This window comes from Copadichromis virginalis, linkage group LG8 (genome assembly GCF_057382275.1).
Source record: "Copadichromis virginalis isolate Kocher_CV1m ecotype Utaka linkage group LG8, C_Virginalis_male_GT1.1, whole genome shotgun sequence".
NCBI classification, from domain to species: Eukaryota; Metazoa; Chordata; class Actinopteri; order Cichliformes; family Cichlidae; genus Copadichromis; species Copadichromis virginalis.
Window position 1 is genome coordinate 15375378 of NC_140625.1, and position 65573 is coordinate 15440950.

The window sequence follows — 65573 nt, forward strand, 5'->3', positions numbered from 1 at the left end:
ACCCGGCTCGTCCTGTTCCAGGCCTCTAGTTGGGCGTTATGGCCATCAAGGCCGGCCTCCGGAGAGAGTTTGTCGCCACCACTGGCTTCGCGGCCGGCCTCCGGACCTGCTCAGTGGCCGCCACTGCCTTCCAAGTGGCCGGCCTCCTGATTGGTTTTGTCTGCACCGCCGCCGTTGCCTTGTGCACGGTTGGCCCCCAGAACTGTTTGCCCGTCGTCACAGTTGCTGTCCGCACGGCCGGTATCCAGAACTGTCTTGGTCCTTGTGTTGTCGACCCCCGGGTCGACCCCCTGAACTTTTCACGGACTTTTGTTGAGCTCTGGTTTGGTTTTTGGTTTTGATTCTGTTTTCCTGTGTTCTTGGACTCATGAATGGTCTTGTTTTGTGTTGGACTGTTTTCTTACGTTTTTGGACTGATTTGGACTCTTGTGCTCCTTGTTTTTTGTCTCGCTGTGTTTCTCTGTGTGCATTTAAGTCGTGTCTTCTGTCATTGTAGTTGCTGGTCCACCTGTGTATCCACCATGTCTCACCCGTGTGTTCTCCCTGCTGTCCATCATCATTCTCCTCTGCTCGTTCTCATTCTTGTTCAGGTTTGTGTTCTGTATTTAGTTTGTTCCCAGTATAGTTTAGTCCTTCCTCCGTTTGCAATTTGTCCATTTTTAGTTTTGTGCTTAATAAACCACCTTCTCACCCTTACACGTGCCTGCAATTGGATCCTCCTTTATTTTACCACACGGCTCATCTCACTCGCTGTGACATGAATAGAACAAACCAGAATTTCCAGCACAGGTTGAAGCATGTTTAGTCCAACAAAAGCTAAAAGAAGCCACATCATCATACTGTATGTCATTAAAATGGGCAGTGAGCATTCAAAATGTCATAATCTCACAACTCGCCCAGAAACTGGATACACCCCCACCACCTGAAAAAAAACCCAATAAGCTTCAGGATTTATTAGAATACCTATCATAGTTGATATCAGAGTTGCTAACCCATTTACATTACTTGATTTGTGCAGTAACAATTTGGACTCAATATATGCTGACTTCATACCACCATGAAAAGCTGGTTGGATACACAAAAATATGTAAGACCACCAAAAGAACCTACATTGCTGATGGGAGTGTCTGCACTGGAGAACTGAACAATTGAAGAAGGTGGCTTGATCTGATGAATCAGGTTTTCCTTTGTATCATGCCTAAGGTCGGGTGGGTCAATACACTCCTAGGAACATATGTCAGCAAGATGCACAAGAGGAAGAAGACAAACTGCTGAAGGCAATGTGATGTTTTGTTTGATGCTTTGACATCCCTGGCCCACTCGAGGTCAGGGATGAGTTCCTGCCCCAAGTGGAGGGGTTTAAGTATCTCGGGGTCTTGTTCATGAGTGACGGGAGAAGGGAGCGGGAGATTGATAGACGGATTGGTGTGGCAGCCGCAGTGATGCGGACTTTGTACCGGTCTGTTGTGGTGAAGAGAGAGCTGAGTGTAAAAGCGAAGCTCTCAAATTACCAGTCGATCTACGTCCCTACCCTCCCCTATTATCAAAAGATGTGGGTAGTGCCTGAAAGAACGAGATCGCGGACACAAGCGGCGGAAATGGGCTTCCTCCGAAGGGTGGCTGGCCTTTCCCTTAGAGATAGGGTGAGAAGTTCGGCCATTCGGGAGGGGCTCAGAGTAGAGCCGCTGCTCCTCCACGTCGAAAGGAGCCAGTTGAGGCGGCATCTGACAAGGATGCCTCCTGGGCAGTAGCGGTTTTTGATACGGGAGACACGGGCGGTTGCCCGGGGTGGCATCGTGGTGGGGGGCGGCATCACGGGCATCAGCAAAACAAAAAAAAAATAAAAATTGCTCGTACTCATGCTGCCCCGACATCAACCAGCGCATATTGGGAATGGTACAGGCACCGATCAGTTTTCTATCATACGTTTGCTGGGGCGCCCTCCGTTTGCGAGCTGCACCTGCTGCTTGCGGCACAGGGAGGAGAGGGCGGGGCGGCGGGGGATTCTCTGGCTGGCTGGAGCAGCATCTAATAACCAACTCGCAAAATAAAACAAAATAAAAACAAAACAACAAACACGAAAACACCAGACATTATGATACAGACTTATAATTTGCACCGATGTTTTTTTGAAATTATTATACGCGAAAGTGTGCGCGAGAGCCCTCGGTGCGCCTGCTTGCTGCTGAAGTCAAAGTAAACTTTATTGTCATCTCCGCTACATACAGTCCAGTATATAGAGAGACGAGACGACGAGGCTCCAGTTACAGCAGTGCAAGTAAACAAACAATAAATATAAGAACAGTAAGAAAATAAATATACGCTTTAGGACTCGGGGTAAAGGGATCAATAACAATTTAAAATTTATAATTTACAGTTTGATGATTTAAAGTCTCATACACAACCCGTCGAAAGGGGAGGGGGGCTGCTGCTTCCAAATAGAGCACATTTCATTCATAATGTTGTAAATTATGTATTCATGATTTGAATCCTGGGTTGTGTGAAATCCTAGAAATAAACCCTAGACAAAGTGAATATGTGAACTAAGGTGTAGGTCTATTAGGTTATGTTGTGGTGATCCTCGGGTTGGGGAATGGGTGTTCATAATGGAGTTCAAAATTAAAACCAATGGAAGATGGACAAGAAAAGTTCAAAGCCATCAGGTGCTCAGTTTAGAAAAAAGAGAAAAGAAGAGGAGAAACGAGCAAAAGATAGAGGTAAGCAAATATGTCATTGGATAATGGCAGGTCATGTATCCTGAAACAATCAGAATCAGAATACTTTATTAATCCCTAAGGAAATTATGTGGGTTACAGTTGCTCCAAAAAGAAATGGTAAAAATAGTAACAGTAACAGACTAAACTCCAAACAATATATTATGTTACAGATTTTAATATTAATTAGTCATTGTCAATTGTTGATTTGTCCTGTTCTCATTGTATGACGAATTATGATGGCTGTTTGGTAGCTGTTTGCATACGGTGCATACTCTCTCTCTCTCTTCATGTGTGTGTGTGTGTGTGTGTTTCTCTGGTGAATTTCGACAGCAGTTTTATGTTAATGTACAATCGTTAATATGTTTTATGTGTGTGTGTGGGGGTGGGGTGGGGGCGCGCCAGAGGGAGTGTTAGCCCGAGGTGCCAAACAGGCTAGGACCGCCACTGCTCCTGGGTGAGGTGTTCAGGGCATGTCCCACCGTTAAATATACTACGTCAGATGCTTCATAGACCTTTCATTTTTAATTTCACCTAAATTAACAGAGGAGATCCTGTTCTCTTCAGCATCATTAGCTGTGTCCAAATAAAACACAAAAAACCTCTTAAACTCATCCAGTTTAAGAAGAAGAGTATTTTTTACGGAGAAGTTCTGAGCAATTATGAAATTATGAACGTATGAACTGAATGGCTTTAATAATTAGGCTTGACAGAAGAATGAAGCTATTACCTGCAGGCTACTGTGTCCAGTATGTCTATAACAATCAAAGCTTTGATTGTTCAACCAGCCTCGCAGGATCATTCAAGAAGATGAAACTGTAGAACACGCATCTCAGATTACTGGTTAGTGTAATTACCCGCATAGCATTCTTGTTAGTTGCAATGTATGTCATTTAATTAAAATTAAAATACGGCCATCGAAAACGAACTACACTATTGATAGATCGAGTTCCAAAATTCAAAGCTGCATTCACACCTTTCAACAAAAAAACACAAGAAAAAAATAATAATTTCTTGCAGACCAAAATAGGCAAGCGTAAATACTCATGAATGTTAAAATGTTCTTGGGCACAGGGATGATGGTGGATCTTTTGAAGCATGTGGGGACCACAGACTTCGCCAGGGACTCGTTGAAGATGTAAGTGAACACACCTGGTCCCGCCTCCTCTGGTCCCGCGGTTGCCACACCGTCATTGGACCCGGCTCGTCCTGTTCCAGGCCTCTAGTTGGGCGTTATGGCCATCAAGGCCGGCCTCCGGAGAGAGTTTGTCGCCACCACTGGCTTCGCGGCCGGCCTCCGGACCTGCTCAGTGGCCGCCACTGCCTTCCAAGTGGCCGGCCTCCTGATTGGTTTTGTCTGCACCGCCGCCGTTGCCTTGTGCACGGTTGGCCCCCAGAACTGTTTGCCCGTCGTCACAGTTGCTGTCTGCACGGCCGGTATCCAGAACTGTCTTGGTCCTTGTGTTGTCGACCCCCGGGTCGACCCCCTGAACTTTTCACGGACTTTTGTTGAGCTCTGGTTTGGTTTTTGGTTTTGATTCTGTTTTCCTGTGTTCTTGGACTCATGAATGGTCTTGTTTTGTGTTGGACTGTTTTCTTACGTTTTTGGACTGATTTGGACTCTTGTGCTCCTTGTTTTTTGTCTCGCTGTGTTTCTCTGTGTGCATTTAAGTCGTGTCTTCTGTCATTGTAGTTGCTGGTCCACCTGTGTATCCACCATGTCTCACCCGTGTGTTCTCCCTGCTGTCCATCATCATTCTCCTCTGCTCGTTCTCATTCTTGTTCAGGTTTGTGTTCTGTATTTAGTTTGTTCCCAGTATAGTTTAGTCCTTCCTCCGTTTGCAATTTGTCCATTTTTAGTTTTGTGCTTAATAAACCACCTTCTCACCCTTACACGTGCCTGCAATTGGATCCTCCTTTATTTTACCACACGGCTCATCTCACTCGCTGTGACATGAATAGAACAAACCAGAATTTCCAGCACAGGTTGAAGCATGTTTAGTCCAACAAAAGCTAAAAGAAGCCACATCATCATACTGTATGTCATTAAAATGGGCAGTGAGCATTCAAAATGTCATAATCTCACAACTCGCCCAGAAACTGGATACACCCCCACCACCTGAAAAAAAACCCAATAAGCTTCAGGATTTATTAGAATACCTATCATAGTTGATATCAGAGTTGCTAACCCATTTACATTACTTGATTTGTGCAGTAACAATTTGGACTCAATATATGCTGACTTCATACCACCATGAAAAGCTGGTTGGATACACAAAAATATGTAAGACCACCAAAAGAACCTACATTGCTGATGGGAGTGTCTGCACTGGAGAACTGAACAATTGAAGAAGGTGGCTTGATCTGATGAATCAGGTTTTCCTTTGTATCATGCCTAAGGTCGGGTGGGTCAATACACTCCTAGGAACATATGTCAGCAAGATGCACAAGAGGAAGAAGACAAACTGCTGAAGGCAATGTGATGTTTTGTTTGATGCTTTGACATCCCTGGCCCACTCGAGGTCAGGGATGAGTTCCTGCCCCAAGTGGAGGGGTTTAAGTATCTCGGGGTCTTGTTCATGAGTGACGGGAGAAGGGAGCGGGAGATTGATAGACGGATTGGTGTGGCAGCCGCAGTGATGCGGACTTTGTAACGGTCTGTTGTGGTGAAGAGAGAGCTGAGTGTAAAAGCGAAGCTCTCAAATTACCGGTCGATCTACGTCCCTACCCTCCCCTATGATCAAAAGATGTGGGTAGTGCCTGAAAGAACGAGATCGCGGACACAAGCGGCGGAAATGGGCTTCCTCCGAAGGGTGGCTGGCCTTTCCCTTAGAGATAGGGTGAGAAGTTCGGCCATTCGGGAGGGGCTCAGAGTAGAGCCGCTGCTCCTCCACGTCGAAAGGAGCCAGTTGAGGCGGCATCTGACAAGGATGCCTCCTGGGCAGTAGCGGTTTTTGATACGGGAGACAAGGGCGGTTGCCCGGGGTGGCATCGTGGTGGGGGGCGGCATCACGGGCATCAGCAAAACAAAAAAATAATAAAAATTGCTCGTACTCATGCTGCCCCGACATCAACCAGCGCATATTGGGAATGGTACAGGCACCGATCAGTTTTCTATCATACGTTTGCTGGGGCGCCCTCCGTTTGCGAGCTGCACCTGCTGCTTGCGGCACAGGGAGGAGAGGGCGGGGCGGCGGGGGATTCTCTGGCTGGCTGGAGCAGCATCTAATAACCAACTCGCAAAATAAAACAAAATAAAAACAAAACAACAAACACGAAAACACCAGACATTATGATACAGACTTATAATTTGCACCGATGTTTTTTTGAAATTATTATACGCGAAAGTGTGCGCGAGAGCCCTCGGTGCGCCTGCTTGCTGCTGAAGTCAAAGTAAACTTTATTGTCATCTCCGCTACATACAGTCCAGTATATAGAGAGACGAGACGACGAGGCTCCAGTTACAGCAGTGCAAGTAAACAAACAATAAATATAAGAACAGTAAGAAAATAAATATACGCTTTAGGACTCGGGGTAAAGGGATCAATAACAATTTAAAATTTATAATTTACAGTTTGATGATTTAAAGTCTCATACACAACCCGTCGAAAGGGGAGGGGGGCTGCTGCTTCCAAATAGAGCACATTTCATTCATAATGTTGTAAATTATGTATTCATGATTTGAATCCTGGGTTGTGTGAAATCCTAGAAATAAACCCTAGACAAAGTGAATATGTGAACTAAGGTGTAGGTCTATTAGGTTATGTTGTGGTGATCCTCGGGTTGGGGAATGGGTGTTCATAATGGAGTTCAAAATTAAAACCAATGGAAGATGGACAAGAAAAGTTCAAAGCCATCAGGTGCTCAGTTTAGAAAAAAGAGAAAAGAAGAGGAGAAACGAGCAAAAGATAGAGGTAAGCAAATATGTCATTGGATAATGGCAGGTCATGTATCCTGAAACAATCAGAATCAGAATACTTTATTAATCCCTAAGGAAATTATGTGGGTTACAGTTGCTCCAAAAAGAAATGGTAAAAATAGTAACAGTAACAGACTAAACTCCAAACAATATATTATGTTACAGATTTTAATATTAATTAGTCATTGTCAATTGTTGATTTGTCCTGTTCTCATTGTATGACGAATTATGATGGCTGTTTGGTAGCTGTTTGCATACGGTGCATACTCTCTCTCTCTCTCTTCATGTGTGTGTGTGTGTGTGTGTTTCTCTGGTGAATTTCGACAGCAGTTTTATGTTAATGTACAATCGTTAATATGTTTTATGTGTGTGTGGGGGGGTGGGGTGGGGGCGCGCCAGAGGGAGTGTTAGCCCGAGGTGCCAAACAGGCTAGGACCGCCACTGCTCCTGGGTGAGGTGTTCAGGGCATGTCCCACCGTTAAATATACTACGTCAGATGCTTCATAGACCTTTCATTTTTAATTTCACCTAAATTAACAGAGGAGATCCTGTTCTCTTCAGCATCATTAGCTGTGTCCAAATAAAACACAAAAAACCTCTTAAACTCATCCAGTTTAAGAAGAAGAGTATTTTTTACGGAGAAGTTCTGAGCAATTATGAAATTATGAACGTATGAACTGAATGGCTTTAATAATTAGGCTTGACAGAAGAATGAAGCTATTACCTGCAGGCTACTGTGTCCAATATGTCTATAACAATCAAAGCTTTGATTGTTCAACCAGCCTCGCAGGATCATTCAAGAAGATGAAACTGTAGAACACGCATCTCAGATTACTGGTTAGTGTAATTACCCGCATAGCATTCTTGTTAGTTGCAATGTATGTCATTTAATTAAAATTAAAATACGGCCATCGAAAACGAACTACACTATTGATAGATCGAGTTCCAAAATTCAAAGCTGCATTCACACCTTTCAACAAAAAAACACAAGAAAAAAATAATAATTTCTTGCAGACCAAAATAGGCAAGCGTAAATACTCATGAATGTTAAAATGCATACTGTCGGGAATTGGCTACTGGGTTTCCAGGGAAACACTGATAAGTTGTGTTAGCAATCAGTCTCTTTACGTCCTCTTATTAATCATGAATTTGAATGAATTTTTCGACCTTTTTTTCTGCAAAATTGAATTATTAATCTCGAAATATCGACTTTATTCTCAAAATGATCGACACTATATTTTTTTTCTTAATGTGGCCCTAATACTCCATCGTACTTCCGGAAATTTTTGGATAACGACCAACTCACATGTCACATGGAGGCGGTGTCCGGCCAGCTGCAGGATGCACTGAGGGAATAAAAAGAGGGAGGCTGAGGCTAGCTGCATCTGACAACAGGCTGAAAGGACGCACAGGTGCATCAAAGGTAAGACACTGCAGCTTAGGTGAGCTGGACAGAAGGAAGAATTAGGCTACAGTCTGAAAAATGCATGTATTGCATTCTTTTCTCTACTAACATCAGACTGTAGCATTTTAAATTTTAGCAATTTAATTTTCAAAGTTTATATATAGGTAAATTTGTCATTCCATATAGTATCCTGTGATTGATTGATTCATGTTTGTGTTGCAAGAGCTACATTTTCGTTTTGATGATTTATATATATATATATATATATATATATATATATATATATATATATATATATATATATATATATATATGCGATTATAAACAATGTGGCTTTTATGCTCGTTTCAGATGAAGTTGTTTGTAGTCGCTGCGCTTGCTGTGTGCGTCCTCGTACCCGCCGCTCACTGCGCATCCGGATCGATAGGTGTGTATTAGCTAAAGGCCTTTTTTTTCATGAAATATTTTGAATTCACTGTTACACTGAATTTGTACTTATGGGAATCTGAATGTCCTGTTTTTTCACCCCCTTTTTTCATCCAGCCTGGTGTTATCACCTCCCATCCTGCAGTGAGTACCCAATATCTCCATTATCTATTATATGTTGCCCACTGAGTGACCCCTCCTCGGTGACGTTACGTGTTCTTTCTGCTCATAGATGACACAACCTGGTCAACAATTTCCCCGGAATATTGCAACGGCACCCGACAGTCACCCATTAACATCGTCTCAGCATCTGCCACACAAAACGCCAATCTGACTGAATTCACTTTTGTAAAGTATGACGACACCTCCGCAATGACATCCATAGAAAATACTGGCGACACAGGTGAGCCCGAGTTTATGGCTTAGTGCTTACAAAAGTTTGTTGTTGTGGGTTGGTGTTTTTTTTTTTTTTTTTATCTTTGTGTTTCAAAACATATATTTCGACCTAGTTTAACAAAAATAATAATAATAATCATCATCATCATAAAGATAACTTGTCTTACTGGAATTTTTAGCGCCCTTCTCTTTTCTACAACTAAACGCACCCCCTTTGCACCTCAACATTCCCTCTTACTCCTCACCGGTTAGATGTAACCTTATTCTGTTTTTGTTTTTCCACCTTCTTCCAGTCAAAGTGACCCTTAAGAGCGGAGTTAAGATTTCAGGAGGGGACCTGTCCGAGCAATACGACAGCCTCCAGTTTCACTTGCACTGGGGCAACGGCTCCTCTGTGCCCGGCTCCGAGCACACAGTGGATGGAAAGCGCTATCCTATGGAGGTACAGATTTATTTTGATGCTGCTGTGTTTCTTCGATAAATTCATATTAAAATTGTAAATAAAATAAAATAAGCAAGCAAACATCTGTATGATCTTTATGAATTTATGTATTTTCCCAGCTGCATATTGTGAACAGCAAGTCATCCTACAATGGGAATACAAGTCTAGCCGTCAAAGACTCCACCGGACTCGCAGCTCTTGGTTTCTTCATCGAGGTAAGAGAAGCAGCGCACGAGATGATGTAATGCCTGTTGTGTTATTCAGTATTCCAACCTCACTGCATTTTGGTGAGGTGTTGTCCCTTGTTGGTCATTTCCTCTTCTGAGCTGTGGAAAACAATAATATATATATATATATATATATATATATATATATATATATATATATATATATATATATATATATATATATACTTTTTTTTCCAGGTAATGTCAGGCAATTCAACTGGCCAGCCAGAAAGCTGGCGCAATTTGACCTCTTACTTGGCCAACATCACACAAAAAGGTGATATTTTTTTGTGGAAAACCTCCTCTCCTCTTTCTGACTCTAAATTGTGTCACCCATAGTTCCTTCATATAGGTCTTGTTTCTGTCTTCAGGCCAGAAAGTTTCAATTGCAGCTGGGTTTTCCCTGGACGACCTGCTCGTTGGTGTGAATCGCACTAAGTATTACCGCTACCTTGGATCTTTGACGACCCCCACTTGTAATGAGGCGGTGGTCTGGACCGTTTTTAAGGAACCAATTAAAGTCAGCAAAGATCTGGTAGGTGTTATTTCATTTCTTTCTTCTGTCTCTTAATTGTCATTGCTGCGAGCACAGATGGTCTATAAGTGGTTCATGAAGCTAATTGGAATATCATCACCAGATTGACCTCTTCAGCACCACAGTGCGTGTCGAAAACAGCACGTCACAACTCATGACAAATGTCTACAGAAGCCTGCAGCCTGCACAGCCAGTGTCAACTCAGAGCGTCAGGGCCTCTTCCTCCTCAACCTGCTTCTCCCTTGGCCTGCTACTTCTCAGTCTTGCACTGGGCTGGATTTGGAGCTAAAATAGAAAGAGAACGTCATCGTCAACCCGTTGCCTCACTTCAGAACATTCGCTCTTTCCCCCATTTAACTAAAACTGACCTTTGCTGATTTTTAGTGTAGCTCTCTGTGTTTGACATAATCACGAAAAGTGTGAAGAACAATTTTTAAAGGTGAAGGCTACCTCTGCACCAATGTTATCTCTCAACAATATCTCTTGATTATGGCTACCTGTGACAAAGCACTTACCTGTTATCAGATTTGAGTCTGAATGCATGCACGCGCCTCATGCATGCAAAGTTTACTTTATGCAATGACATGCACAAGTTTTCATTTTGCGAGGCCAACATGGTGTGAACAATTAAGGCATGTTCCACATCTCTGTTGAGCTGCCAGAGCTAGGCGTGGGTGAGAAAGGGATGCACCTGCACTATCTACAGTGTAGTTCTGGTGGTTATGAAATACAGCATTATAAGAATGTGTTGCTATCTGGTGACACGTTATGATATACCTTGATGTTGGCACATGCAACTAGTTTAGTTTACCAGCTGATGATTGAAGGATATGGTGATTTTATTTCTTTGTTATTTGTATTTATTTTAAACTATTGTAACCTTTCTTGCCTCCATTAGTGCAGCTACTGCTGCATTTGAGGTGCACTGTGCTAAAACCACAAAATGAAAAAAGAAAACATGCCGATTCCTTTATGAAGTTCGTGTTTTGAAGGTTTTGTGTGTTACTTTCTCAGATGAAAAAAATTGTTTACCAGTGATGCACATTGCTTATGTCCTTAACACTGTACTGTATTGCTTCAACATGAACAAAACTGACTTTCCTGATCTTCTTAAATGGCATTTAAAAAATTTTTGTGAATGTTTGTGCCGCTTTACTCTTTTTATAAATTCTTGGAAGTTTCTGGAAATTTTGAAATGATACATAGCTGGCTGGAGTGCTTCATAGGTGCATTTGTTACACCTAACTAGGCCAAGCTGTCTGAGCTTTTGAGAGGTGTCTATTCTAGTTTACAAAATGTGCTTCAACAATGTATTTTAGAACAAAGATCCCTAGTTTTATTCCCAACCTGTGAAGCTGCCAATTATTTGTCCACACTGGTTTTAACCTTGCATGACCCATGCCATTTACTAACAAAGCAGGGCAAACAGACCTGTTTAAACTCAAACCGCTTTGAAGGATTTGGCTGTGTGTGTGTAATGGTTAACTAGCCGTATTATCAATGAAAGGTTGGGGTTGCAGTTAATTTGATTTTAACTAAGTGAAACATATTTTTATAACATATTTTTCAGGCCACAAGACGAGCATTCTTATCACATTGCTCTTCTTTTTGTAATGGCGGTATTTGATGTCCTTGAGATAAATAGGTCCCTGCAAACAGGGAGAGGTGTTCCTAATAATGCTATCATCAATCTGTAACTGAACACACAAACAGAACTGTCACTGGAGAATGACAAGTATTTAATCATTGAAAATGAAACATCTTGAATCTGAACCAGATAAGACAACATGAGGTAACATGCCTTCACACTTGTGGCAAGGGCAGTGACGCCAAAGAAATATGTGTTAAAAGCAAAAGACAAAGCTACAAACCAAAACCAAAAGTATAAAATTCAACATTAGGACATTTTAATAGTTTCTGATAACTTATAAATGGTTTTGTTTAAGATTTCTTTCACAGAGATTTTACAAAATGTATATTGTCACTTTACAGTAAGTCTATCTGACTCGAGCTGTGAAAACCACTGAAGGATTTGGTATGTTTCATCTGCAAAGTTAAGCATCTCAGCTTAACACAGCCCAGCCTTAAGAATATTCTACAATGACAGCTATTAATGTCAATGTAAAACTACCAAAACATTGTACATTTGTAAAAACTACACAAATATAAAAAAACAAAATCTTCAATTTACCATAATCCAGATCTGCTTGTGCACTATATATTTTGATATTTTAGCAAAAGCACCAAAATCTAATTATAAATAGATATATTTAAAGATGAAAATGACTTTTGCTGTTAAGTATGTTTGATTTACCTTTTTATCACCCCAAGCACAAGGCGGTGTGCTTGCGTGTGGTGTTAAATGACGTTTCTTTCTTCTGTAAAGCTCATTGTAATTCAATACAAAAATGTCGCAATATGTTTCAGATGAGAAACTGTATTTATAAAAACCCAGGGGGTTTAAGAGAGGCTTTTTTTTGCCACTGGGACTCAATTTGAAACTATTGTGTAACTTTATGCAAGTAAGATGACATAAAGTCATTCTATTAATAACCCGCCAGTGGAAAAAAGGGAGAAGTAAACACTGACTCAAGAAAATTACAAACTCATGTTTCTTATAATCTCATTGGTTAGCAGCAAAATAAAAATCAAGAGGAGAGAGCTGCTTCTCAGCGATGAATGCGATCCCAAGAAGATGCAGGTGCATTTTTTTGGGAATCGAGGATTTGTTGGAGTGGAAGTTGAAGGAGGAGCTGGACATCTAAGCCAGTCTACAGCGATGGATTTTGGTGTGACATCATCTTGGTTCAGGTCTCCATTTGTGAGCATCCAGTAGGAATTATCCTTGAAGAAATAGGTATTTCCTTAACAACAAAAAGAAAAAAAGAACACGAAAAGCAATGCAGCTGTTATTTTGTTTCATCAAATTATGAATAAACCAACCCACACAAACTGGATGCTGATTAAAAGGAGTGGAAGACAGCAGCACATTGTAGTTTTTGTAACTACAAAGTAGTTATGTGGTTAGCTCCTGCACTTATGAGGGCTCAGAAAGTGTACTTCTAAATCCTGTCATTTCAAAAGCTCTCTTACCCTGAAGCCAAAGTTTTCAACAGCTTTATTAAAAATACTAAAATTACTGTACTAAATAAATACAAAAATTAAAAATTAGCCCTTTCTGGGTCAGCTGGGAGGCATCCACTGATTTTCAACAAATCACCCACCTGTTAAATTAGTCATATTTGGATTGTCATTCTAATATAAAGTATGCTTTGATGTGATACTACTACTTTTCATACTACATGAAGTAATGAAATAGGCTATGACATGGCATTTTTTTGTGCAGGAATCTTTCCTTTATTCATTTATCTACTTGAATCATGTTGCATCTCAGTGTAAGATGTTATTTAGAACTTCTTATCTTAATCAGCGCTCTTCCACTCCTTTCTGTGCGTCATTCCCTTGAGCGTCTTGGGTGTGACAGCTGACAAAAGCTATCTCCCAAAATAACTTCTCTATCATTGTTGTGTATTTATCTAGAGCAAAGGTGGACAATTCATTTTCCCAAAGGGCCAAGTGAGAAACTGTACCAATAAGCTTAATCCTTATTGGTGCCCAGTTTCTCATGTGGCCCCTTGGGGAAATGAATTGCTCAACTCTGATCTCAAGTTTGTAATAGAAGATCATCACATATGTCTCCATTTTAACACAATGTTACCTTCTCGCCAGCTAATGATGCCATCGATATGGGCAGGCATTCCTTCCCATAGGGTGTTTTCCCGTGGATATCCTTGCTCTGGTTGGATGGTCCTCTGTCCATTCTCAATGTTTTCGTTAAACCTCCAAAACTCCCCTCCGCTGAACAGGTATGTTTTGCCATTATGAGCCCAGTTGAAAGCAGCGTCCACCCTGTTCACTGTCTCACCCGACTTCTTCTTCATGCCCCAGTCAGAGAGAGGCCGAGGGTAACCGGCCATAGCCACTGTGTCCTTGAAGACCCAGTACTGAGCTCCTGGACATGGCGAAAGCAAAACAGAATATTTCAACAGAAAATCACTTAATGTGAGTCGGAACCATATCCTGGTGAATTCTTCGGTTTATCAGCAGAAAACCAAACTGGAAAGTACCGATAATACAGACCCAGTGATACAGGCAATGACCCAAAAGATACAGCAGAAGGTTTGAATGTAAAGAAGTGAAAATATTTGTCTGGGGCAGATCTGTTCAGGACATTGTCTTCAGCTGCATTTCACTTAGCGAGGACAAAACTGAAGGCAGGAAAGACCAAATACAAAAACAGCAGAAAACAGCAGCATTAAAAGCCTGGAACAGAAAGAAAACACCAGGACAAACTGGACCATATTGGCTGACTTTAAAAGTTTAAAAATAAGTATTTTATTTATTATTATTATTATATTAATTTGTACATATTAAAAATAAATCCTCATTGTTTTAACACCCTTTTTTGTTCTGCCTCTTAATTAAAAACTTACAATCTGCACTCCAGTTGCATCTCAATTGTTTCGTCTTCACATCTATTGTGGCAGCGTGTTGAGCCAAAATAATAAAAAAAATGCATCACTGTCTAAACACTTCTTGACCTAAATGACGTATATGAAAATATTTATATATGATTTAACATTTCACCCCCCACTCAAAAAAACCACCATGTTTAAAATATAACAGACGTGAGAAGTCACCCACTTCTCACGTCTCTGAACGGCCAAAATTAGATCACCTGAGGCCATACATAACCACAAGATTTAGCTTCTCACCGATGAAGAAGATGATGCGGCTGTCACTCTTCCTCTCATACACAGCATCGATCTTGTTTATTCCTTCTGGAAGGCCCATCCAGAAGTTTTTGATCTGAGCCGGATTTAAGGACACCAAAGATCCATCTTGCTGGGTTCTCCAGAACTGTGCACCTTTTTGAAGAGAAGACACAAAAGAAACAACACGGATAAATAAAATAAAAATACATTTTTTTGACGAATGTGGAAAATTAATTGAGATGTATTTTTTATTCTGTTCAGCACAGATCCACTTTTTCATACCTTTAAAGAAGAAGACCTCTCCCCTAATGTTTCCTATAGCATCAAAGCCTCCCTGACACCGCTCTTGGAATGATGGATCAGAACTAGGAGAGAAAATTGAATCAAAATCAAGTTAAACTTTGCTTTTACTGCATTTGTTTGATAAATACACTAGAGGGTGCTGTGGGGCCAAGAATGCCACAGTGAGAGTCTTTAAGCTACCACTTAAATTAAATAGACTACTACCTTACGATTATATTCACAGAGATTTTTACCCCAAGCTTCATTCATCCAGGAACACACACATTCATACAAGTACGTTTTTTCTATACTTAAGTACAATGTCTAACATTTGTTAACACACGCTCAGACACCAATGGAGCCGTGAGGTTTTAGTATCTTTCCCTTTACGTTGACATGCAAACTGCAGCAGCAGGGTATCAAACTATCAGCCTTTTGACTGATAGGGGCCACAGCCTTCCCTAATTAGTCATTCTTCTTTTTTTTTTATGTGACTCTGTCTGAATGCATTAATAGTATATTCATAGCTTGTAAAGTCAAATATTATGTGATGATTATCTGGATTAAAGTGCAATCCAGATAATCCCCCCACCCCCAATCCCTCCCATGGTTCAGCTCACTGCTGTGTTGGCCTCGGTGGAGGTGGACTGGGCAGGCGTGGGAAGTGGGGATCATCACCACCTGGTCGGTCAGCATCTTTCACACCTGCAACAGAAAAGTGACAGAAGACACTGTGGAAGAGGAAACGAAAGCTGACGACAGTATAAGAAAAACTCAGCAGGCAACCCACATTCTTCTCAGTGTGCAGAGGTGTTTGTCACACAGGATGCAAGGCTTTTTCTTTTTTAAGACATGAGGAAGATATTCAGTTACATCACTGCATGAATGCAGTATTGCACACAAAACCAGATTAAAACAGTGTTATTGCATTACTGTATTATTTTTATCTTTTGTAGACGTTTTACGTTTTATAGCGTATTAAGCTATAACAGAAATATATCAGTAATGAATATCTGAGAACAACTGTGTAAGAGTTTTATAAAACCTAAGTGTAAAGTGCAATTTTATAAACTAGAAACAAATAGCAGAGACAGCTTATATTTGCAGGACCACATGTCCTCCATGTACATTTGCCCAAATCAAGAGTGGTCATTAGGACTGTGCCATATATCATCTGTGATAAGCCCAGTATCATTTTTTATGTGATATAAAAATATCATATTTAGTTCATTTCAGTTTTATTTATTTAGCACCAAACCATAAAGCACTCATCTCAAGGTGCTTTACTGTAAGGCAAGAAGGCTATAACAATAGAGAGAAAACCCCAACAATCAGATGACCGCTGATGAGAAAGCACTTGGCAGCAGTAGGAAGGGAAAACTCTTTTTTAACAGGAACAAGGCTCAGTGAGGGACAGCCATCAGCCATGACCGATATTGATATGCCATGCCTTTAAGGGAGCGCGAGAACCCTGCAAAATATGCAAGAAAACTGTTTCCGCTGAAAGTGGAAACAATGACCTTAAATGTCTACATGGTGTGCTGCTCAGAGCACTGGCTAGCTGCGCTTGCTAGTAGGTAATCAGTGACTGTTGCTCATTAAAAAAGAGGGATTGAAGACGATGTTCATTAACCTACATAATGTAGGTTGCTAAATGTAAGCATCAATATAAAAATATTTATTATTTTTTTCAATATCATCATTAATATTCTTATCAAAAACTATGTTGAAATATCATGGAATATGTGATACATTTTTGAGGCTATATTGCTGAACTCTTGTGGTCATGTTAAATGGATGGTTGATATAACTTACATAAAAAAAATCAAGTAATATAATTCACAAATTCACAATCAGTTTGAAAGGGCAAATGGATATGAAGAAAGATTTATTGTGGTATGATATGGCAATATGAGTGTAATACTCCACCACTATTTTTACATCATCAAGTGCCAGATACTGATTTGACGAGTGTACGACTAGTCAGACTGACCGTAAAGCTGCTGGATGGCGAGCCTGTCATCCATGGCCAGTTTAAAGTGGGCAATGTCTTCCACGGGACCCTGATAGTACGGCCTCATGATGGATGGATCAGAGGAGGAATGAGAAAGGCCCAGTGCATGGCCAAACTCATGCACTGCAACTGTGAACAAGTCAGTACCTCTGCTATCACCTGTGGAAGTGTGAAGGAAAAGTGTTACCGTTTCACAAGAAAGCAAAGAAAACCCACTTAAAATTAGATAGTGGACATTCTGGGTAAGTGAATGATGAGGTTTTTTGTATTCTTCATATCCTTTTATATACCTGCGGAGCTCCAGATCTCATCGTCATCAAAGTGTGTATCACCAGATATGTCAAGTGTTCCTGGGAAAAAGGCATGGGCCAGAGTGCCACCTTGCCCATCAAAAGGGTACCCATCGTCGTGAAACATGTGGTCAAAAGACACTCTGATGTCCCCGTTAGCTGTGGCCCCATTGTTGTCTCTGCTCAGCTGACGGAAATTCAAAGGGGCCACGTCACTCCAGGCTTTGAAGGCATGAGTCAGGAGGCTTTCCACGTCATTGTTAGCCAAGCCGGGGGAGGTGGAGGGATTTGGGTAGCTGTGGATACTGGAGACAGAAAACTTAAATGCTGTGACTTGTGTATTTTTCACATTCCTCTTTTTTTAATCACACATGATGTTTTAATACTGTCCCGAATTCTTTTGATTGAGGTGTGAGACAAACAACCACTGGTCCAGATGTGTCAAAACAATGATTTTATTAAACACACGCGTGGAAAGAAATACACCATCACAATTCTCAGCATAAATCTCCGCTAGAAAGCACACTTCAAATGGTTTTTATATATCAGGGTTCACGCCTCCTCTTGTGTCAGGCAGATACATGTCATGCATAAATTACAGTTAATGAAAGTCACCTTTAACACACCTAAAGAGACATTTTCACCGTCTCCGAGCCAGATGTTTCCTGTGGATGTTCTCCTTCTCGCTTATCTCTGGAACATCACACATTCTGCAAAATCTGTTGCTTATGCAGGTACAAATTGCAGTTACAAGCAAGTCTCACCTCTACCCTAAAAAATAAATCTACGTAATGTCTGTGTCTGTAAGCGTGCTTGCTTTGACCTTTCTGCACTGTGTCACCTTTCACAATATGTCATCTAGACAGTCAGATGAAGCTTGTAACCCTCAAAAACAGAATGCCAACTCTTTTATGCGCACATTTGCAGTATGTGTAATAATATAATTAAAACTACATGTTTAATAAATGTTTTCAAAAAATGCCACTACTCAAAGATCTCGTTGTCTCACTCCTCGGTCCATTCAGCCACCTCCACCAACGGCATTATGGACCCTGGACCGATTGGCCCCGAATCCACAGCCCTATACATACACAGCTGTATACATACAGCATATTAAAATGTCATTAAAATTCAGCCTTGCAGAAGGCTTATGTTATCTAAAAGTGGAGCCTTCCCTTTTTCTCAATTTTTTTCTCCTTCATTACAAGTTACAGGTCAAATTTAACAAAACAAAAAACAATTTAAACATCAAATTCCAAGGTGTCACTTTGATGCCACATGCTGGTTTGCAAAGTCCTCAAATTTGGCTGAGGTAGACTTATTAAGATACGACATTTCAAGTCATAGGTGGATCTGATTGTACAGAAGAGGATTATGGCCACTCTTTTCTCAGAATTCTGGAAAAGAAGAAAAAAAGATGTGCTCTCTTTTTTTCTGGTGGCCCTAATCTTCTATTTTCTTCTGTATAATTGAGAAACCAAGCAACATTTATAGGCTGTAATATAGGCTTGTTGTTCTCATATTTGTGCAACAACACAAGAACACAAGTTATCATAGTGGAAAGCTTTAGAATTTTTAAATCCTGCATGCTAGCACTTACTTCAACCTTTAACCTTCAAATGGTAACAGGTTCTCCTCTTTTTCAGCATGTGGGTAAATTTTCTATAATAGAAAGGTGCTATATAGTTGTACTTATATTCAAACTGAGCACTGGTGGAAGACTTGCTCTACCACTTGAGCCACATCCACTCACACATCATTCTGTTAGCACCACACACTATCAGATAGCTTCCTCAATAAAATGCCTCTTTAATCCTGGCTTAGTTCCTATATTTGATGTAACATGACTAGCTTGTTGGCCATGACAACTTATGGGGTAAAAAACATGTCAAGTGTTCCTGGGATATTCCCATGATTCATACACATATGATAAAACCACAATGTCACAATCATCACACGAAACCAACCTCCATGTGAGATCTGTCTTATCCCACTTTAGGCCTGATAGTGCATATCTTTTCCTCCTCCTTCGCCTCCTCAGTATGTCGTCTCTTCCGACAATATCAGGAAGAGAGCATCGTGGTTTAGACATTAGTTTGAGCGTTTCCGGGTCTGGAAGAGAAGATGATTAAATATCATGTGTTGAAATGAAAGAAGGTGTTGCAAGAACTGCAAGGCCTCATGTGACCCCTGTCTAGAAAAAAAATGTACAGTGTTGTGCAAAAGTCTTGAGCCATCACTAATTATATTGCATTTTTCCTGTGAAAATGGGAAGAAGGAAATTGCTGAAATGTGCAAATATACACTACCAGTAAAATGTTTTGGAAACATTTTCTCGTTTAATGTTTTTTCTTTATATTGATGACTATTTACATTGTATATTCTCACTGAAGGCATCAAAACTATGAATGAACACATTTGGAATTATGTAGTAAACCAAAAAATGTGAAATAATTAAAAACATGCTTTATAGTTTACATTCTTCAAAATAGCCACCCTTTGATTTAATTACTGCTTTGCACACTCTTGCTATTCTCTTAATGAGCTTCATGAGGTTGTCAGCTGAAATGGATTTCTCTTTACTTAGCTGATTGGTTCTTGCCAGAATATGAATTAACAGTTGTAAAAATAGGGCTGTTAGCTGTGTACCAACCTGACTTCTGCACAACACCACTGATGGCCCCAACCCCATTAAGAAGGCAAGAATTTCCACAAATGACAAGTCACACCTGTGAAGTGAAAACCATTTCAGGTGACTACATCATGAAGCTCACTGAGGGAAGGCCAAGGGTTTGCAGCGCTGTTAACAAAGCAAAGTGTGGCTACTTTCTGGAATCTAAAACATGAGACATACTTTATCAATTTTTTCCTTGCTACATAGTTCCACATATCTTGCTTTGTATATTTGATGTCTTCAGTATGTATCTACGATGTAGAAAGTAGTAAAAATAAAGAAAAGCCATTAAATGAGAAGGCATGTCCAAAGTTTTGACTGGTAGTGTATATGGAAATACAATGTCATCAACATAGCCCGAACTCTTTTTTTAGGGACGTTTTCTTGTCATTTGCAGTTGTTATTTCTTGATATGTCAAGCTTTCAGCTAATACCTTTTTGGGAATAACCTTGGTGCAAAAAACTACCTAATGCCTGTGAATGTCAATGACAATGTGTTTTTGCAATGACCTGCAGGTAATAAAGTGTATAAAAAGGGTTCAAACTGATTCATTTGTTGGATTTGGTGCCTTTTTTTCTGCTTGATGGATGGGAGCAGCTACAATGTTTGCTTTCCTTAACATTTATGAACAGCTTTATTTATTTATTTAGTTATTTTATTATTTATATTTTTTTATTAGTTTTTCTGTTTTCACAAATAGTACATAATTACATAACATAATTAAGTGTACAATTCAGAACCAAAAATAAATAAATAAATAAATAAATAAATAAATAAATAAACAAAAACAAATAGACTGATAACTAAGCACAGAACACCAGCTCAGTTCCATCTAAAAAATAAATAAATAAATAAAGAGAAAATACAATACAATACAATACCTGTGGTCCCAGTAGTACTTTGCAGTTTGAACACTCAAGAGAATCCTTGTAACATAATATTAGAAACATCAGGTTCCACATAATTCAAGTATGGTTCCCACACCTTAAAGAATTGATCTGTTTTTGAGTGCAGTATACATGTAAGATATTCCAATGGCACTAGATCCAACACTACTCTTTGCCAACCTTTAATAGTTGGTGCTCTTTCATAAATCCATTGGAGTAGTATATTCTTCCTTGCCGCATAGGTGAGAACACAGTACAATCTCCTATTATTCTTGGATATTAATCGCCGGCTGGGGAGGCCCAGTATGAGAGACAGAGGGTCCAATTCACAACCGAAAATCGTCTCCATTTCAGATAACACATTACACCAATATTCTTGCAATTTCAAACATGACCAGAAGCTGTGAGTTAGGGTACCAATTTCTGTCTTACATTTGAGGCACATGGGTGAAAGGGTAGGATTATATTGATGATGTCTGCGAGATATGGATATATGCATTCTGTGTATGATTTTTAACTGTATTGCTTTGGTACGATTACAAACTGAGATTGATTTGGCATAACTCCAGACATCTTTATATTCTTCATCATCAATTGCTATACCTAACTCCTTTTCCCATGTGCCTTTAAGCCTCTGTGACATCACTGAAAGTACAGAATATAAAGCATTGTAAAATATATTCACAGGTACCTCTTTGTCTGTTAAAAATAATAATTTTTCAACAGGGGAGACTTCATGACTCTCACTAAAGTTAGTACTTTGTAAAATATAATGCCTTATCTGTAAGTAACGGAAAAAGTCATGTTTGGGGAGAGAATATTTCTCAACCATTTGGTCAAATGGCATAACTACATTGTCGGAGAATAAGTCCCTCAGTCTCTGAATGAACCGCTTTATGAACAGGTGGTTGGATGAAGGACTCCTGGCAGCTTTTTCCCAGTAAAAGTTTTTAATGTCAGTTAAAAATTGACATGGTAAATTCAGGTATTTTGCAATCCACATGAATTCTCCATCTATCTCATCTACACCTGGACCTCTATGTCTTATATGGCAACAACTGAGCATGAATTTAAAAAAGTATCGAAGCAAAAAAATTTGCATTTATGATATTTTATATCAAGTTATTCGAGATTAGGGATGGGTATCGTTTAGGTTTTATCCGATACCGGTGCCAAATCGGTACTTTTGAAACGGTGCCGGTGCTCAAACGGTGCTCAAACCGGTGCTTAAAGAATGGAGAACACAAAATTGGTCCAAAAACCTCTCATGGTCAGCTGGTTTTTTGTAAAAAGATAACAATGTTAGCCTTTTCTGCAGCTATGGGGCATATATGGTATCACTCTTAGCTGGAAGCAGTGCTTAAACAATGGAAAAAATACAAACTTTGTCCAAAAACCTCTCATGTTTAGCTGTTTCCCTCTTTTTCTTTGGTCATTTTAGCCTTTTTGGCCAGGGTGAAGGGAGTATCTGCCATCAAACAAGAAGACAGCCGCATGTAGCTATGATGATGTTTGCTAGTTCACCTTACATGCATTAATGTAATAACATGGTTAGCCTACTCAACGTAAATTACACACGAACAACATTAAGCTACTCACGCAGAGAAGAACGGCTGCTGCTGCCATCAAATACGGCGCATTTCTCGGCTTTTAAAAAAAACCCGCTATGCCTGGCCAGGTGTTTCATCGGATTCGAGGTGTTACCTCCTTTGACAGTATCACAGTATCAGCTTAAAGCACTTGTTGCAGGCTGCTGAGTTTGCATATTTTGCTGTGAAGTACAGCCAGACTTTTGACCGCTTAGCCTTGGGCATTTTTAATCTGTAGCTCTGCATAAAAGAACGTACGTACCTGGGCCCGCCTACTATCCTCGGAAACGTAAAATGATTGGCTAGAAGTGTGTCACAGCTCAGGGAAAAAAAGCACCGAAATAAAGCACCGAAATGTGCGCTGCTTTTCGGTCTGGTTACTACCGTTTATGTCAGAACCATCATGGCACCGGACACCGGTACCCATCCCTATTCGAGATACTCAATGAATCATTGCAGATGTAGATAAGTGGCTTAACAAACATGAGTGAAAAGCCAAGAAAAACACTGAACTATCCCTAGAAAGTTTGGAGAACTATTGCTCAAGACCACTTAAAAAATTATTGATTGATTAAAAAAGTTATAAAACACTCTGGCTCCTTAGAAGCAAATTGCAAAGAAATGAGGGGTAACTCGAGAGGTTTGCACAAAGAATTGTGTATAAATACAGTAATACATTCTCCTAACAGATGTGAGTTAAGAATAACTTACCAAGCTTCCCAGTTTCCCGGAGCCCTCCGAATCTCTGCATGGTACGAACAGCTTCTTCAATCCCTTCTTTCGTCAGCAGCTGACTTGTATGTGGGTCAGGACGAGGAAGGTACCCATACCTACCGAGCCAGTCCTGGACACAAAACAAGAAGAAATTGGTTGATTTCCCAAACTTGATTACTAATGAGGCTAGAAAATGTAAATGCATCCTCACCACAGTGAGTCAGTCATATCTAGCAAGGGTCTACTTTGATGTCATAGGAGTATTTGATACGCACTGTATCCTGCTCCACTTATGACAACGGATCAATCTGAACAAGCGCAGCCCTTTTTTTTCATTAACATTGCATGATCCTCTCTATGTTAAGCAAGTTGATTGATAGCATAAATGCTGTAGAGCAGTGTGTACCACAAAACACACAAGCACACAAAATACACACTTTACACACATACACTGAAACAATGAAATCTCTTTCTTGAACGTGATTTTGAAACCTGCGGTACTCTTACATGTCCTCCACCCTGCAAGCTGCACTTTGACAGGAAAAAGGTGGTGGCTTATTCCATCAACCGTCCTCTTTGATCTCTGCCTTCAAACTCCCTTACTCCCTTACACACACACACACACACACACACACACATGCACACATATACACACATATATCTATATCTATCTATCTATACATATATACATATATATAAAATAATTTACCCCCAGTGAGATTTGCAGCAGTGTCATCCGGGATTTATGCTCTTTTTTCAATCAAAGAAGTAAAACATTTTTCTTTCTCATAACCAAGCCACACATGATATACACATACCACGAAATATAGCGATATTAATTCATATTTGAGGAACTGGAAGTGGGAAGCTTATCGTGCTTGCACGTCACATTTCATGTGAAGTGTGTAACGTAATGTCTATTCTAGTCTATTCCCCCCCCCCAAACACACACACACACACCCCTTGCCGTGGGTAGTTAATTTTACCATCTGAAATGAAAAACACGTGGAAATACAATTTCCGATAAAGTACACATTAAATGTCAGATTAAAATCATATGTATATGATATATAGGATTCAAAAGGATACAAAAACAAACTGATGCAAAAGTAACACATACCCTACACTTTCCTCCCCACTTTCAGATACATCAAAGGAATCCACACAGCTGCCGATAAACGTTTACAACTCATAGAGGAATTTTTGTGTGTCGTGAATATTTTGTACTCACCACGGCTCTGCTGTATTGGTCAGGCCCTGCTAATGTGCTTCCCGTAAAGGTCCATATCATTAACAGCAGAAGGCAAAACTCCATCCCAGTCACTGCAAGAAAAGAGGAGGAAAAGTGCTCCACATCATTAACAGGATGTTTAATATTTGGAGGATTCTTGTTTATAATTCCGCAGCTTTCTCTAAATCAGCACATATTCAGGGGAACAGAGACGATGCTCACCGCTTGTTCTTCTTCAGCTGCTTCAGTCTCTCTTGGGACTAGGCTTGGTGGATCGATCGGGGAACTGTTGAGGCGTTCCAGTTACCTCGGAAATGAGAGTTGAGGGCTTTCAATAGTGAAGTCGCATTAGCAAGAAAAAACAGGATTTGATTTTCTCTGGCAAGGTAGAGAGATTCATGCAATACTACAAATACGTGTTTTTGGATCACTGGAAATATTTCTTGTTTTTTGTTGCTTTGTTTTTTACATCACTACCAATAGTTCTTTTTTAAACTAAAAACCAGCTGCAGTATATCCAGGAATAGAGCCTGGACAATGATCTGCTTATGGCTATTTAACGAGTCATAAGTATAAATCAGTCGCAGTACACATTACACGTTTAATTTGACGTGTTCAATTTGAAGTTAGAAGTTTCAGAGTTCCAGTTGGAACCTCAAACGCCTCATGAAGCTGCCTCACAGTCGAAGATGGCTAAGTGTTCAAAACAGTGGTAAAACTTAAGCACTCTGGAGCTGTGTGGGGATGATGGACCCCACATGGGCCCCTGTTAGGTGTGCCCAATGGTTTTCAGTTGAAAAGGGACAAATCTGCTATGGGCCCTGGATGGGTCAGCTTACATGAACACCAGGAATACCCACAATTGGCCTGCCCACAAAAAACACATATAGGGGCTTACGGTTTTACTTATATTTACATATACTGCTGACATTTTGGATTGTGAAGTTGGGGTTGGTGGAGCTGGTCAGATTTTCCAAGTTGGAAATCTGAGTTTCCAGTTAGAAATTCTGACTTGAACTGGAACACACTATAAGACATTGCCCCACCCCACCACCACATGAGCTGTTAAGGCGTGAGTAGGGGTTGAAATCTCTTGGAAGGACTCTCAAGCCTGCATTGCATGTGGCTGGTACCTGGTGTTGTTAGCCACCACATCTGTTCAGCAATGGCGGAGTAGAGGTGCATGGCCTCCTTTACTTATCTCTGTCTTCCATCATTTTGGTCCACAATGTGACCACTGGCATTTCTGAAAGAGTACAAACGCACAGCTGAGTCTTGTCCTGTTGCCGTGGCTCTCCTATGCTTTGCCATGTGTTTTGCAATGGTTTTCTGTTTTTTCCTACGTAAAAGTCAGAGGACTATTCACTGTACACTAGTCTATGCACTCTGTGGCTTATGTGAAGCCTCACATGATTAGTGGGTCAAAACATCTTCACATACCTAAACAAGTCCAGTTGCCTTCTTATCACGCATTCAAGCCAAGCAGCACAGGCTGTTTACATTTAGGTTCACAAACCTGTTTATTTACTTATTCATTTGTTTATTAATTTAAACATTTTCAAACCTGAAAATACAGACCAAATGAGACAGAGGACTCATGTACAATTCAGTAGAAATAGAAAGAACCTGTGGCTTTGTGGGCTCTCACACTAGACAAGATTTTTCAGGTCCGAGTCAGTATCACCATTTTTTACCTGATGCTTTGACCTGTCTTTGTTCTGGTACAGGTAATAAAATAGAAGAGACTTAGGGAGTCATTTCTTTAATTTTTCTTTAATTATTATCTGGGTCACATCAAATTATTGGGTTAGAGCAACCACAAACATCATCCTAATGTGTAGTAAACATACTTTGTGTGATTGTATATCCTTCTAAGATCCAGGAATTCATTCTTGTTCTCTGTGTAGGATATGAGTCTGAGACCTCAAGCATAGTTTATGCAATATATATGAGTCCTAATGTCCTATCAAGAGACATGTTGTGCTTTTGCAGTGATGCCACATTTGTAGGGTTTGATTTACAGACAACGTGTAAATTCTTTTCAAAAATGAGAGGCACTGCAGCTTCCATGTTCCATAGCAACAATGGTTCATCTGTATTGATTGTATCTATTTTGAAAAATCCAATTGTTTCTTCAATTTAGTAGAATGTCGGAAATGTACAGTAATTTTAACACTTAACAAAACACAACTTCACTTATTCAGTCTCTTTGTCCAGAGGGCTGAGTGAACTGCCAAAGGGAAGTGAAACTTATTATTTGTCAGGAAAGGAAACACATTAGAGCAGCTAGGAGAAACCTCAGAGGATGACAAATGCCAAAAAAATGAGTATGACAAAATATACAAAAAAATATACAAACTTTGCAAATACAAAGTTATTTGCAAACAGGGTGATAGAAATTAAATTGAAACTTTTAAAGACATTTTAGCCTTTTTTAACAGCACATGGAAACTGCTCAGGGAATTTCTGGAAGTTCTGTCTACCTTTACTCATCAGTCTACGTCTACATTTCTGGAGAACGGATGATGCTGCATTTGGCTTGAGTGCTCTGGCATCTCATAGCACATTATGTTTGTGGGTCTACATTTCCATTCGCTCTGCAAAGCATAACTGGTGTTATCTTTCCCTGCCCCCTCCCCCCCGTCTTCCTCTCCTCCCGTATTTAATTTCTGTTCATCCTCCAGGGCCCAAGTGAGTGGAGCCATTAGCGCATAAATGCAGCCCCGCTAATGGCAGGCCAGTTTCCATCATGCCCACTTCATGTCGCTGCCCTGTGGGAAATGATCAGTCTTTTAGCTGCTCAATATTTAGTAGTAGTGGTTGACAGCATATGTTCCATTCATGCTGTTGAACAAAAGATTCTGAATGGTGAACTCTGGGAAATTGAGTTTAAACAATCTTGCTGGAATGGACAGATGATGTTTTCCAGTTTTCCTGTTTGTTCAAGAAACAGCCTAATACTGTTGGCCTGTACTCTACGGCACCATGCAAAAGTCTTGAGTCACCCATCATTTCTTTATATTTTGATAGATAAATGGGAAATAAATGCAAAAATGTATCAACACATACACACATGGAAATGCATGATAAAAGCCAGAAACAACGTATGTACAAATCTAGGGAGTATGACCCCCTTTATTCTTCTACACAGCCTGAACTCTTTTAGCAAAGCCTTCTTCTCATTTCTTTAATTAGTCTCCAGTAAAAGTTCTCTAGGCTTCTTGTAGGACTTTCAACCCTAATCTTTGAATGTTGGCTGCCTTTCTGTTGTTGTTATTCCTGCTTCAGTAATGTTGATGTCTGGGTTTTAGCTCCTCAGACGGGGCTTCAGAGATCAGCTGAAGGGTCAGATGCGTATTTAGGATCTGACCTATCTCCCAGGTCCTGTGTCAGGTCTTTGCTGAATTTATTTTTCACATTTCATGCACATGACTTTTAGCTGTTCATCTTCTCTACATAGTCATTTTTTAGGCCTACTACTTCTTTTGTCCAGCACTTGTCCCGTATCCTCAAATTTTTTAAGCACACACTGCACACCAAGCATGCCGAGGTTAACTGCAAATAACCTTTGATTTACTAGCCAATGGTCCAATTTGACTGTATTTTGGAATGAATAATGTTGCTACGTAAATAGCTGACCAGTTACTAGCCTGTTACCAATCTACATACACATCACTATTATCCTTTTCTTTTAAAACTTGTGAAACCATGCAAGTGCAAAACAATGTCACAAACGCAGACCTTTAATGATTCATTACACACAGTTTAATTTTCATTAAAGGGATCCAAGGCCTTCACAAAAGGGTTGACTCTTGGTAGCTATACAGTACTAACACAACACACAACAACAAAAACAACACAAAGGACTTGTGTGAACGAGTGAAAACACAAATAAATAAGGGCCGAAAGACATTTCGTATGAGATGCATCAATAAAACCAATAGTCAGAGGAAAGTGAGCAGAGGTTCAAACTCTGCAGATTACAGCAACAGCTTTTTGTACAATACTTGATTTCATTTCTGATAGGAGCTGATTGTCTGTAGCAGCTTGTTTTGGTCATGCACATTTGTTAAAGCCATTGCTGTTGTATTGACAGTGTTGCATTAACTTCACAGTTATTTACCTCTACTTCCAGCTTTGATTGTCTTTTGAGTGTTTGCACTATGTTTTTGTACTGATTGTCATAGGCTAATAAATATTTATGATGTGGTGTATCGTGTATATATCACTGCAAACTTTGTTATGGAATTGCTTCTGATTTCTTGATTGATTGAATAAAAAGATTACATCCACAGCATATAGAATAGAGACAAAATGTAGCTGATTTACAGTTTGCCCCCCAAAAATCTGCTAATGCCATTTTTATTATTGTGTAGACTGATTTTATGATCAGCCAGTACTGACATCAGCATTACTAATCAAACTTGTGCTTTGAGAGTGAATGAGCCTACAGCATGCTACATTCTTCCCTCCAATAACATCCGACAATATTTCACACTTATCTTCATCATACACAGATGTCTGTACAAAAATATGTGGTCTCAGTGTAATGTTGCTGGCAGGAGAGGCAGGATTTACACTTGTTATGGTATGTTTTGTTTTTTTGTTTTTTTGTTTTTAGTTTCAGTACAAGTGATTGCTGTAAGCAAGTCTAAAATCTTCACAGTAGCCTCACACAGCTTATGCTTAGCGAACAAGCTAGCTATCACAATATCTTTGAGCTGCTCAAGTAACAAGAAACTGTGGTTACACTTCACAATACACCTGACATACGCTGGCCTTAAGGATTGATCTTAAAGCTGAAGGGTAGAAGTAAAGTCAGGTATAATTTAAAACTCAAAGCAATCTCCTGCACCCTTTTTTGATAAACGATCCGAGTGCTTGTGGTGGATGGTTGACCTCTGGGAGGATGGTTTCGCTGGAGGTTAAAAGCAAGTTTTGCTGTTAAATCGATAGTCCTCTTGCGAATATTGTAGGGTCATCACCTTACAACATAAAACCCCTTGAGATGGCTTCTGCTGTCAACTGGCACTATTTAATTAAACTGAACAGAATAAACAACATTTTTGCAACATAATTCTAAAATGTAAACACTTTTTTTTTTCGGAAATGTGTATTGAGCTTTAGGAAGACCAGTATTTTCCTCTTTGTTCTTTTTAGTGCTTTGGCTTGGATCATATATACTTATAAAAGAAAAAACCAGACTGTGTAATGGAATTTTGGAAGGTTTCAAAGCTAAGTCTTAAATATCAAATGCTACATTAAACCCTGATTTAATCCTGACTCTAATCCTAAACACACCTCAGACTGATCCTATACCTAACCCTGACTTCAGCGCTATGTACACATACTATCCAAAAGTGCAACCTGATAATACTAAGATAACACCAGTACAGCCGGAGTACTGTTAAGTGCAACCAAAGCTGCTCTTGGCTGAATTTGTAAACATTTAATGCATTTTTGGGGTCTGCAACCCCTTCGAGGCCCCTCTATAGCTCAGCCCTGTGCTTGCTTATATTCTTTTCTTCGCACTCGTTTTATTTTACATGCCCTTTTTTTCCTTCTTCTTCTCTCGTCGTGCTGATTGGCAACGATTGTCTGTTGTTCACTGTAATCTGGCCCAGTACTGACCCAGGCTCTGACTCATGCTCTGCGGCTCAGTTCCTGGGACCTGGACTGGCACTGACACCCCAGGCGATATGAGCCCTGAATAGAGGAGAAAAACAGTCAGAAGCGTAAAGAGTCAGACAGAAATCACAGATAGAAATAAAGCAAATAACAAAGTGATGCTAATAAACGCTCACCCGTGTTGGAGTTGGCCGAGGGTGGAGACTGCAGATGAGGGGAGGAGTACGCTGATGAGTCAAAGCTGCGTGGTGCAGAAGGAGATGGAGGTAACATGCAGGAGTAGGAGGAGGCCGACTGGGGAGGAATTGACTGAGAGCGGACACAGGAGTGGAGAAAGATGTTGGTACGCATTACATACAAGTCTACTTTTAAGAGCAGAATCATTGCTGTCTACTAGACCAGCGGTCTCCAACCTTTTTTGCGCCACGGACCGGTTTATGCCCGACAATATTTTCATGGTGTCGCGGATAAATACAACAAAATAAAACTAGTACCGGTACCGAAAAAAAGAAGATTTATTCATAACACACGTGAAAAGACCCAGGAAAACAGAGTAAATGATAAAAACGATAACAAAATAATGCTGAAAACCGATAAAAACCCTGAAAACTATACATTTGACACCTGAGTCTCAACTCTCGCGGCCCGGTACCAAAAGACTCACGGACCGGTACCGGTCCGAGGCCCGGCGATTGGGGACCGCTGTACTAGACCATGTAGCACTAAAACAGTTACAGCAACATGGTTTGGGTTTAACCACACGGAGGTGCTAGAGGCTTGTGGTATGGTCGGATTGTGGTTCAGCGCGGCGGCAACAGCAGCGTCACGCTTTTGTTTAATACTGCAGATGCAAAAAGAGTCAAGGTTTTCTTTCAAATCTTTTTAAAGATTTAAACGTTGCGATGATAATATTTTCAGAAATCAGACCGGGAAGACATTTCTAATGCATTATTGTTGAGGCTCTGGCACACATGAATTACAATCCACTGGAAACCCACAGAGCTGCGCATCCTACATCCCTCAAAGTGGGGATTAGCTGCAGGCTCCTGACAAAGAATGTGAAAGCAAACTGCATTTTCGTTAAAAAACCATTTCATATTCTATAACAAACCTTTTGTTCAAAGGCTTTTATACAATATTGCAAACCTTCCAGCTTTCAGAACAATGCCAAAGTCTGCCAAGGCCTTCAACCTGACACACCCTTTGCATTTTCCACAGGAGAAATGTTCAATGCAAAATGAATTTGGAATTCAGTGGTTGAAAAATATGATTAATAAAGTTTGGCTGATAAGAAGGAGCTATAAGTTGTCAGAAAAACAAGTGTACATCTCCAGTTTCGTGTATTGGGTGCTTTGCTTGAAGCCACATCTATAAGAACCTTATTAAGAACTGACTGGATCTATTTGACTGTAAAAATGTCCAAATTATGGCATTATGTCAGTCAAAATTTGAGAGAAGCAAAAAACAACCCTAATGTAATTCATATTCATTCACACGATGTCACAATCGTTCATCAGTTTAAAAAAATCAATCAATTTAAAGGTCTTTCAAACCATATGTCTCTAATATTAAAGAATACTGCTGTGACCACGTTTTATTATCAGCTGCAGAATCATTTATTAATTTTGATTAATATGAATTTCAGAGCCTAGAAGTGATAATAAACAGGTTCTGATCTGTTATGATGAATGTGATGTAGTTTGGAAGGTGCTGATGATAAATGATGAATGACGAATGATGAATTTCCAACCTGGACTCCAGATGAGAAAACTGACAGGGAGCTGTAGCTGGGCAGGGACGACTCAGCCTGACTCAACATGGACCCTGGAGAGAGAGAGAGGAAGAGAGCGAGACACACAGGGTGCACGCACAGTGAGCATGTGCGCACAAATTTACGCACAAGCATCTCGCAGTGGAAATGTTTTAATATAGATGCGCTCTAATGGAGAACCTCTAATGGTTTGCCAGCCTGCAAATGTCAAGCAGAGGGAGCTCTGAGGCTGGTAATTATAAACTACTAAAATATTCCTGTCACCAAATACATAAATTATTGAGAGAATAGGTAAAGTCTTGCTTTCAGGCTCCTCGTGTGCTGTATGAGTTAAGTCAACAAACACACCTGAACTGCTGCTGTGCTGCTGATGATAGACAGACGTGTTGAAGGAAGTGCTCAGGGGGGCTTGGCTCTGCGAGCAAGAAGTCACACCGCCTGACCTCCGCTGATTGCGCAGCTTCTCCTCTCTCCTCCACTTGGCTCTTCGGTTTGAAAACCACACCTGCCAATCAAAGAGTCCCGTTGCACCCGTTTGTCTTGTTGTTAACAGCTACATTGGTCTATATATTTGGATTCTGTTACAGGTTAGGCCTAACAAATAAATGGGACTGTAGAGGAGGACTGAGAGCTTTCTCACCTGTATCCTGGCCTCAGGTAAATCGATCTTGTTCGCTAATCTCTCCCTTGCAAAAACATCTGGGTAATGCGTCCTTTCAAACTCTGCGGAAGATATAAAGCATCATCAAACACACAAAGTGAGTCCTAAGCCTGGCATGCTCTTCACCTATTTTGGAACCATCATATAATTTAGTCTGAATTAGAATTAAGCAAAAATTGACTTTTATAGAGTCATTTTAGCAGAAATCAACCAACTACATATTGGGTAATTACTGCTTAATATCAGCATTACTAATTATCCTTCTTTGGAACATATAAATCCAGGATGCTGAGCTGTATCCTTACAACCATTTTTGAAATATTTATCTGTTGCACTTTGTATAAAATATTTATGATTATGGAACACGCAGAAAGTTCATATGAAAGGATTCAAGTTGAGAAGCTGTCTAAGCACTTTATTTCACAGAAGGCTGAGTAAAAGTAAACTGAAGAAAAATCCTTGCAGGTTATTGTTTTTCTTAATTAGTATTGGAAAATTGCATTGTTTGTCACTTATTTGCATATAAAGTGACTTACTACAAGGTGTCTAACAAATGGTGTGGCTTGAAACCAGACACTTCGTATTAGTGAGAGTTTCACTTTCAGAGCATCAAAGGAGTTCATTTCTAGGTGACAAACTGCTGACATTTTTGTTGTTGACAAGTCGAAACGCGAATGTGCCTCACCCTGTAAGCGGCAGTCTGATTCATCCTGATGAACTCTGAAGTTTCAGATCTAGTTGTCTTTATAGTCTGAACTGTTTCCGTTCAAATGTTTTAGTAAAATGTCAAGAGAGAAACCGAAACCCGAAAAGTCAGTAAATGATCTGAAATACTTAATGAATACTTATTTAGCAAAAATAATGATACATTTGCAAATTGAGTCTTGCAAATTGTTATAATTGGCTTGGTTATAATTGGCGTCCGTGTCAACACATGATTGTTATTGTGCCTTGGCTGTGCAGTGAGGTCAGTGTACCTCATTAATGTCATTTGCACAGAGTGACCACAGTGATACATTTCCACTCGGCTGCACAGTGGACATTGCGTCCTTATTTAGCTCAAGGGCCCTTTGCAGCCATATCCAGTCAAGGGTGGCTTTCTGATCCCTCTCAGAGGGTATCGGGGCTACGAGGGCCAGATCTCGCTGCATAATACAAACGCGGCAAACACGCATTATCAAACCTCTGCTTTACATGTCCCTGGAGGCTATTCTGGACCAGATCGGGAATATTTGTGGAGTGAGGATTGTGGATAATTTGCATCTGGTAATGTTTATTCTCATCTGCAGGCTCTGATAAAGATGATGTCCTTCCAAAATATACACGGGATGATTTTTGATTTTTCTCATTTGCATCCCCCCCCTCCCCACAGCCATTTAAGAAACTCCTGCAAACAAGGTGTAACAAATATAATCCAATAGAAAAGGTGTTGTCAGGGGGGGGGAAAGCAGCAAGACAAGCTGTGTCATGACACGCTCTGGTCTGGCTCGCACCAGTGGAGAGCAGCGATTGGCTGCAAGGAGAGTGCTGTGCGTGCTTGCATGGCCTGACCTTTCTCCAGAGCCTCGATCTGCTCCTGCGTAAAGCTGGTCCTGTTCCTCTGCAGCTTCCTCTTGAGCTGCAGCCTCAGCTGAGACTCCTCGCCCTCATCCCGCTCCACGGGGACTCCTCCTCCTACCCTGCCCGCTCCACCCCCCCCTGCCTCGGCTCCCATGCTGCCCTCCGTGTCCAGCAGACATCCCTCAGACACTGGCAGCAATGAAGGTGACAAAAGAGATGTGTGTTACATGGGTGTGTGTCTCATATTTTAAGATCGTAAAGGCTGGTGATGTAGCCACGAAACGACTTTGAAAGTGGTTTAAAATCAAAGACATATTCCTTGTGATCTGTGAGGGCTGTGTTATGATCTAGTGAGACAGAAAATGTCCTCTCACCTGTGCTATGTTGCGTCTGGATGGCGGTGGGATCATGGTACCAGTTGTTAGGCCCACTCCAGTTAGAGCTGCTCTGTAGGTTCAGCATGGTTAACTTCTCATACATAATACGAGTGTCCAAACCACCATGAAGAGAAATAAAAGAGTCCCGTCCTGCGTGCGTGTTTGACCCTGTTTACTGGCACCTTGGCTCCTCTCTCCCTTCTTCAATCCTCCAAATCGTACCTCCTAAGGTGGGGTGGGGAGGCAAGGTTTAGGGGTAGGGGAAAAGAGGAGAAGAAGAGGAAGAAGAAGAAGGAGGAGGGGTTCATATCGCATGAATTCACACATGGTTGGCATTGTAGTGAATTAGCCTCATGATGACAGGCAGAAATGGAGTTAGTTACATGCTCGCTGTCGTAACGAGTGTGTGTTATACATTGCTAGGCTAGTATACCAGAGGGAGATGAAGTACATTAGAAACCACTCTGAAAGGCAGTACATTTGTGGTGTTACTTGCTTTCAGCTCCTTTCCCCGCCCCCAGTAAACCAAAACATGTTCGCAAGTCTGTGCAGCCAAAAAACAGGCAATCACATACTGTACAGCGGCTTTGCGAGCAAGATCAGCCATAAAGCATCCAAAACAAACTCATGGTTAATGGTCACTGTGAAAGATAAAGTGCAAACGTATTTCATTTATCAGTGTTATCAGCTTAAATAAATATTTACCCAGCTCAGAGTTAAAACAAAAGAAACACAAAAAAAAACCCTGCTCTCTTTTCCTGTTGGTTTATGTTTGAGGTGGGAAGATTTCCTCATTGGAGAGTTATACAAGAAGGGTAAAGGTATGTCATTACGGAGCCACATCTTACAAACTACAGCCGTGATAAAATGTCAAAGGTCAAATGTGATTCCGTTAGATCAGGGTGCACAGGGATGACAATTTAAATATAAAGTCCAGAAATCTTTTAAATAAATATCAGTGGTGACGATGCTGACCCCATAGCCCGCGATAAACCGGCAATTAAAGAAGCAACCAAACGAAACACACAGCACAATTTCTTCAAACTTACCAAGCGTCCAGATGAAATGATGAGGGGGTCCTGTGTGTGTTACTCGCCTCCTCCGTGGACCTCTATTCCCCTGGTCCCCCAACGTCCCTTGTTCTCCAGCTTTGTTGACAATACCGTGTGTGTGTAGATGTGCGTGTGTGTGTGGAAAGAGGAGAGTAGGAGAGAGATGGAGAGAGTTAGACAGGGTGAGAGCAAGTGAAAGAGTGAAAGGGGGGGCTCTGGAGAGAAATGCGTCTGCGGGCACTCTTGTCCTCCGAGCGATGGGGAGAGAGAGAGAGAGAGAGAGAAAGCGAGCGAGAGAGAGAGAGAGAGAGAGAGCCACCGAGGGGTGACAAAGTGAGTCAACATCAGTGTCAAGTTTGAACTTAATGCCAGCAAGAGGAGGAGGGGAGGCCGAGAGACTAGAGCATAAAGCACAGATAATGGAACGATAGTGGCTGATGAATAGATGATGGAATTCAATTTTAGCCATAAATTACACATAAATATTAAGTACAACCAGCTGTCAAGTGTCTAGCAATCAGACACGTAACATAATTAAACTTGCTGTCCTAACTAGCGGGGCCTAATTTGTACTGATTCTTGTTTATAGATGTTTAAATGATGTGATTGACAAAACTTTGATAAAGCTTTGACATATCTATATGTACCTGCTGTCCTGCTGCTACTGCAGAGTCTTGTAGGCATGAGAAGATTCAGTGACTACAAGATAATTGGGAATCATGATGATTGTTGGGAAATAAGACTTTACATCATCGTGAAAATGATGTGAATTAATGTATGCAATGAAATTACTTAGGGACAGGTGTTAGGGCCATAGGCTTAATAATACATATTTTAATACAGAGTCATCAATTTGAACTGCTGAAAATATGTCAAGCATGTTACTTAATTTAAAAAAAAACATAAATATAACAAGTAAGCAAGCAAAATGTTTCTGTCTATTGTGTAATATTAAGGTTAACATTACATTTTATTTTCTTCCAGCTTGTCTAAGAAGCTGGATTGAGGAAGGATGAGCAATCATTTTACTACAAATCTCATTAGATACAAAAATATTCTTTATGACCAGATATAATTAAGGAAAAAAGTTCATTTGCAACCTATAAATACGCTATTTTAGCTATTATTATTAAGCTCATTATTATTTATTTATTCACTGATATTTAAACCTTTGGGATAAATGTACATTTGTTTTTCTGGAAATCTGAATTAAAACAACAGATAGTCTGTTTTAAATGATCTGTATATTCATTCGTCATTTTATCATTTTATAAAACTATGAAATTTCCCTTTTAAGACAAAAATGTCATAGTTTTATGATAATGTATTTTTAGAACATAAACATGTCACGCTATAAAGCAAGTTAAAATGCTGTTTAACAAAACCATTCACTAATTTATTCAGTTAATTATCTTTTACTTTGGCCTACAGCGGCGACTCGCCTGCATTATCATTTGTAGGATTTTCAAAGAAAGAAAAATAATTAGGAAACATGTTTACATAACTTTCTTTAGTTTTCATTTTTAGTTATAATTTCAGAAGAAATAGATTTTACAATTCAGGATCCCTTCGTGTATCAGGTTTAAATATTCTCATTTCTCATCTTAAATGATGACTCAGGTATCAAATAATTTCTGGTTTGTTTTACCTGCCTGTGATCTAATTAACTAACTGAGTCCAGCTATACAGTCAAAAGCTTTCAAAAGCAGCTATTTGATATCAGACAACCAAAGTTTTTAAATCTTTACACTGGTGTTTCGGGCCTGTTTAGATGCTGCAGATGGCCAGGTGGTTTGAATTCCACCTTTTGGGAGAACACCCAGGTATTGTTCCCTGACCACAGAGGTATTGTTCCTCTGCTATAACACGCAGAGCTTACAGCTATGGGACAATGAACAAAGGCAGCGTGTGGCCCCACAGTGGGTTAAAGGAGCACCATACTGAAACCCTTGGCGATAGACACACAAGGTCTGAGTTTAGGTGTAAGTAATGACGCAGGTATGACGGTACACGGTAGAGTCGAAGCCCGAGAACAGAGAAGAATCAGGGTTTAAATATATCTCTTTGCAACGGAAGAAAGGAGAAGAGAGCGATGAAAGATGGGAGCAGAGAGGCAGAGGAGAGAGATGGAGAGAGTGAAGAAGAAGTATGTGACTTTGGGGTGGGTGTAGGGGCTTGGGGATGGGGAGGGTGCCAGCTTGTTTTATTTCCGGTTGACAAGACTTTGCGCTCCCTTTCTCTCTGTCGCTCCCTCTCTCTTTCATACTCTGCTATTCTTTCGCCGCTGCCCCCATTGCTTCATCCAAGCCCCCCTCCCTGCACCTCCCTCTTTCTCTGTTACTTTCCTCCAAGACGTGCCTCGGAGAAAAGAAAAAGACTTGACAAGTTCAAAGGTAAAAAAACAAGGAAGAACAGTGGTGGAAGAAACGTTTAGACACTTTAATTAAGAAAAAAATATTGAATACTTCTTAAAAGAAACCCTCACCCTGACAGGAATAACAGCATGACGTACTTTAAGCACGGATATTAGTTTTTATAATACAGAATAGATAAATTTCACAACTACTCATACATAATGCATATTGTGTGATTACATTGTTTTAAAAAAAGCTTTTTACAGTTGATTCAAATGAGACTTTATCTATTTCATGCTATTTCATAAATCTATTTAATACTTCATTTTTTGTCTCCATTTATTTATTTATACATCTATTAGTACATATTAACCGGCATCTGTGTGTGGACAGCAGAGAAATAATTTCATTGTACAGAGAAATGCTTTTCTTTTGCACACATGACAATAAGTACTTTGAATCTTTAGTTGGTTTAAGCTACTTTATGTGCTTTTAAGAAGTTAAATCAGTGCATGGTTAAGCTTTCGGGCAATCTTATACAGAACAAGTATGTTTATCACGTTTCATGTAAAATAATAATTTTCAGAGGAAGTCATTTTACTGTAATAGGAGAACAAGGGGAACCAAACTGTAGAGCTTGTGCAAAAAAAACAAAATCGAAAAAGAAGTTCCTAAAAATGTAGTAACAAAAAATACTAATAGTGAATACAGAAATCAGGGAATAAGTGAAAGAGTGTTGAGTAACAAAAACTGCTCAGCTGATTTAAAACTGGACCCAAAAATATAGCATTAACACATTACACACACACACACACATTTGCCCCACCCTCTTGTCTTTTTTTTAGCTTGTTAACCTTTTGTTTTTTTCCTGTATTCTGAAATCATTGTTGCATCTTATTGTGTTCCAGTTGTTGGAATGTGGCTTAACCTATGTGATCCCTATGTGCCGACTGGAGTAATGTGTGTGTGTGTGTGTGTGTGTGTGTGTGTGTGTGTGTGTGTGTGTGTGTGTGTGTGTGTGTGTGTGTGTGTGTGTTTGAGTCTCTGTGCGTGTGTGTGACGGCGCGTGCTTCACTGCAAAGATTCATGTAGCTCCGGGACATGCATTTTTTTAGTGCATCTTGTTAGTTCATTCCTGTCACCTCTCTCTCCCGCTCTCTCTCTCCCTCTCTCTCTCGCCATCCCTTGCTTTTTCAGCGCTGAAGGGGGGATGGGGAAGGGGAGGTGGACTGGGCCGGGAGGGGAGGGAAGGGGTGGGGGCAGTGGAGGTGGAGGCAGTCACCATGGTTACAATGCCACGACAAATATTCATCAAGTTGTTAAAATAAAAACAAACGGGAGTGCATTATAATTGCTCTTACTGACTGGATCCAATAATGTGTTCATATATTATGAGTGAGAGGAGCAGAGAGGAATTGCTCGTGCTCAAAAAAAAAGGAAAGACAGAAAAAAGAGCCTGTTAGTGGTAAAAAGGGGATATCGGGTGTCCTGGAGGCAAACACAAGTGAGGCACACACTCACACGCACTCATTTCAACTCTTTTCTTTTTGTGTGTGTGTAACTTCATTTTCCCATTACCTGCGTATGGAATTCCCTATGAGTACTTTCGTGAGTCTCCCCTCTCTTTTCTCTTTGTCCCTCCATCTCTCGCTCTTCCTCTACTGTTGTGTAGCCTCGGGCGATACTGTGATGTGTCCTCCCTCTGTCCCTCCCTCCCTCTCCCTCTCTCTCTGTCCCTGTCACCTTCAATTGCTCTGTGAAACTAGACACACTGCCTGGGGCAGGGAGGGAGGGAGGGAGAGACACAGGCAGGGAAGAGAGGAAAAAGAGAAAGGCAAAAAAGAGAGAAAGACAGACAGCTTTATAGACAGACAGAAGGAATAAACATTTGGTGTCATGTAAAGAAAAATAGGATTACCACAGACCACATGTGTGGCCAACATGTAAAAACAAAATCAGCTGAGGTGATGTTTACAAGTTTGACAATAAGATGTAATCCTCTAATAATGTTATGGGGGAAACAACAGAAAGACTATTTGTCCAATTTAGTGCATGCTTGACCCTGGTTGTGTGTCCCTTGCACACCTGTTAAGCAGATATGGACTATGATCCTTTTGATCTATAAACACATAATATAAGCATGAGGGCAATATAGGTGCAGCTGAATCACACAGGGGCTTTTTAGAATGTGTGCAGTATTGTCAGTTTTATAAAATTAGTCAATAAAATATTTTATGGTTAACTTTGCTAACAGTCGCATGGAGTGTTTATAGGCATAACAATACTGGGTTCAAATGAAAGGCTTATTAATTACTACGCGCAATGTTAATGCAGAGGCAGATTAGACCACTGCCCAACACAACTTTTATACCACTGCTGCCCTAAATTAATAGTACTGGGGCCCGTTCTTCGTACGTGGCTTACTACATCCAAGATCAAATGACACATCCAAGACCAAATCATCGCGCTAACCATGAGCTCGCTAATCCGGTTCTCCGAACACACCTGCTGTTGACGATCAGTACAGCTGGATGAAGTAATGTGAGATCACTGGGTGTCGTAAAAGGGGCTACGCATCGATAGTGGAAACATTGATCGGCAACCCTCTGATTGGTCGGCGAAAATGTCGAAGGAGCGCGCTCGGTATTTTTCGGCAGCAGAGCAAGAACTCTTGAGTGAGGGATTTCAGGAGTTTCAGAGTTTAATCAGAACGCAAGGGAACACTGCAAAGGCTGCAAAAGCAAGGAGAGAGGGCTGGCAGAAAGTTGCTGACAAATTAAACTCGTAAGTAATTTAATAATAACAATAATAATGGAGTGGATTTATATAGCGCTTTTCAAGGCACCCAAAGCGCATGACAATGCCACTATTCAGTCACTCTCACATTCACACACTGGTGGAGGCAGCTACGGTTGTAGCCACAGCTGCCCTGGGGCAGACTGACAGAAGCCAGGCTGCCATATTGCGCCATCGGCCCCTCTGGCCAACACCAGTAGGCGGTAGGGTAGATTTATCATATCACACTATATTATCCAATATTATATTACATTATATTATATTATAATATGTTATATTACATCCCCTTTAACATTAGAGCCACAACAGGACCCACTAGAACATGGGAACAAGTAAAAGTGAAATATAAGAATATTCTACAGAATGGTAATATTTATCACTTATATTGCTTTTCGTCTCTTGGAAAGAGACCCTGGAATAATCTGTTTGTTTGTTTATAACAGCAACCAAGAGAAGGGCAGAGCAAACAAAGACAGGTGGTGGTCCTGCACCCCCTCGTCAACAAGTTGGTTAAGTAGGCCTAAATAATACCCTCACGGGAAAATCGATATCTCTCTATGAGCACACTGTCGCGCTGAGCTAAAGGATCCTGTCTGTCCCGCAATATACGCTGAATTCTGAAAACTCTCCTTATCAATCTTGCACCTTCCGCAATGGGCTGCTCGCGTATACGGACAGGACATGGCTGCGACAGGCTTCCCAAATCCACCTTCGCTTTTATAGCCGTGGTCTCTCATCTTGATTACACGAAGTAATTTACAATTACTACTCTGAAATATGACTTACATCTGTAATAATCACATACATGTAATAGAATGTTAATAGTACATTTCCCTTTTTTAGGAAATGACCTGTATGTATCTGTGTGAAATCAATAAAAGGATCAAGTGCTGCATTATCTTTAGTTACATTGATGTTATTTATTTATGGTGAAACAGTGGTGGAATATCGCTGTTGCTTTCGTATAAATGAAGCGGACATACCTGCGTGCCCGCGATCTAATCCTGTTTACATAAAGTAAACCTGCTCCCGAGCAGGTTTACGCTTACGGCTCTGTTGCTATGACAGCAAGTCCCGGATGAGCTTCGGGGAACCGAACGATCCAGGATCACGCGAAATCGTCAACAATCTAATCCAGCTAACTTACTTAGCGAGGTACGAAGAACGGGCCCCTGGTCATTACCAAAATATTTTTTCTATTTTTTTCTAATGGAAAAAGAGCACCAGTGCCGACAGGCTCTTTAAATAAAATTATATTTTTAGTGCTAAACTATGATTATTGTTTTTAGCCATGAATTTTCAAATTTACAAATTTGAATGAGTAGCCTATAGACAGATGCCTAATAAATAACAATATAATTTATAGTTTTAAACTAGATTTTGACAGATTTCTTCAATATTTGTGTTTTTATGTTTTATTGAGAGGTGGTCTAATAACGTTTTAGAATGTGCCTCAATGGTGATGTTCGGAGTTCTTGAAAAGTTTTGAGGTATTAATATGAAACTGTAAATTTATATGAATAAAAAGAATATTATATTATAACGTTATAATGAGATTAAACCGGTTATTTTCACTAAACAGTACACAATCAACTCATACTAATGCAGCTGGATATATAGCAAGAACATTAAAGCACAGCTCACATGACATTAACTCAAATAAAACAGTTACCAAGTAGTGGAGTAGTCTTGCTCCTCTTTACCAGTAAATACAGAAGTGAAACAAAAGTGCATTCAAATCAAAAACAGGCTTTCATCAACAGGCAAAATGTAAACAACTAAAATTTCTTGGTATGCAAAGAACACCTTTAATAAGCGGAAGAAAAAAAAACCCTGATACCTGTAACTAAATAAGGGGAGGACAATCTGATTGGTTGGGTTTTCCATTCGGTAAACGTTATTGGTTCCGGCGGATTCAGGGGGGGGAGCAAGACTTTCGGTTGGCTGTAGGTGAGCACACAGGTAGACAGACGATTAGGCGCAAAGCGAATACTCGGAATCTCAACGATACTGGTCAAACCCGAAACCTATGATTGTTTTTTTTTGACGCCGTTAAGCAGGGAGGGCGACTTAGACGATTAGAAATGTAATTTTTTTTAAAGACTTAACTGCACAGCTGGAGACTTTGATTAATGATAGAGGACGCTGGGACATATTTACAGTGTTTTATAATTGAGAGATAACCGCCTCGGTAGTAGTTGAACTACATTTGTGATAGAAAACATCGAATCATGTTAGTGATACCGAGATTTTCTGCTGTTTTCTGGTTCGTAACAGGTGAGTAGGTTCCCGTTAGCTTCCCTCGCCATTTTTTTTTCTTCCCCACCTGAAAAATATCTGCTGTCTGTTCTTGGCTGAGGAAGTCTTTCATTTTATTTCTTTCTTCTTATTTTTTTTTTAAGTAACATTAATTTAAAAAATAATAATAAGTAAAAAAAAAAAGTCCAGCTACCGTGGTGTACCTATACTTTCCCTCCTCTAGGTATTTTGGCTTCTAACGCCCAAGAATGTGGACGACCACCATTAATGCAGGACAGGATTGTGGGCGGGCTGGATTCGTTAGTAGGCGAGTGGCCGTGGCAGGTGGATGTACAGGTGAAGCCTTGGGAACTTAGATTTTTAGTAGATTTTCATGTATTAAATTGTAAAGTGTAGATTTGAATTACTCTACTCACTAAATCCTCATTGGTTACAGAAACACCCTGATGGTCATATCTGTGGAGGCTCTCTGATCACGGAAAACTGGGTTCTATCTGCAGCACATTGTTTCCCCAAGTAAGAACACTTTCCTCTTAGAAATGGGCCTGTTTCTGTTTTTTCTTCTTCTTCTTCTTCTTCTTCTTCTTCTTCTTCTTCTTCTTCTTCTTTTTGGAAGTCTTTCTTGTGTCCTCTCATTTGTTGAAAAAGAATGACATTAACTCATTCACTGCCAGCCATTGGCAGTGAATGAGTTAAACCCATTGACTCATTCACTGCAATTGACGGCTATAGACGTCAATGGCAGTGAATGAGTTAAAAACAGATTATGCTTGATTTGTTGTTGTTGTTGTTTTTCACCCACATGTAGCATTCTTGCATACAAAAACCATCTTATAGACAAAAATTGTGAAACCTAAACCCAGAACTGCTACTTTTTAAAGTTTCTGTTTTCACCAGTCCTCATTTCAGGGAACACCTGCTTGTAAAGTAAATGTTTAGCCTTTAATTCATTGTCTCTTTGTCTTTTTTCCCCCCAGTCCATCTGATGTTAGTTCTTACACTCTCTATGTTGGTCGCTACCAGCAGAATAGCTTCAATCCATACGAGTCCTCACATAAAGTGAAACAGATCGTGGTGCCATATGGTTATACTGACCCTTACAATGGAAAGGATGTGGCGCTGGTGGAACTGGCCAGCCCTGTTACTTGGTCAGATTATGTCAGTCCTGTATGCTTACCCACCTCTGACACCCTGTTCCCAAGTGGCATGATGTGCACTGTCACTGGCTGGGGGAACATCAGGGATAATAGTAAGGCTTTCTAAATTCATGACTTTATTCATTGCATGCATACATATGACTTTTGGACAGCATTTTTATCACCAGATACCTATTATTTTAGAAATGTATAACATTTCATCCCTATGGCCTTAGTGCATCGTGCATACACTTGCTCATTTTTGTGATCGAGGCTTTATATTTATACTGGACACAAACACTCGCCATCCTTTTTGTTCTTCATCCTCTGTCCTCGTATTCCCCTCAGTCCCTCTGCCAGGAGTCGGGACTCTGCAGAAAGTGCAGGTGCCAATCATCTCCCAGAGTTCATGTCAGGAGATGTACCAAACAGACCCGAAGGAGCAGGTGGACATCTTGTATGACATGATCTGTGCAGGATACCAGGAGGGCGGCAAGGACTCCTGCCAGGTAGTGTTGGATCAGCTGTTTGTGCTGTGTTTACATTAACAAAACAACAAGTGGCATTAAAAATATTTTGGATTACCCCCTTTTTCTTTTTTTTCCTGTAGTCAGCTAATCTCTGATTTGAGCAATCTTCTGTTTAAGCACTACTGAATTAATCTTTTGGATCCCCCCCCCCCTCTCTCTCTCTCTTCTCAGGGTGATTCAGGAGGACCTCTTGTTTGTCAGATGGTAAACGGGTCCTGGGTTCAGGCTGGGGTGGTGAGTTTTGGAACTGGCTGTGCTAACGCAAACAGGCCAGGTGTGTATACCAAGCTGACCAGCTACTCAGATTTCATTAGAAGCACAATACCAGAGATTCAACTCTATGGCCATGCTAATCAAAACAAGTGTGCAGGGGCTCTTGTTGTGTTGTTCAGCTGTGTGATCGCTCTAGTGATGGTACTTCAGAAATAAGACTCTGAAAGATGTAAAGCAATCGGAATTCGCAAAACTGATTGTAACGAGTATAGGTGGTTCAGATTATTCACAATCACAATATTTTACTTTGTATCTGACATGCAAATGATGACAAACTGATTTCTTCTATATGCTGAGGTTGTATTTTAAATCAAGTGAGTAAACATTATCTTTTGTACTTGAAATAAATTGTGGATTTGATACCTGAAGCCAACTTGGTGCTCTCTTCATCTTTGTGTTTGCATCAGTTTATACAGTCACTGGCTAAGGTTGGGCGACATGTAAAAATATTCCAACTGACAATCGTCAGTCCAATAACCAACGACTGATGTGGTATATGTCCATACTTTTTGATGGGTGAAGCAATGTAATCATGGACTGATATGCGCATTTAGAACACAGAATTACGGATGAACTACTTGCCAAATTGCAGACTGGAGGAGAAGGCACAGATAGAAATGGACTGTTACCTCAGCGAGGACGTTGTAGATGGAGAAAACGATCTACTGACTTGGTAGAAAATGCATGAAAAACATTTCATCCATTGATGTCACACATGGCATGGAAATATCTGTGTATACCAGCCACAAGTACACCTTCAGAACGTGTCTTCAGCACCGCTGGTAATATTGTAAACCATCTGTGCACACTGCTAAAACCTGATAAGGTAAACATGATGGTTTTCCTGTCAAAGAATTTCTAAGTTTTGTTTGAAGGGAATGTTTGAGCTTCTTTTCTTGTTTGTTTCAGTGTTAATATAGCTACTTTTTGGATTATTTATTTGAAATTTGCCAGATCGCACAAAGGACTTAACAACAGAGATTTTCTTTTTATGTTCGCTGGAAGAAACATTTTGATTTTTAACTTTTTAATTTTGTATTTGTTGTTTGGTCGAATGTGTAAGACAGATAAACACTGGAACAGTCTGTAAACACAGTTGTAGTGCAAAAAAGAAGGTAGTTTCGCTTTGTTTCCCTCCCCACCTTTGTTTTTTTTTTATATTTAAATGGTTTTTTTTTCTGAACATAGACTACTGCCGTTCTTTCTTTCTGTTATGAGTCTGAGTAAATGAATCGCTGCTGCATTTGGGCGCACTCTGAGGAGGGTGCATTTGCTCGCAGCTAAAAGAGGGTGTTGTTAAAACAGCGCTATTATTTATTTCTTTTTATTTTTTCTGTTGACTGCTTCTATTAGCTTCAACCAACATTATTAACAAACTTACTCATGGGCAAATAAATAAATAAATTGGTCTTGTAAAAACAATCGACGATAGTCGATATATTTGTCCAATCGCCCAACCTCATCACTGGCCAGTTTATTAGTTACAAGTTACAAGGTTGGACCTCATCTTTCCATCAGCACTGCCTTCATTTTTCAGGTCACAGATTCAACAAGGTCTTGGAAACATTCTTCAGTTTGGTCCATGCTGACAGAATGGCATCACAGTTGCTTCAGATTTGTCGGCTGCACAGCAATGAGAAACTTCTGTTCCAGCACAATGGTGCTCTTTTGGATTATGATCTGATGACTGTTGAGGCAATTTGAGTACAGTGAACTCATGGTCAACAAACCAGTAGGATTTGAGCTTTGTGACTTGGCAGATTGTTCTGCTGGAAGCAACCACCAGAAGACGGTATGTTGTGGTCATGAAGGGAACAACAGCAACCAGCAGTTCAGTACTAAAGTGCACCAAGTGTGTTAATTTGGGGTTAAAGCAACTCCGCGTTGATTGAACTAATTGTTATCAGCCTTTCTGAAACCGAATATTCCGAGTTGGACAGTTCGGGGTTACTCAACCCTGAGTATTGTTTTTTACTCTGAGTTTTCTAAACCGGCTTCCTGAAATAGGGCCCTGTTGCTTTTCTGTTCACTCGAAGCAATCAGGCCATTCTCCTTTGCCATTGTCTACCCTTAGAACTGCTGCTCACTGGATTTTCTCTTCTGCCGACCATTTTCTCTAAACTGAAGAAAAATCCCAGTAGAACAGTAGTTTTTGACGGCCATGCCACATTCAAAGTCACCTAAATCCCCTTTCTTCCCGAGTCTGGTTCTCGGTTTAAACTTCTGCAGGTTGTCTTTATCACGCATACATGCCTAAATGCATTTGAGTTGCTGCCATGCAATTTGCTGATTAAATATCTACATGAACAAGTGGTTTAACATAACAATGTGCCCGGTGATGCGTGTATGGATTAAATCTTCAATTGTGTTCTTTCCAAAGTTCTTTAACACCTCAAGGGCCCCATATCGAATTCCAATACACAACTGTTCTTTGGTAAGTACTTTAAACTTGATCAAGAAAAAAAATTGTTGGCACGTTAATTAGATTATTTTTGTAAAGGATATTAAAATAATTTTCAAATGGCCTTGTCAATATTTATAGTAGATCACACAGAGCTGAGATGGAGGTGATGATACAGTTTTCTTTATTATTAAGAAAGCACAGCATGCCGTAATGGTAAAAAAAAATTACTTTGTGGTAGTGCCTGTTTGAAAAGCTAGCTTTTAAATTAATTTAATGGGTTTTCATTGTTAAAAAAACAAACAAACACACAAATCGAGGTGTGGTGCGTCAGGCGTCAGGAGGGATGGTATCAGAGAGAATCATGGGAGAGCCGAGCTGTAACTCCTGCTGCAAAGATTCCAGGTCAGCTGGAGTCATGCGGTGGACTTCGCTCCAGTCAGATAACAATGAAGCCGAGAGGGGGGCTGAGTCGTAACTGAACACAAAAAGGAAAATGCAAAATGCAGGAAAAATATGAAAACTGATATGAAACTGAATAAGATAAGGCCACATAGCCTTTGCATGCAGCTCTTTCAGCAGTATTTTAATAAAAAAACAAGTGTGACAAAGTTGTTTTTCAGCACTTGGTCAAAGTTCCTTTAAAATATGCAGCTCTTACTCTTTTAAGTAATCATTTACACTGGTGCTTATTGTAAAAGTGACACTAAACACACATTAGCTAGATCATTAACTAAAACTAAACAACTCAAAAACCAAACCAAGGAAGCTGACACATTTGATTACATTATACTTTCAAAATGATGGCTAGTTAGGTTGTTTGTACGCAAGACTCATCCAACTTCACTCTGCTCCTTTAGCTGTTTACAAGTAGCTTTATAGAGGATTGTTATGACCCTTATTAAGATATAGTTGATTAGCTGACATACTTACACTACTAGTAACTAGAGATGGCACGATACCACTTTTTTATGTCCAATACCGATACCGATATCATAAATTTGGATATCTGCCGATACCGATATGAATCCGATAGTGTTTTTTTTAATCAACAAAACTGTTTTTTAAATATCTTGCTGCATTTTGTATAAGTTCATACTCAAGTTTAAAACAACAACTACACTAAAGCTATTCTGTTATACCTGTATGCAAAAAAAAAAATTTCATAGTTCAGCAACACTGATCAATCTAATAAACTTAAACCTACACCATCCTCCCTATTCTGGTATTTTAAAGAGTACTTAGCATAAATATTAAGCAACCTAACTAATAGGGTTCCAACTCCCAGCAACAACAAAAATAAATAAATAAAAAATAGGGAACCACCCCTCACGCGCCACCTCATGATGCTTAATCGACGTAATCAACCTTAATTTGATGCAGTGTGAAAAAAAAAATGCACAGAAATCAATTATTTTTCAAGAAATATTAAATAGATTCAACATCTTTCTTCAACAAAATTGCAGACTGCACAGATGGTACCTTCCCAAAGGAAAAAGTACTATAGCTTACTAGGGTATATTAGACTTAATAGTTACTATATACAGTAATTGACTTCTATTCATTTTACATCAAATTAAAACTTTGGGTGTCAGATAATTATTTATTAAAAGCTCGACATTTTAAATGAGAATAAGAAAGAAAAGTATGTCTTTGTGCCCCCTTTTCCCTGTTAATGCCCTATCGGCCCCCCTGGCTAAACTTTGCTAGATCCGCCCCTGCACAGCTACCAGCCGTCAGCTACGTAGAAAAAGATCCTCGAGTAGAAAGTAATATTAAATAAATTCTAACAACAGCTTATCAAGCTTAAACCTGCTGCTGTTGTTCAGCCGCTGGTTTCCTCTTTCTGCTGCAAAGTGGGCCAAAAGCAAACAAGAGAGACGGACTCGCGACAGAAAAGCCGATCAGCTGATCATTAAGCAGTTTCATGATTGAAGTAGCAGCAAGAAGAGGCAGTTGCTCCATATATCGTTTGTTAAGCTTAACGCAAGAATGCTTTACAAACATTCAGAGATGGACTTACACACTTGCTTTACTTCTCTCGGGATAACTTTGTCGGAGATGAAATGCCGGGTTGCTAGCGAAGCTCCACATGCTATCCAGACCACCGACAGGTCCTGCGTGCCACAGCCGCTCTATCACGTGATGCATACTGCTCCGACGTGCTAACGTTCTGAGGTGAGTTACGGCGTGTTGCAAGTTTTGTGAGGTGCTTTCGTGATATTTAATGGATCGGATTACATTTTTTATTTTTTTCCGATATCCGATCCAGTAATTTAGGTCAGTATCGGACCGATACCGATCCGTAATATCGGATCGGTCCATCTCTACTAGTAACCATAAACTATTCAGGTCAGTGTGTACTTATGCCACAAATCCAGTGGAAAAATAGGGTCATGTTCTCAAATATGACCTGACTTCTTTTTTTGAGACCAGAGAAGTCGACCCTGCAGGCTACTAGAAAGAATGCATGTCTGAGGGACTTACTATTAAATATCTTCACTTTTCAGAACCGGATGTCAGTTCTTTATATTCAGTTCATTGGGTTTCCTTTAGTCTCCTTTCTGAGACTATTTAATAATTTAAATAGTACAACAAAGCAGATGCACATAATGTTTTCATATGAATGAGCAGGAAGTGTTTATTTTTTCTTTCTATAAGAGCTGCGTCAGACCTCACCTTTCTCTGTCACTGTGTTGCAAGTCTGTAAGAGACTGGTTGAGAAGGTCATCCAGGTCAAAGCCCAAGCCGTAGCCAGCCCCGCTGCCCTTAGGGGTGACTGAGAATGCAGGGGGTAAAAGATCCTCTACCTGACACCAGAAAAGAAGAAAAGATTGGCTCAACTGAACTTTGGACCCTTTAAATCACTTTAAGACAAGCAGGAAACTGTGACGTTTAACCCTGGTATTTGTCTAAAGAAGACAACATTTTTAAGGGGAAAAAAACATCGGTGTAACTTCTTTGTAGCAAAATGCACTCTGTGCGGGGAAAAGCTACAGTAAAATAAAAATGCACACCTGGGACTTTGAGAGCTGCAGTGTCACCATATGAATGTCAGGGGCAATGGAAGGTCCTTGCTGTCCAGTATCTGTGAACCCCAAGCTGGACTTTGGCTGAGAGGGGACTCCTAAAGACCCACAGAGAGGATTTGTGGTCTGTGGTGCAGTTTTCTCTCCTACAGAGGGACAGATCTTCTCCATTTGTCCAGCACTTGCAGTCAGCGAGTTGTGGTGGGAGTTGTGATTATTCTGCCCCCTGATATCCACATTCCTGTTTGTATCTCTGGTGCTCAGTGGCGGAGCTTTCGACAAAAAACCCTCCAGGGCAAGCAGCTGTGACTGAGGTTGAGGGTCGAGCTGGGTTTGATTCTGAGGCTGGAGCTGTGGCTGGAGAAAGCTCGACGGCAGCGGCTGTGATGTCCTGTCTGGCTGCGCCCTCGTCTCTAATTGCTGCCCATTCCAATTCCCCAAACAGTTGAATCCACTCTGCCCATTGCTCTCACTGTGAGGTTTGAGTGTGTCGTTTTTAACAAAGCCACTAGTGACAGTCATTATATCTATGCCTCCACTTACAGCGACAACTATATCTGCTGGAGGCTTCGTCTGGCTCATGGAGAAAACTAACGATGGTTGCCGGGTGCTGGGAGCCTGAAACAAGCCCGGCTGGTTAGGTTTAACTTGAGACATTAACTGTTCATGAGACTGAACCTTCCTCGCTTCCTTATCTGTTTTGTTGTTCAGTGCTCCTTGAATGTTGTCACCCATAACTACACCTCTCTGTACATTGCAGTCCTTATTCTTTGCACCGTCGTTATTAGAAGGCTGAGATTTCTCATTGCGACTGTCCATCATCTTTGTCCAGCGCTGCAGAAGACTTTTATCGTTGTCAGTCAGCAGAACCCCGCCCAGCGAATCCCCTTGTTTTCCCTCTCTTTTTTCTTTTTCTCTCATTTTCCTCTCCCTCTCTCTCGCGCGCTCCTGCCTCTTCCTTCTTTTCTCCTCTCTTTCTCGTTGACGCTCCTGGGCTGTGACAGGCCGACGCGACTCCGGAACAGAAGACAGGGAGGACGGCGCAACTCCTCCTGCGCCTGTGTCGGTGCCCAGAGCCGAGGTGCTTCCATCTGCAAAGAAAATATTACATTCAGATGAAGGCGGTCTAAAATTTTAAGCGATTAAAAGCAGATTATGGGAAAGAACCAACTTACCACCCCTGGCTCTATTTCTGAGAGCTGATTTCAATAACGCTGCTTTAAGTGCAGCTTTAGTGTCTTCTGAAATAGCACCTTCTTTTCTGGTTCCCTCTACTGCACATGAAGCAGGTCTGGCGTTCTTGGACAGGGACTGTGAAAGGGATTGAGAAAGTGACTGGGCCTGTGCTGCAGAGAGAGAGAGGGAAGGCACAGTGGTGGGGAGTGTTGTCACTGCCTGTGCTGGCTTTGTAGGAATGGAGTTTGCAGGCTGGGCCATGCTCTGGCTCTGGGTGTTTTGAGCTAGAGGACCCTGACTGCTTGCTAGCTGCCCTTGTGTCTCGCTGTCTCTCATCGTCTCTGGTGGAGCGTCCTGACTAGACACCGGTGTTGTTAAATCTATAGTCTCTGGCTGACCGTTCTCCGAGTTGGCACTTGGCATGTCCACGTCAACCGGGCCACTTTCACTTTTAGAGAGGAGAGGTAAATTGTGATTCACATGGGGTGGGGCGACTTCTAAAGCGGATGCAGGCTTACTGAAGGTCGTCATGTGATTTGTAAATGCGTGGCTCCCTTCTGCTGGTGTGTGGTCTTGTTGCCGCTGAGATTTCACCTCTCTCATTTGCTGTGCTGCTTGTGGGTGCTGCGCCAAGGGAACCACTGATGATTCGTTCAGGTTGACAGTTGCAGGCTGAGCACTGCAGTGGTTACTGCTTTGTGCTGCAGCTCCACCTTTCACCCTCACCAAAGGCCTGAACTGCAGCCTCTGACGAGAGCTTTGTTTGTTTCTGTGAAAGTCCTGGATCTCCATCAGAATTGCCTCTTTAATTTGTTCCTTGTTCAACTGAAGCTTGTCAAACTCAAAGTCAAAAGCTGGCACACAAATTGGCTCGTCATCTGGGTCATGGTATTTAGCCAGGTAAGGATGCTCCAGAGCTTCTGTCACGCTTATTCGCTGGCGAGGGTCAAAGCGCAGCATGGCCGCCAGCAGGTCTAATGCTTCTGGTTCAGCTTGTGGATATAGTTTGGCCAAAGGTATGGGCGATCGTGATGGAAGACTCTGAACATATGCGCGGACCCTGTCAGCCCTACTAGCACCAATTAGACCCTCGGGAGGAGTGCCTAACACATTCAAAATAAGCTGGAGCTGGTGTACATAGTGCTTTCCAGGAAACAGCTGCTTACGGCCCAACATCTCAGCAAAGATGCAGCCCACAGACCACAAGTCAATGGCCAAGCTATAGTGATTCAGAGACAGCAGGAGTTCAGGAGCACGGTACCATCGAGTCGCCACATATTCAGTCATGAAGGAATGAGACTCCTCAGGGTGTGAACTGAGACCCCTTGCCATGCCGAAGTCACCGATTTTTAGTTCACAGTTTTCGTTCACCAGCAAGTTGGAAGGTTTGAGGTCACGGTGGATGACGTTGGCAGAGTGCACATACTTAAGGCCACGAAGGAGCTGGTACAGAAAGTAGCGTGTGTGCTCTGGTGTCAGCGTCTGGGCAGAATGGATAATCTGGTGCAGGTCACTCTCCATGAGGTCCAACACCACATACCTGCACACACAGGAAAAGCAAAAGTAAGGTGAACAACATGCGCACTTGGCAATATATATTTAAATACTTTTTATTTATAAACTGTTGCCCAGGGCAGACAGGGGACCAGTGGCACGTCATTCTTACCCAATGAAATAGACTTCAAAATAAATTTACTAAAACTTATTACTGTTCTAAACAAGAGTCATTAAGATCTTGTGTGCACAAAGATGTCAGGTCAACAATTTTGATTTACACATAACTGGCTTTGTTTTTCACATTTTATAAACCGTTTTAATTTTATTTAAATGTACAAAAAACATTGTGCATGTTTTTTTTTATTTTATTTGTTTGTTTCTAGATCAGGTGGCCCTTTTGTAGGGGGCAGGGGCAGGACAGTAAGCATGCCCTTGTACAGTAAAGGGGTTGCATGTCATGCATTCCTCAGCTCTGATTAAAATCTCTTTGAAAAAACTGCCAAAATTCCTCCCTGCAGGAAGAAGCCTGGACATAACAGAACAACATCCAATTTGATGACTATGTTTCCAGCTCTTGCATTTATTAATAATCTACAGATCTATCTGTGGACATGTTATTAGCCAAAGTTAGAAAAAAGAAAAGTACATACACAGACTTGAAGGCAGAATGAGGGAGGTTTGGCTGCAGGATGTCTTTGATGGCGATAATGTTGTCATGTTTAAAGTGTTTAAGAATCTTCAGTTCTCTCAGTGTGCGTTTGGCATTTGTCACCACTTCAAAAGCGTTGGAGATTTTCTTTATTGCCACCTGCTGGCCTGCAAAGTGTAAATGCAGAACAGAATTAAGGGAGAGCCACATTTGATCATTTATTCGGCATTGTACTAAAGACAGAATTAATTATATATATATTTTAAACTAAATTAGCCCTACCATTGTCCCTCCTCCTGGCAGAGGAAACAACACCATAGGCCCCGGTGCCAATGGTTTCTATGATGTCATACTCCTCTCCGACATCAAACTTCACATCTAGAGAATGTGCTTTAAGCAAAGCCAGGTTTTTAGCTGCCGTGCTGGTGTCTGCGTTGCTGCCCGGTACCTCAACTCCCCGTGGGTTCTGGTTTTCTCTGGTTTTGTCTGTGGCCATTCTTTCAGGTGACGCCACAAGTTGACCATTTTTACTCTCTCCGCCCTCCTTAAGTGACATTTTTCTGTAAAGAATGAAAAACAGAAAAGTTTAAAAAGTTATTTGTTTATTTTTTTTTAATTTTCAAACAAACAAATGGAGTATAACACATAGTACATCAAAAACAAAATATCCAGATATACCCCACTTTAAACTTTTTACATTTTGGGAACAAAAAAAACAAAACAAAAAAAAACGCATAGGGAGAGAAGGCAACAATGTCATACATAGAACTCAACAGGAAATAGAACACAGCACTCAAGTCTCTAAACAGATGAGATTTCAACAAAGTCCGGTTGAAGAGGCTTAATAAAATTGACCCACTCACACCATAACTTGGCAAAAACATTCTTCTTAAGACATATTGAGAATGTAATTATTTCCATTGCATAAATCTCATTCACAATGTCCCTCCAATCTGACATAGTGGGGGGCGCGGGAAGGAGCCGGCATCTTGTAACTGCTTTTTTGGCAGCTGTCACAAGAATCATAAAAAGATATTTATTTCTCATGTCCTGCAGATGATCAAGATTAGTTAGGAATATAGTAGAGAATTGTAAAGGTATATTATTTGCCTTAAATATGGTGATTAAGGCTTTGTGGAACTCGTGCCAAAAGGGCTTAATCTTCGAGCAATCCCAGAATATGTGCCAGTGCCCTGCCTCCTGTGCCCCACACTTTCTCCAACAACCGAGGGTACCCATGTGCCAATAAGTCATCTGGTTTGGTGTTATAAAAAAACGCATCAGACATTTCCAACTGAAATCCCGCCACACATTAGAATTCGGACATTCCCATATCGATTTACATGCCATCAGCCATTCCTCTTTTGATATTGAAATGTCACCTTCTTTTTCCCACCTTTCTTTAATATAAATAGTGGAATGGGGCCTCCTGGGCAATAGCCCATTTTATAATTTACCAATCATATCCTTAAGTAAGGTAAGCTTTCCGAAAAATTATTAAAACTGGATCATCTCTGTTTTGGTAAGGATGTTTAGCTGGAGGTAGTTCCTCATCTGGATGTATCTAAAATAGTCTAAATTATTAAGCTCAAACTCCGTCTTCCAATATTCAAAATCCTTAATGGCCCCTGGGCCACGAGTTTGAGACCCCTGGTCTGGACTGCCCTATATTTGTAAACAAAAAAGTTTCTATTCACAGAAAATGTCACTGTTGTAAAAACAGAGCTTTCTATAGTGATATTTAAAGAACAAACTTTTATGCCAGTTTATTTATTTACTTAATTATTTGGGGGGTAGTATGAGTGATCATGGGAGAGTCAACAAGACAAAGCTGTAATATTTATTAAAATAAATGTAAACATACAAAATGTATGTTCTCCTTTACATTTTCGATTAAAGTCTCTGCTAGGCCGATTTTAGCCCCCGGACCTTATGCTTGACCCACATGTGTTATGCTGGAGTCTGTAGCAGCAACACTATGCAGTGTTTCTGTCATCATTAAAATCAGTTTTACTGAAAACTAAAATTAAGCCCATATAAAAGCATTTTCTTTGAACACTTGTGCGCATGGAAGCCATCCCAGGAGTGCCTCTGTTAATGTGGGTACTGAGGAACAATAGAGACAGCACCACCACATGCCAAAGTTTTTCTCAATTGAGATTTAGGAGAAAATCTTAAATAAAAAGAAACTGCTGCTTCTGGTAAATAAAAACACACTTTTAAACGCTGATAAACTGTGTGAGAGTGAGCTGGTAGGCTCAAACTAGGTGTGATCAGTAACTCCACACCCGTTAGGCCTGGCAGTGAAAGTGGCCAAAACCAAACCTGTAGCTCTCTACTAACGTCTCCACAATGAAGCTGGAGTCTTCATGCGAGAAGCTGAAGGCCAAACCCAGCAGAGGCTGTCTATAAGAACGCACTAATTTCTGTACTACATAGTTATAAACTAACCGCACGACAAAGACGTAACCATGATCGCCACTAGTCGCAGGGGCGTAGGCTAATAACGTTACCTGAAGCTGGAGCACTCTAGACACAGAAATCGTTAAACCGCATTTCTGTATATTATATAACAAAACGGACAAACGCTGACACGTGTTTTCTGTTAAAGGAATGTGCGCTCACCTTGTGAGTCACCCACAACACCCGCATTGACGTTTTAACCCCGTAGTAGCACGACCATCTTTTGTTTTTGTCTGCCGCTTCCTCATATAGTTCCGCGTAGGGGTTGAGTGCCATGTTGCGGACCAACCACATGCGCTGACATAAAGTAGTTCGTCCAATAGGAACAGAGGACGAGTTGGGAGACGGCACATTACTGGTCAGTCTCCGCTTTATTTATGTAAATATAATTATGTATCTTTGTGATTTTTTTTTTCTGTTTCTGTTCTTTCTGTTTTCCCCACAGTTCAATTGCTTTAGGAGGAGTCAGATTTGTGCAAAAATACCTGTCCGTGCTGGTGCTTTATATTAACTTTATATATAATATATAATAACATATATCCAACTCAGCCCGAAGGCTGCTCAAACAGATGACAAATGGCAAAGCTGGAGAATATACTAACTACTAACCATAGAAAATTATATTACTGAAATCTCCCAAACTGATAGTATAATTCACAGCTTACTAAGCACGTTGTGTTACTTTATTTAAAGAATTAAGCAGTTGTTACCTCTAGTTAAGCTCAATTTTAATGACGCATTTGCGAGTGGATATGTTTAAAAAAATCAGACACTTTTGGTTAAGTAAAAACAAACAAACAAACAAACAAACAAACAAACAAACAAACAAACAAACAAACTCTTTCAGGTATAATAGTTTAGCAGTGGAATATTCCAGTGGCGTGAGATGAACAGCGAGGGTGGTTATTAACATTCCTCAAATCTCAAACAGACTGAAGTCCACAGAAAAATACAGTGCAAACACCCATCTGCCAACATCTAGACTCCACCGTCCAATGAAAAGCAGTCGCAAAACTAGCACAGACCAATCAAAAGCGACAATCTGAGCACGAACACGTCGTCTTGACTAGGACGGTGACGCTTGAAAGGAAACCAGACTGGACCGTGCAGTTTCAAAACATTAGTGCAATAAATTCATCTTTTAGTGTCCTAATGGGTGCCATTCAGGGGTTCCCCAAATGGGAGCGAAAGGTACGCATGTTTTTGTGCCTTTTCGGTTTGGTTTTGTCTGTTTATGCCCTTCACGTCGAGGTATCCAGGGAGAGAAACCCAGATTACAGAGCGCTGTGCGACCTGGGGGAGTCTGTAAGCTGCTCCAGAGTTTTTACCTCAAGGTATGATTTGACTCCTGCTTTTTGTTTTCCCTCATGCCTGCGCTTTTTGTGCAGAATCAGCTTACCTCGATCTGTTTTCAAGTGACCACTGATCCATATCTGATCCTAACCTTGTCTTCCAGCTGATACTTTAGCATATTTTTTCTAGCCTTTCTACCCCCATTGAATTGCCACGTGTTCTTAATTTATCTGAAAAAACTTTAAAGCAAGTAGCTTCCCGTTTCACATTGTGAGCATACAAGGTATATACATTTATTTTGACATTTCTTGTCATTTTTAAGAGAATAAATCTTTATTACACGCTTAATGTTGTACACTCAAGAAATAATTCTTTGCCCTCATAAACATGAAGCAATAATTTTAAGTAAAATTTAGCTGTAATGTATAAAATCGAAGGTTTATTTATTAAAATAAATAATCATTAATTAAAATATGTTGATTATAAACTGTGTATACCATTCAAGTAAATTTCATTTGCTTAAATTTAACATTTAACATTGTACTTATGTAACAAAATTACATAGAACATTTACATGTATTAAGTTACTGAAAGTAAGCATTTTGGCCATAGATACCTTTTGTGTACATTTAAATGGTCATATCGCATTTCATATCTCTGTAAGGCTGATTATATTTCATTGGAATAAAGAAAGAAAAAAAAATATTGTTCATTTTATTTTGAAGAAATTGCTGCCCTGACTGTTACTTCTTTCTTTCTGGCAGATGGGGACGTGGTTTTGGTTTGGTCCAGTACTTTGTGGCCAAAGATAGTCCTCTAAACCAGCCCAACAGTGTTCTTGGCATCATATTTTACACTCTGCAGATGGGCCTTGGTTAGTCTGTGATTGTCTTCTTTAAATTACAGTGCATTGCTGACAGCTTTTTATTCAGAATATCATTTGCAAGTCAATGTGTTTGTGATCCATGGCAAGCACAAGTATTTCAGGTCTTTGAAGATTGCATAATATGTATATGGAGCAATACATTTACTCCACTCTGGACGTGAGACTGTGTGGAATTTCCCAATGATGTACTATGTTTGACTGAGGTCCTGATATCCTCTCTATTTGACTTTTTTATTTACAGGACTGTCTGTGTCTAAAAAAGCAGCAGCTTTTTTGGTCTTCTCCTCCTGGGTCTCTGTGGCCGGTTCACTCTATCTTGCATCTATTCTCGCATTTGTTCTGGGAGACTTCTGCATGGTCTGTGTCTCCACGTATATTGTCAACTTTGCATTGCTCTACACCAACCTGAAACGGAGGAGAGCAGTTCAGGAAATTAAGGAAAAAGCCAGATAGAAAGTGTTGCCTGTGAAATGTAACAAATGTTCCCTTCCTGCCTTCCTGAAACCCCGCTGGATTCATCTCACAGTATTTTGCCAGTGTTTACATGAGTTTACATTCAGTATTTTCACAGAAAAACAACTGGAGATTTAACTCTAATATCAGAATATCTATAAGTTGGTTCTCAATACAGAAACTTTGTTGTGCAGCAGCTACTTTTGTATATTGTTATTAACTTGTAATGATTAAAACACATTTTTGAATTCTGACTGTTGTTGTGATTGAATTCTGGGCTGTTATATGGTCAAATGTGTTAAAAGTGGCTATACAGGTCTCCACATTACATTTACTCAGTCCTACCAGCAGATGGAGATAAATGTCTATTTAATAGCAGTTCAAACAAACTTTATTGGAACGACTTTTCAAGTTACCCGTCCTCCCCAAGAAAGTCACCGGACCTACAAAAAACAAAAAAAAGGATGATAAAAAATAAACAAATATATCTAATAAAGTGTGCATCATTAAATATGTACAGTTTTTAACTAATTTATTAGACCACATGTCATAAAAAAGAACAAGCAGTGGCAGCTCATTAGCTCGCCTTCAAAGTAAAAATCTGATTATTAAAATTAAATTTATTTCAACTGTGGTTCAAAAGGACAACGACAAAAACAGTTAATATGGTAAAATGTGTATTGTTATTTCATGGTGCAAACACCTCAATTTCTTACATTTAATGCTTTGTCTATTTCTTACTTACCTGAGAACTGATGAAAATAATAAGTAAGATGACAAGTTTGAACCGTTTGCGCAGGAAAATGTACCGAGCCTTCGAAACAATCTGAAACAATCTCCACAGTGACATCTGCTGGCCAATGTGACTATCGCCACATCTTTTTAATGCTGCTCTGTGAAACAAATGAGGCAGACAAGCCCCGCAATTCCAACAAAACGACTTATTATAACAGACTGTCAGTAATGGTGATGAGCACATCTTTTGGAGAAATCCAAATCCAACCAAGGCAAGAAAAACATTGAGACTGTTAAAGACAGCAGGCAGTAACCGTAATAAACAGTGTGCTTCAACAAAATTATATTGACTATTGACATATTTTACTGAGCTCACCCACCAGTCTCCGTTTTTCTCGCCATGTCTATATGAGAGTAATCGCTGAATAAGATATTTACACATTATTTATATATCTATACAATATCTATCTAATTACACTTTTAATTCCAGTCTTTAAGTGATTAAATGGTGTATATTGGTCTTTAAAATTCACAGCAAAAATAGTAATGAAAGATGTGGTATTGTTTTCTTTTACACATGTGAGTGTAATAAATAGAAGAGGTAGTATCAAAAACATTAATTCAGTAATTACAAATGATTCTGGTTCATAAGAAAATAGAATCCTGGCGCTTCCCATGCATACTGAAAACACATTAATGCTCTCCTTTGCAGATTTCACATTTTTCAAAACCATCCTCTGGATTGGACTCATTTACAGGCCAGCTTTGGCCTGTAGCCAGAAGGGCAGAATGACAGACTTGCACTAAGTTCTCATAATAAATAAATAAATAATAAGAAAGAGAGACTAATTGGCTTGCTGAAGGTGGGCAAGAAGATAATGGAATCAGAGTGATGATAACAGAATTAAATTTAGATAAGTATAGCACATGTAAAGTGTAAACACTCTGGAATCCAGGCAGACACGAGAGCACAGACTTCTTGAACTTTCTGTAGCATAATCAATCAAAAGTAAAAGAAAATACAAATCTAAAAAATACAATCACTTTATGCTTCCTGGCTTCACTTTTTAATAACTTCGAGTGTATGAAAATCTGTTCAGTGTGATAACGTTTATAGAATTCAAATCACTGGCCCTCTAAACTGTCATTTGAATCATGTTGGTGTGTCATCCTAGACCGGGTTTCAGTCACATCAAATCAGTTGGTCAAGTCATTCTCTATGACTTAACTAACTTTGACTGTAATCAAAGCTTTCCATAACATGACTGTTGTCATTTTATTTCACCCAAAATTAGTCAGAATTTCCTGAGAAGGTAGCCTGGGATTCATCACCAGCAGACTAACTTGTAAACATGGTGAGATTATATCAAATTTAAGTGATTTCTGTAGATATACACTGACCAACATTACACTAACCTTATTATAAAAATATATCAGTTTATATGTTGTGTTATTTTTAGTAACAAATAAGTAATATTTTCCACTGCTGAAAACTTTTTGTTTTTATGTAGCTTCCAAAAAGATGGCAGTTCATGAATGACTGGACAGCTCAAACGAAATTACGCAATATTTTCTCATGAAAATTTCTCATTTCATTATTTCCTCTTTTTCTTAATCACCACAGTTTTCTTCCTGATACTTTTCCAATTTAACACTAGTGACATATCTTGAACTCTTCACTTCCCTATACTTCTCTTTTGTAACAAATTTTGACCAGAGATAACTAAGTTTGACTTTAGCATGTTTTGTTTTGGCTCAAACAGTGGAGTGGGGTAAAAATATGAAGGTTAATGCTTTGCATTTTACTGCAGGTGAAAGAGTATACACGGCTTGTCCTTGTGGCATGTGCACAATAACTCTCCTATAAACCTCTTTCAGATTTTAATGACTGATTAGTTGCATGAACTACAAAAAGTAACGTTGTCTTCTAATTCTGTTTTCCCGACTACCTTGTTGGAAACAGTACAGGTTACAGTGAAAACAGTTCCAGTGTTGATGTCTTGATGTCACAAATGTGCTTACACATTGAGCTTACACAAGTAAAACAGGAGAAAGAAGATGAAAAAGTAAATTCTTGACACAGTTCTGGTGTGAAGACTCAAAACACACAATCACACAAAAGTGCAAATCGCTCTGATTAACACAAGGTCATTGCCGTGATGTAAAAAAGTGCTGATTATGTACATTTTTTCTCCAAATAGCACCAAGAATGTTAGCTAATCCTGGCTATATTTAGTTATTTTCCTATTCTGGTTGAACTGGGCTTTCTTTGCATTTGCTGTGCACAGCAGACGTCCAGTGAACAAGTTAGAAGGATTTTGTCTGTCAATGGTCAACAGCCCATATTCAGTTACAATATATTTATGAAGTGATTATAACTCAGCCTTTTACTGAGTTGAAAATTGTGTTTCACAATGAAGAAGTAAAATAACACACACACACACACAAATGTATATATATAAAAATGCTCCCTCGCCCCTGCGGGCAGTCTTTATCCTTCAAGCTCAGGTCCTCTACCAGAGGCCTGGGAGCTTGAGAGTCCTGCGTAGTATCTTAGCTGTTCCAAGGACTGCGCTCTCCTGGACAGAGATCTCGGATGTTCTTCATGGGATCTGCTGAAGCCACTCGCCTAGCTTGGGAGTCACTGCACCTAGTGCTCTGATTACCACTGGGACCACCGTCACCTTCACCCTCCACATCTTCTCAAGCTCTTCTCTGAGCCCTTGGTAATTCTGCAGCTTCTTGTGTTACTTCTTCCTGATGTTGCTGTCATTCAGTATCGCTATGTCAATCACTACAGCCATCTTCCTCTGCTTGTCCAACACTACTATGTCCAGCTGGATAGCCATCACCATTTTGTCCATCTGTATCTGGAAGTCCCACAGGATCTTAGCTCGGTCATTCTCAGCCACCCTAGGGAGTTTCTCCCATTTTGACCTCAGGACTTCGAAGCCATACTCGGCACAGATGTTTCTGTATACTATTCTGGCCACTTGGTTATGGCGTTCCATGTATGCCTTGCCTGCTAGCATCTTGCACCCTGCTGTTATGTGCTGGATTGTCTCAGGGGCATCTTTACACAGCCTGCACCTTGGGTCTTACCTGGTGTGATAGACCCCAGCCTCTATGGATCTTGTGTTCAGAGCTTGTTCCTGTGCTGCCATGATTAGCGCCTCTGTGCTTTATTTCAGTCCAGCTTTGTCCAGCCACTGGTAGGATTTATGTATGTCAGTTACTTCCTCTGTTCTTCCATGATGGTTCCCCCTCCTCTTCCTTTTTCTTGGGTTTCTGCTGCCTGAGGTATTCGCTGATCACAGGGTCTGTTGGGGCCATCTTACTGATGTATACATGGATGTTTGTTGTCTCATCCTGGACTGTGGTGCTGACACTCACTAGTCCCCGGCTTCCTTCCTTGTGCTTACCATACAGCCTCAGGATGCTGGACTTGGGGTGAAACCCTTCATGTATGGCCAGGAGCTTCTTTGTCTTGATTTCAGTGGCTTCTATCTCCTCCTTTGACCAGCTTATTATGCCAGCAGGGTACCTGGCCATGGGCAGGGTGTAGGTGTTGATAGCCCTTATTCTTACCGTTCAGCTGACTCCTCAAGACTTACCTGACCCTCTTCAGGTACTTGGTGGTTGCAGCTTTCCTAGCGGGCTCCTCGTCGTTCCCATTTGCCTGTGGGATTCCCAGGTACTTGTAGCTGTCCTCAATGTCTGCAATGTTGCCTTTTGGTAGTTCAAGCCCCCTCAGTTTTTCCCTCTCTTTGGTATCATCCAACTACACTTCTCCAATCTGAATAGTCATTCCGATGTCACTGCTGTATATCCTGGTGGTGTGGCTCAATAAATCGATTGTCTCATTCACTCTTGGCATACAGCTTGATGTCATCCATGTAGAGAACATGGCTGATGACTGCTCCATTCCAAAGTAGACAGTCTTTTTGATGATATCACTGAGGGGGCTCAGGCCTTTGCAGAACAGTAGTGGGGACAGTGCATCTCCTTGGTAGATCCCACACTTGATGGTGACTTATGTAGAAATATAACAGAAATATAAAGAACTGCTAAAAAAGCAAGCAGAAAAGCAAGAATAATGAGATGAACTCGCAAAAAGTTGTAAGGTCTAAAAGGTGTAGACTTAAAGTGCAGCACAAAGCTTCTTCAGATAGATGATAAAATAGCACAGAAAAATATCTACAGAAACTGTGCCTGAAAAAGGAAAAAAAAAGTTGAGTTGATTGGAGGTGTGGTGCTTGTATTTGGAAGATTTTGCTGTGAACAGCCAACATGCAGTCAAATAGAAGGCAGGAGAATAAATCGGCTGTTCTCCACAGAACCATCGAAGCTGTACTCTGAGTGGCAGGGGAACAATATGAGAACAGCATCTCAGACTCGACCAGACTGAGCAATACTGGAAGAGCATAAGGGAGAAGGAAGCAGGACAGAACAGTAATGCTTGGTGGCTAGTGGATCTACTAGCAGACCACAGCAACCTCCCTGAACAGAGTCTAGTGTGGACAAATGTCGAATGAAACACATAAAATTGTATGCAAACTAATACATACATACATACATATAAATACATAGAATCAGAATTAAACCCCTACAACATTACAAAGACACCTAATCCCCACATTTATCGCCTGTCTGCATGTATGAGGACATGATAACAATCCACCCTCCCTAACCATCATCTGGTGACTGCTATTTTTAATTATAATGACCAAATCCAGTGATTTATATCATGAGCTGTCTTTTGCAGGAACAAGATGAATAACTCAACTAGCTGATGCCAGACTGTAGTGTTTTTTGTTTTGTTTTGGTTTTTTTTTTTTAGACTTTTCTTTTAGATAAGTCATACAGTACTCTCAGAAAGTGTTTTCCCCCTAACATTTTGTCACATTTTGTCATGGGAAGCTCATCATACAATTGTGTAAATTCTTTTTTACATTCTACACTTAGAATGCCCCAGGGACAAATTAAATTTTCCATTTTCAATTCAATTTATTTATACAGCACCAATTCACAACAACAGTCACCTCAAGGCACTTTATATTGTAAGGTAGACCCTAGAATAATACATACAGACAAAAAAAACATCAACAATCATATGACCCACTATGAGGAAGCACCTTGGTGACAGTGGGGAGGAACATCTCCCTTTTTATGAAGCGCCTTGAGGCGACTTTTGTTGTTATTTGGCGCTATATAAATAAAATTGAATTGAATTGAATTAACAGGAAGAAACCTCCAGCAGAACCAGCCTCAGGGAGAGGCGGCCATCTGCCGCAAGCGGCTGGGGTGAGAGAAGGAAGACAGAACAAAAGACATGCTGTGGAAGAGATTAATAACAAGTATGTTTCAATGCAGAGAGGTCTATTAACACATAGTGAGTGAGAAAGGTGACTGAAGAAGAAATACTCAGTGCATCATGGGAATGCCCCAGCACCCTAGACCTATTGCAGCATAACTAAGGGAGGATTCAGGGTCACCTGATCCAGCCCTAACTATATGCTTTTTAAAAAGGAAAGTTTTAAGCCTAATCTTAAAAGTACAGATAGTGTCTGTCTCCCAAATCCAAACTGGATGCTGGTTCCACAGAAGGGGGGCCTGAAAACTAAAGGCTCTGCCTCTACTTTTAAATACTCTACGAACAACAAGCCTGCAGTGCGAGAGCAAAGTGCTCTAGGTGATACGGTATTCACTATTTTGGATTAATTGAAGGCTTTTCAGGGAGTTTTTATGACATCCTGATCATAATGAATTACAGTAGTCCAGCCTAGAAGTAATAATTGCATGAATTAGTTTTTCAGCGTGATTCTGAGACAGGATATTTCTAATTTTAGTGAGATTGTACAAATGGAAGAAAGCAGTTCTACATATTTGTTTAATTGAAGGTGCATATCCTGGTCAAAAATAACTCCAAGGTTCCTCACAGTGTTACTGGAGGCCAAGGTAATGCCATTCAGAGTGATGATGATGCTGCCCAGGGGAAGCATGTATAATATAAACAGAATTGGTCCTAGCACGGAACCCTGTGGAACTCCATAATTAACCTTAGTGTGTGAAG

The 65573-nt window shown here is 40.3% G+C and overlaps 6 protein-coding genes across 8 annotated transcripts; 3 read left to right on the top strand and 3 right to left on the bottom strand.

Annotated features, from left to right (window-relative positions):
- The first annotated feature begins 7939 nt into the window (after positions 1-7939).
- LOC146703021 (carbonic anhydrase 4-like) lies at positions 7940-11185 on the top strand. Its single transcript, XM_085466109.1, has 9 exons — positions 7940-8056; positions 8390-8465; positions 8582-8608; positions 8697-8867; positions 9154-9302; positions 9422-9517; positions 9728-9806; positions 9901-10064; positions 10168-11185. The coding sequence occupies exons 1-9, from the start codon at positions 7940-7942 to the stop codon at positions 10351-10353; spliced, it is 1065 nt and encodes a 354-aa protein (XP_085322235.1). The 3' UTR covers positions 10354-11185.
- A 606-nt stretch (positions 11186-11791) lies between these two features.
- Positions 11792-24802, bottom strand: mmp25b (matrix metallopeptidase 25b). The gene is made up of 11 exons (XM_085466100.1): positions 24744-24802; positions 24522-24613; positions 23288-23420; positions 19393-19537; positions 17426-17730; positions 17115-17294; positions 15742-15826; positions 15122-15204; positions 14840-14992; positions 13783-14076; positions 11792-12928 (listed from the first exon to the last, which is right to left on the bottom strand). Exons 2-11 carry the CDS (start codon positions 24603-24605, stop codon positions 12663-12665), a joined length of 1728 nt encoding a protein of 575 aa, XP_085322226.1. The 5' UTR covers positions 24606-24613; positions 24744-24802; the 3' UTR covers positions 11792-12662.
- A 3467-nt stretch (positions 24803-28269) lies between these two features.
- pax10 (paired box 10) lies at positions 28270-39662 on the bottom strand. 2 transcript variants are annotated; one of them, XM_085466123.1, is made up of 9 exons: positions 39503-39662; positions 35568-35666; positions 34516-34743; positions 34133-34330; positions 32561-32643; positions 32269-32425; positions 31900-31973; positions 30326-30458; positions 28270-30227 (listed from the first exon to the last, which is right to left on the bottom strand). In XM_085466123.1, exons 3-9 carry the CDS (start codon positions 34619-34621, stop codon positions 30127-30129), a joined length of 852 nt encoding a protein of 283 aa, XP_085322249.1. In that variant the 5' UTR covers positions 34622-34743; positions 35568-35666; positions 39503-39662; the 3' UTR covers positions 28270-30126. The 2 variants fall into 2 exon arrangements, with proteins under 2 accessions (XP_085322249.1, XP_085322250.1); XM_085466124.1 differs by lacking the exon at positions 35568-35666.
- Positions 39663-40454: 792 nt separating this feature from the next.
- Positions 40455-45286, top strand: LOC146703024 (serine protease 27-like). Of its 2 annotated transcripts, none has more exons than XM_085466122.1 (6): positions 40455-40708; positions 43203-43315; positions 43416-43495; positions 43957-44228; positions 44464-44624; positions 44817-45286. In XM_085466122.1, the coding sequence occupies exons 2-6, from the start codon at positions 43247-43249 to the stop codon at positions 45072-45074; spliced, it is 840 nt and encodes a 279-aa protein (XP_085322248.1). In that variant the 5' UTR covers positions 40455-40708; positions 43203-43246; the 3' UTR covers positions 45075-45286. The 2 variants fall into 2 exon arrangements, with proteins under 2 accessions (XP_085322248.1, XP_085322247.1); XM_085466121.1 differs by lacking the exon at positions 40455-40708 and adding an exon at positions 42133-42997.
- A 2200-nt stretch (positions 45287-47486) lies between these two features.
- mapk7 (mitogen-activated protein kinase 7) lies at positions 47487-56408 on the bottom strand. Its single transcript, XM_085466087.1, has 7 exons — positions 56296-56408; positions 53953-54230; positions 53672-53837; positions 51524-53064; positions 50337-51439; positions 49999-50129; positions 47487-47797 (listed from the first exon to the last, which is right to left on the bottom strand). The coding sequence occupies exons 2-7, from the start codon at positions 54224-54226 to the stop codon at positions 47650-47652; spliced, it is 3363 nt and encodes a 1120-aa protein (XP_085322213.1). The 5' UTR covers positions 54227-54230; positions 56296-56408; the 3' UTR covers positions 47487-47649.
- Positions 56409-57158: 750 nt separating this feature from the next.
- vkorc1 (vitamin K epoxide reductase complex, subunit 1) lies at positions 57159-59019 on the top strand. The gene is made up of 3 exons (XM_085466131.1): positions 57159-57467; positions 58191-58300; positions 58554-59019. Exons 1-3 carry the CDS (start codon positions 57286-57288, stop codon positions 58763-58765), a joined length of 504 nt encoding a protein of 167 aa, XP_085322257.1. The 5' UTR covers positions 57159-57285; the 3' UTR covers positions 58766-59019.
- The last annotated feature ends 6554 nt before the right edge of the window (positions 59020-65573 follow it).

Excerpts from the sequence above, each read along its gene's own strand:
- pax10 (XM_085466124.1), bottom strand. The coding sequence starts at position 34,621 with ATGTATGAGAAGTTAACCATGCTGAACCTACAGAGCAGCTCTAACTGG. Across the intron at positions 30,459-31,899 it reads TTTTCTCATCTGGAGTCCAG|TCAATTCCTCCCCAGTCGGC; the intron begins GTTGGAAATTCA and ends GTCCGCTCTCAG. Across the intron at positions 30,228-30,325 it reads CTCGGCCAACTCCAACACGG|GGCTCATATCGCCTGGGGTG; the intron begins GTGAGCGTTTAT and ends TCCTCTATTCAG.
- mmp25b (XM_085466100.1), bottom strand. The coding sequence starts at position 24,605 with ATGGAGTTTTGCCTTCTGCTGTTAATGATATGGACCTTTACGGGAAGC. Across the intron at positions 15,827-17,114 it reads CGCCATCCAGCAGCTTTACG|GTGTGAAAGATGCTGACCGA; the intron begins GTCAGTCTGACT and ends TTTCTGTTGCAG. Across the intron at positions 12,929-13,782 it reads CATCATTAGCTGGCGAGAAG|GAAATACCTATTTCTTCAAG; the intron begins GTAACATTGTGT and ends TTTGTTGTTAAG.
- mapk7 (XM_085466087.1), bottom strand. The coding sequence starts at position 54,226 with ATGTCACTTAAGGAGGGCGGAGAGAGTAAAAATGGTCAACTTGTGGCG. Across the intron at positions 50,130-50,336 it reads TGCAGCTCTCAAAGTCCCAG|GTAGAGGATCTTTTACCCCC; the intron begins GTGTGCATTTTT and ends TTCTGGTGTCAG. Across the intron at positions 47,798-49,998 it reads CAACACAGTGACAGAGAAAG|TTACGACTCAGCCCCCCTCT; the intron begins GTGAGGTCTGAC and ends TTTTGTGTTCAG.
- LOC146703021 (XM_085466109.1), top strand. The coding sequence starts at position 7,940 with ATGTCACATGGAGGCGGTGTCCGGCCAGCTGCAGGATGCACTGAGGGA. Across the intron at positions 9,303-9,421 it reads GAAAGCGCTATCCTATGGAG|CTGCATATTGTGAACAGCAA; the intron begins GTACAGATTTAT and ends GTATTTTCCCAG. Across the intron at positions 9,807-9,900 it reads GGCCAACATCACACAAAAAG|GCCAGAAAGTTTCAATTGCA; the intron begins GTGATATTTTTT and ends TTCTGTCTTCAG.
- vkorc1 (XM_085466131.1), top strand. The coding sequence starts at position 57,286 with ATGGGTGCCATTCAGGGGTTCCCCAAATGGGAGCGAAAGGTACGCATG. Across the intron at positions 57,468-58,190 it reads TCCAGAGTTTTTACCTCAAG|ATGGGGACGTGGTTTTGGTT; the intron begins GTATGATTTGAC and ends TCTTTCTGGCAG. Across the intron at positions 58,301-58,553 it reads CACTCTGCAGATGGGCCTTG|GACTGTCTGTGTCTAAAAAA; the intron begins GTTAGTCTGTGA and ends TTTTATTTACAG.
- LOC146703024 (XM_085466121.1), top strand. The coding sequence starts at position 42,952 with ATGTTAGTGATACCGAGATTTTCTGCTGTTTTCTGGTTCGTAACAG. Across the intron at positions 42,998-43,202 it reads TGTTTTCTGGTTCGTAACAG|GTATTTTGGCTTCTAACGCC; the intron begins GTGAGTAGGTTC and ends TCCCTCCTCTAG. Across the intron at positions 43,316-43,415 it reads CGTGGCAGGTGGATGTACAG|AAACACCCTGATGGTCATAT; the intron begins GTGAAGCCTTGG and ends CATTGGTTACAG.